Source organism: Cervus elaphus, chromosome 11 (assembly GCF_910594005.1).
Source record: "Cervus elaphus chromosome 11, mCerEla1.1, whole genome shotgun sequence".
NCBI lineage: Eukaryota > Metazoa > Chordata > Mammalia > Artiodactyla > Cervidae > Cervus > Cervus elaphus.
In genome coordinates, this window is record NC_057825.1 from 58,022,128 (window position 1) to 58,093,590 (window position 71,463).

General features: G+C 42.8%; 3 protein-coding genes and 1 non-coding gene across 10 annotated transcripts; all 4 read right to left on the reverse strand.

Moving 5' to 3' along the window:
* Window positions 1-24,628: 24,628 nt before the first annotated feature.
* On the reverse strand, window positions 24,629-32,683 carry IL36B (interleukin 36 beta). The gene is made up of 5 exons (XM_043917751.1): window positions 32,513-32,683; window positions 31,629-31,716; window positions 30,865-30,972; window positions 27,323-27,462; window positions 24,629-25,319 (listed from the first exon to the last, which is right to left on the reverse strand). The coding sequence occupies exons 2-5, from the start codon at window positions 31,642-31,644 to the stop codon at window positions 25,107-25,109; spliced, it is 477 nt and encodes a 158-aa protein (XP_043773686.1). The 5' UTR covers window positions 31,645-31,716; window positions 32,513-32,683; the 3' UTR covers window positions 24,629-25,106.
* Window positions 31,327-31,433, reverse strand: LOC122704077. Its single transcript, XR_006343710.1, has one exon. It is a non-coding gene; the product is annotated as a U6 spliceosomal RNA (small nuclear RNA).
* Window positions 32,684-37,280: 4,597 nt separating the features above from the next.
* Window positions 37,281-41,979, reverse strand: LOC122702592 (interleukin-36 alpha-like). 2 transcript variants are annotated; one of them, XM_043916163.1, is made up of 5 exons: window positions 41,706-41,979; window positions 41,480-41,597; window positions 41,270-41,383; window positions 40,970-41,109; window positions 37,281-37,884 (listed from the first exon to the last, which is right to left on the reverse strand). In XM_043916163.1, the coding sequence occupies exons 2-5, from the start codon at window positions 41,538-41,540 to the stop codon at window positions 37,669-37,671; spliced, it is 531 nt and encodes a 176-aa protein (XP_043772098.1). In that variant the 5' UTR covers window positions 41,541-41,597; window positions 41,706-41,979; the 3' UTR covers window positions 37,281-37,668. The 2 variants fall into 2 exon arrangements, with proteins under 2 accessions (XP_043772098.1, XP_043772097.1); XM_043916162.1 differs by having other exon boundaries at window positions 41,474-41,597.
* Window positions 41,980-57,441: 15,462 nt separating this feature from the next.
* LOC122702595 (interleukin-36 gamma-like) lies at window positions 57,442-64,990 on the reverse strand. 6 transcript variants are annotated; one of them, XM_043916169.1, is made up of 6 exons: window positions 64,906-64,990; window positions 64,362-64,423; window positions 63,508-63,615; window positions 62,239-62,378; window positions 59,046-59,249; window positions 57,442-57,986 (listed from the first exon to the last, which is right to left on the reverse strand). In XM_043916169.1, exons 2-6 carry the CDS (start codon window positions 64,402-64,404, stop codon window positions 57,957-57,959), a joined length of 525 nt encoding a protein of 174 aa, XP_043772104.1. In that variant the 5' UTR covers window positions 64,405-64,423; window positions 64,906-64,990; the 3' UTR covers window positions 57,442-57,956. The 6 variants fall into 6 exon arrangements, with proteins under 6 accessions (XP_043772104.1, XP_043772101.1, XP_043772103.1 ...); XM_043916166.1 differs by having other exon boundaries at window positions 64,233-64,423; XM_043916168.1 differs by having other exon boundaries at window positions 64,233-64,423; window positions 64,931-64,988.
* Between the last annotated feature and the right edge of the window lie 6,473 nt (window positions 64,991-71,463).

The following is a 71,463-nucleotide window of genomic DNA, read 5'->3' on the forward strand; positions in this document are numbered from 1 at the left end:
AATTTTATTTACCTTCTCAAACAAACAGCTTTTGGTTTTGTTAATTTTTGCTATGGTCACTTTTGCTTCTTTTGCATTTGTTTCTGCCCTAATTTTTAAGATTTCTTCCCTTCTACTAACCCTGGGGTTCATAATTTCTTCCTTTTCAAGTTGCTTTAGGGGTAGAGTTAGGTTATTTATTTGGCTTTTTTCTTGTTTCTTGAGATATGCCTGTATTGCTATGAATCTTCCCGTTAGCACTGCTTTTACAGTTTCCCATAGGTTATGGGTTGTTGTGTTTTCATTTTAATTCGTTTCTATGCATATTTTGATTTCTTTTTTTATTTCTTCTGTGATTTATTGGTTGTTAAGCAGCGTGTTTTTCAGCCTCCATATGTTGGAATTTTTAATAGTTTTTCTCCTGTAACAGAGCTTGTTTAAACTCATGTCATCGAGTCAGTGATGCCTTCCAATCATCTCATCCTCTGTTGTCTCCTTCTCCTCCTGCCTTCAAGCTTTCCCAGCATCAGGGTCTTTTCCAATGAGTCAGTTCTTCGTATCAGGTGGCCAAAGTATTGGAGCTTCAGCTTCAACATCAGTTCTTCCAATGAATACTCAGAACCGATTTCCCCTGGAATTCCTTTAGAAATTTGAACAGTATGAAAAGGCTGGAGATTAAGACACTCTAAAAGTTTAGTGGGAGTACAGTCATCAAGACAGTATGGTACTGGCACAAAGATAGAAATATAGATCAATGTAACAGAATAGAAAGCCCAGAGATAAATCCACGAACCTATGGACACCTTATCTTTGACAAAGGAGGCAAGGATATACAATGGAAAAAAGACAACCTCTTTAACAAGTGGTGCTGGGAAAACTGGTCAACCACTTGTAAAAGAATGAAACTAGAACACTTTCTAACACCATACACAAAAATAAACTCAAAATGGATTAAAGATCTAAATGTCAGACCAGAAACTATAAAACTCCTAGAGGAGAACATAGGCAAAACACTCTCTGACATAAATCACAGCAAGATCCTCTATGACCCAGCTCCCAGAATATTGGAAATAAAAGCAAAACTAAACAAATGGGACCTAATGAAACTTAAAAGCTTTTGCACAACAAAGGAAACTATAAGTAAGGTGAAAAGACAGCCGTCAGATTGGGAGAAAATAATAGCAAATGAAGAAACAGACAAAGGATTAATCTCAAAAATATACAAGCAACTCCTGCAGCTCAATTCCAGAAAAATAAATGACCCAATCAAAAAATGGGCCAAAGAACTAAACAGACATTTCTCCAAAGAAGACATACAGATGGCTAACAAACACATGGAAAGATGCTCAACATCACTCATTATTAGAGAAATGCAAATCAAAACCACAATGAGGTACCATTACGTGCCAGTCAGGATGGCTGCTATCCAAAAGTCTACAAGCAATAAATGCTGGAGAGGGTGTGGAGAAAAGGGAACCCTCTTACACTGTTGGTGGGAATGCAAACTAGTACAGCCACTATGGAAAACAGTGTGGAGATTTCTTAAAAAACTGGAAATAGAACTGCCATATGACCCAGCAATCCCACTTCTGGGCATACACACTGAGGAAACCAGATCTGAAAGAGACACGTGCACCCCAATGTTCATTGCAGCACTGTTTATAATAGCCAGGACATGGAAGCAACCTAGATGCCCATCAGCAGATGAATGGATAAGAAAGCTGTGGTACATATACACCATGGAATATTACTCAGCTGTTAAAAAGAATTCATTTGAACCAGTCCTAATGAGATGGATGAAACTGGAGCCCATTATACAGAGTGAAGTAAGCCAGAAAGATAAAGAACATTACAGCATACTAACGCATATATATGGAATTTAGAAAGATGGTAATGATAACCCTATATGCAAAACAGAAAAAGAGACACAGAAATACAGAACAGACTTTTGAACTCTGTGGGAGAATGTGAGGGTGAGATGTTTCAAAAGAACAGCATGTATACTATCTATGGTGAAACAGATCACCAGCCCAGGTGGGATGCATGAGACAAGTGCTCGGGCCTGGTGCACTGGGAAGACCCAGAGGAATCGGGTGGAGAGGGAGGTGGGAGGGGGGATCGGGATGGGGAATACGTAGTAAATCTATGGCTGATTCATATCAATGTATGACAAAACCCACTGAAATGTTGTGAAGTAATTAGCCTCCAACTAATAAAAAAGTTTTAAAAAAATTTAAAAAAATAAATAAATAAATAAAAACAAAAAAATTAATAAATAAAAGTTTAGTGGGAGTAATTACCTGTCCCCACCAGCTGGCCTAGGAATCCCATAATTCCCAGGCATTGGAGTATAGTATTCAGAAGGACTTTGCTTAAGAAGTGAAATATAATTAGACCTGGACTAAATACTGCTGTGGTCACACCTCTCCAATCTGAAATCAAGACCCCAAATGATTAAATAGGGCTTCCCTGATGGCTCATGTGGTAAAGAATCTGCCTACAGTGCAGAAGACCTGGCTTCAATCCCTGAGTCAGAAAAATCCCGTGGTGAAGGGAATGACTACTCACTCCAGTATTCTTCCTTATATGTCTTTAAAAATCAAGAAGTCCTAATTATATGGAATTGGAAATGCAGACAGCTAATGTGTGCCCTGAATGGGATTCTGGAACAGAAAATGGATATTAGATGAAAAAAAAAAAAAGGCATAACAATGTGTAACTATTGATATATTAATTGCAACAAATTAGTGCTGTACTAATGAAAAATGTTATTAATAAGGAAAACAGTTCTGAATATATAAAACTCTCTGTACTGTCTGTGAAATGATTTTGTAAATCTAAATTTGTTGCAAAATTCAACATTTAGTTAAGACAATCAGCATCCAACAAAGTAAAATTTATAATGTCTGACATCCAATCAAAGATTACTAGGTAAGCAAAGAAACAGGGTAAAAAGATATAGTAGGAGAAGAATATAAATTGAAACCAAGCAGAACTGGCACAGATGTTAAAGTAAGAAGTGAAAAAAATTAAATGAAATGTTAGTCACTCAATCATGTCCGACTCTTTTGATCCCATGGACTGTAGTCCACCAGCTCCTCTGTCTATGGAATTCTCCAGGCAGGAATACTGGAGTGGGGTGCCATGCCCTTCTCCAGGGGACCTTCCTGACCCAGGGATTGATCTCAGGTCTCCCACATTGCAGGCAGATTCTTTACCATCTGAGCCACCAGGGAAGCTCAAATTTAAAAATACAGGACATCAAAACAGGACATTCAGTTATTAAAACTAAAGTTCACATGTTTAAAAAAGGTTGAGTCATGAAAGATTTTTCAAAGACAGATTTGAATGAAATTCTAAGATGAAAACTACAATGTCTAGGATGAAATAAGCACTGAATGAGTTTAATAGAGCATTTGGTATTATAGATGAAATGATTAGTAAACTAGACGACACAGCAATAGAAAATATCCTAAATTATGTATAGAGAGAAAAAATAAAAACAAAATCTAACAACAACAAAAAAGGAAAATCAGGGGATTTCCCTGGTGTTCCAGTGGTTAAGAATCTGCCTTCCAATGAAGGAGACTTGGGTTCGATCCCTGGTCGGGGAACTAAGATCCCACATGCCACGGGGCAACTAAACCCATAAGCTACAGCTAGACAAACCTGCGTGCCACTATAGTCAGAGCACCACAACAAAGGCCCAGTGATGTCAAAATTAAAAAAAAAAAAAAAAAAGGAGAATCAGTGAAATGTGGACAACTCCAAATGTCCTAATATATGTAATTGAAATCTTTGGAGAAGAAGATGAGGCACAAAAATATATATTTAAAGAAAAATGGCCAGAATTTCTGTTCTAAAATGTGCATATTTTCACTTGATCTTAGTCAAAAAGCTGAGAAGCGATTGCATATTTTCTTCACTTGTTATGACAGCAATCACCTTTAGCGTGTGTCCCAAGTTTGAATCCCTACTAACATACTTTAATAGATGTGGGATTTATGTAAGTTCCTTTGTCTCTCTAAACTTCAATTTCTTCATTTGTAAATGGGGTAACAACTGCTGAGAAAGATGAAATCATTCTGGAATGAGTTAGTCATGAAAACTTTCACCCTATATGTGGAGTGACTAGTCTTCCTGGTTTTTGCTTGTTTTCCTAAGGTAATTATTAATAGTCCTCCTTTTCATCCTCAGAAGTACCTTGGTTTGTATGTTAACTATTGTGACCATAGTTATAGGGTTACTGAGAGGATTAAATGAGATAGTGTCTGGCATGATGTGAGTTCTATATATTTAACTTATGAGTAAACTATGAATATATGTTGTCAATACATATATAAATTACTTCAGTGCTTTCACCTTCATTTACATGTTTTTACTATTAAACAGTGCAAGTTAGAGGTAGGTAGACATACTCAAGGGCATCCCAGGTGGCTCTAGTGGTAAAGAACCTTCCTGCCAATGCAAGAGACATATAAGAGACAAGGGTTCCATCCCTGAGTTGAGACCCCGGGAGGAGGGCATGACAACCCACTCCAGTATTCTTGCCTGGGAAATCCTATGGACGAAGGATTCTGGCAGGCTACAGTCCACAAGGTCAAAAAGAGTCAGATAGGACTGAAGTGACTTAGCATGCTCGCAGACATACACAAAGTGAGGATTACTACAGATCTACTTAGATTTTAAGTTTAGAACAAACATCTAAAAAATAACTCTGTAGTATAATTAAAATTAAAATGATTGTACATGTTTTATCATTGTGTTAAAATACTGCAAAATTTGGTCAAAGGCCACTATTAAGGCAGACATGCAACAATTGCATTTTTCTTATTATATTTATGAAGTGAAGTGAAAGTGTTAGTCACTCAGCTAGGTCTGATTCTTTTCAACCCCATGGACTGTGGCCCACCAGGCTCCTCTGTCCATGGGATTTCCTAGGCAAGAATATACTGGAGTTGGTTGCCATTTACTTCTCCAGGGGATCTTCCTGACCCAAGGATCAAACCTGGATCTCCTGCATTGCAGGCAGATTCTTTACCATCTGAGCCACCAGGGAAGCCCTATTGTAATTATAACTAGTGTAAAAACAAAAAAGGAATGGATTTTCATTAGTCTGTATCTCTTCATCATGACAAATTTGGTCTTGCAGAAACTTAATGCGTCCTTATTTAAATGAAAACACTATGAATGGATAAGGCCGATACTCAGGGACTAAAGTACCCACTTCAGAACTCCATCATGCTGGTATCCTGATCTGGGACCTCCACTGTCTATAAATGGGCATGGTGCTAACAAGTTAGCCTGCTAAGCTTCACAAACACTGGCAGAAAACACAAGGTTTCTGGGTTAGGGACAAGGATGGTCTTTTCAACATATGGTGATGATACATACAGTTGGCATCAGAGCAAAAAGGCAGGAACTGAAATCTCTATGGGAACCAGAGCCAGGATTGGAAAAGAAGAACTGTAATTGACAAATTGCTGGAGGCTCAAAGGGGAAGAGTCTGAGAGTGAAAAACTAGGGGGCGGGGGTGTGTGGTGAGGAATCCCCACATACTGTGAGTTTTACCTCCAAGCTGTGGACCAGGTTCTTACAGTAAACACCAGAGGAAAATCCTTTTGTGCTACCAGCAAGGGAAGAAGAAAGGGAATCATTTTCGGGGGAGTCATATTCTCAGTTCCTCATATGTTGAGTAATTTTGAATTGCCCTCTGGACATTGCAAATGTGTATTACAGAACATGTCTGTTACATTCCTCTGAAGAAGATTTTATTTCTGTTTTAGCAGTCAGTTCACTTAGACGTGAAATGCAAAGTTTGTCTTTCAACAAGGACATATATCTTAGATCAGTTCTTTTATCTTTAACTGAGTTTCTATGTATGTTTCAAGGATCAGCTAGAAATTTGGGTGGTTTTTACACAGAATTTTGTGACCCTCTCTCTTACTGCCTCTCTCTTTCTAAGGTTTCCTTCTCACTTTCCAGTGGCTGTGGTTGTCCCCAGACCTGTCCCCTGGTCTTTCAAAGACTGTAGGATTTTCTATTAGTTCTAGTTGTTTCACATCATGCAGCATTAGTTAGCTTTCAGTCTAAAACTGCAAAAATGAGAAACTGACATTTGTGGATTATTTTTTCTAAGCAGCTACTCCACTCTAGAATCTCTCTGCATGTGTTTTCTTGTGCTCACTTGCCAAGGCACTCAGATCCCCTCCCTACCAGGTCTTATAGTTGTTTTTGTGAAAGTCTTGGTCCAAAAGGAGCCTACTCAAGACACCAAAAGAAACTCATAGCTTTCTAAGAATAGCTTTCATAATTAGCACTTTGTGGCATTTTTCCCCCTGATCTCTTAGGTTTATGCTAACTGGAGAATTAAGTTAAATTGACTGATTTCAATTTACTTCCACCGTTCTTCCATTTTTTTCATTGTTTCCTTTCTGATATCTTTTTTTGTTTCTTTTGCTCTTTCCTTTACTGCTTTCAATCACAAGGAGGAAGGTGGTTTTGTTTGTTTTTCCTTTATTCATTTTCCTCTCAAGTTTGGAAGTTACATACTCTCTATTAATTTGATAGCTACTCTAGCCATTTCCTAGACTTAACTAAATACAAAGTTAATCGTTATTTTTAGCTGGGGAACTGTGCCATAGTGAGGGTGGCTATGAGCGTAGGATGGTAACTTCTTCCTGGGTTATCTGAATTTTTCCTCCTCGAGTGTCCCCTGAGTTTTGTGATGCAGACAGAGGGTGACTCTGTCATTTCATTTGCAATGGCTTTGTTGAGGGGTCAAGCAAGGGCAGAATTCAAAGTTGGTGCCTGCTCCACCCAACAAAGCAAATACTGACTACATCCTTGGACATCCAAGATGAGTGGAGTGAGTCAGGCATCAGGGACCACTTTGGTATCCAACCTAGAGAAAGGAGACTGTATGCAGAAACCCAAGTCTATCTACCTTTACTCCTCAGCCCTTGAACTTAAAGGACAGGACCCATAATTATCTGCCTCAGTCTGGTGATAACTGGAGTAGGTCACAAAAGGACATGGTTTGTATGGTCTGCACTAGACAGTTTCCTACTGAGCAGCACTCATTGCTGAGTTCTTCATCTGAAAAACAAGCAGAGATGGAGATGGAGCAGTTGAGAGAATGAGCTCTTTCCACCTGTCCCTGAATTCATACACTCTCTGCATCTCTATCTTTTGTCCTCATCTCTGTCTTTGGTCTCTTACTCCTACCAACAGTCCTTGAAGGCATGAAGTGAAGTGAAAGTTGCTCAGTCATGTCCAACTCTTTGCAACCCCGTGAACTATACAGTCCATAAGGGGGATATTCCAGTATTCTCCAGGCCAGAATACTGGAGTGGAATACTGAAGTTCCCTTCTCCATGGGATCTTCTAAACCCAGGGATCGAACCCAGGTCTCCCACATTGCAGGTGATTCTTTACCAGCTGAGCCACCAGGGAAGCCCAATAATACTGGAGTGGGATTCTCCAGGGGATCTTCCCAACTCAGGAATCAAACCAGGGTCTCCTGCATTGCTGGTGGATTCTTTACTTGCTGAGAAGTCGTGAAGCTTATCTTTTCTCCTGGGATCTCCCCAGACAACCCATCCCAAAGCCTCTCATCTGAGCCTTCAGCTTGAAATCTTCACTGTTCTACATCTGGCCCCCACGTCAACCAACCTCCTCAATGTGTGACCAAACTGGACTGAGACTCAAGGATGTCACCCAGTAGCACACATCTCATTCTATGAACTACAACAGAGGAGCAACTGGAGGTCACAGTTGGATTAGAAATCTTCTACCAGGAATTTGAGCTTCCCTGGTGGCTCAGTGGTAAAGAAAATGCTTGCCTATGCAGAAGATGTGGGTTCAATCACTGGGTCAGGAAGATCCCCTTGAGAAGGAAATGGCAACCCACTTCAGAATTCTTGCTTAGGAAATCCCAAGGACAGAGGAGCCTGGTGGGCTACAGTCCTTGCAATCTCAAAAGAGTCAGATACAACTTAATGACTAAACAGTAACAACCAGGAAATTATCCTTAAAGGAATTTTACCTTCTAAGAAGCATGGAGCAGAGATTTGCTGAGAGTAAATAGGCATGCCCAGACAATTTCACACTTTCCAGTATGAAGTTTCTCTTATCTTCAAAGAAAAAGCAGCACTTCTGGTACAGAATGACCACAGTGGACACTGCATAGATCCCTGAGCCCGAACAACTTTGAAAAACTCTCAGCAGTTGGGATTGTGATCTGGGTACCCTGTCCTCCGAAGACTTCCCATCTATCACCCTGTAGCGAGAAGAAAAGTGTCTTTCCTGTTTGGGAAGTGCAAAGCACAGATCCCCAGCTGTCTCTGGGCCCAAGTTATCAATACAGTCTGTCCTCTGGGTATATTTCAGACCCACTTAAGGCTTTGTAGTGGAGGGGAGGGAAGGGTTTCTCAAGTCGTCATTTAACCCAAGGAGAAGCAGTATTACCGGACTTAAAACGTCATCATCAAAGTCTCATTCAAACTGTGATTCATTCTCTCAAGGAGGAAATTGCCCAGAAAAATTCTCTCATTGCAGATCTACCCTAATTATGTTGCATAAATTAAGCTGGACTAAGAAACAGAAAATTACTCATGCAAATTTTGTAATACCAAATGTCTCCTCCTTTAATTGATCTGATCAAGGGTCAAATCAGCACATAAAATTCAGTTTATAATTTGATGAGAATTTACCTCTAAAGCATAAAATTGATTAAAACAAATTTCCTAAAGAGTCTTTATATGTATTTATGCTGCTTCTGCTTAGTCACTTCAGTCGTGTCCAATTCTGTGTGACCCTGCTCCTGGCAGGAACAGTCTGCCAGGCTCCTCTGTCCATGGGATTCTCTAGGCAAGAATACTGGAGTGGGTTGCCATGCTCTCCTCCAGGGGATCTTTCTGACCCAGGGATCTAACCCAGGTCTCCTGCACTGCAGGCAGATTCTTTACCCCCAAGCCACCAGGGAAGCCCATATGCATTTATAAATATATATAAAAATATAAAAATTTATATATACCATATATATGTAGAAAATCTCATTATTCATATAATAATTCAAAGAGTGTACAAAAACATGAAGTATGGTCTCATTGGGTCTTCTACAGGAGTTAGGTCTTCTGAAATGACACAGGTTTGTACTCTCTGGTCTGTTGAGAGAATCCACATGTAAGTCTCAAGGGAATTCCAAGAAAGAGCAAAGGGTCTTGATGCTGGAACATTCATGGAGGCAGAGAAGGATCTGGATATGGTTTTGTCAGAGAGGATGAAAATTTTCTCTACCTTTCTTTGTTCTTCTCTCTGGTATAAAAATTAAACTGACATGAGACAGATTAAAAGGAGCTAATCAAATAAAAGTTAAAATAACATGTTCATATGGGAGAGACCCAGGAAAACTGAGACAAAAATGACCAAAATCCTCCCCTTAAATGACATCTTCAGCTAAAGACAAAAGAGGGTGTTGGGGGTAGTGGTTTTGGACTTTAAAGGAGAAGAAAGGAATTCACATGAAGATGGAAAAGCAAACGTGTTATAAGCAAATGTTTGCTGGGCCAGGCACAGATAATGGGACAGAGAGAAATTTTAACAAATAGACTTTGCTCAGTTCCTGCATGTTTACTCTACTTACTTCATACAAATAGTTGTTGTTTAGTAGGTAAGTCATGTCTGACTCTTTCGAGACCCCATGGACATTAGCTCTTCAGGCTCCTCTGTCCACAGTTATTCTCCAGGCAAGAACACTGGAGTGGGTTGCCATTTCCTTTTGCAGGGGATCTTCCCAACCCAGGGATTGAACTCAGGTCTCCTACATTGGCAGGCAGATTCTTCACCACCGAGGCACCAGGGAAACCATACTAATAGTTATCTATGATCAAAGCTCCATTCCTGGAACAAGCCCTCTATCTACACTCTTTGGGCAGCAAGAGAAAGTTTAAAAAAAAAAAAAAGAAACAGAAAACCTCCTAGGTCTTCTGTTTCTTAAACATAATCAGCCTAAACGAATCTTCATGGTAGGAAGATACATTTTGGGGTGGTGTTGTTTCCAGCACAAATTCTTAGAGGATTTATTGTTATTATTTTCAATCCATCTAGAGATGCTTTTATTTTTCCTAAAGAATGTTTATTGTCTTAGTGAAAGTGAAAGTGGCTCAGTCATGTCTGACTCTGCAAACCCATGGACTATACAGTCCATGCATTTCTCCAGGCCAGAACACTGGAGTGGGTAGTTTTTCCCTTCTTCAGGAGATCTTCCCAACCCAGGGATCAAACCCAGGTCTCCTGCATTGCAGGCTAATTCTTTACCAGCTAAGCCATAAGAGAAGCCCTTTATCATCTTATCCTCATCATTATTCAAATGGTGAGAAAAATATTAAGCACACAGACAGTGTTGTAGGCATAGGGAATATCAGTTCAGTTCAGTTCAGTCTCTCAGTCGTGTCTGACTCTTTGTGACCCCATGGACTGCAGCACACCAGGCTTCTCTGTCCATCACCAACCCCCAGAGCTTCCTCAAACTCATGTCCATCGAGTCAGTGATGCCATCCAACCATCTCATTCTCTGTCGTCCCCTTCTCCTCCTGCCTTCAATCTTGCCCAGCATCAGGATGTTTTCCAGTGAGTCAGTTCTTCACATCAGGTGGTCAAAGAACTGGAACTTCAGCTTCAGCATCTGTCCTTCCAATGAATATTCAGGACTGATTTCTTTTAAGATAGACTAGTTTGATCTCTTTGCAGTCCCAGGGACTCTCAAGAGTCTTCTCCAACTCCACAGTCCAAAAACATCAGTTTTTCAGCCCTCAGCTTTCTTGATGGTCTAACTGTCACATCCATATAATCATAAGCAAAAATGCTTATGCTGAGTCCACATCCTGCATGAGCAGATAGGTTGTTTTTTTTTTTTTTTTAGTTTTTATTGGACTATAGTTTTTTTTACAATGTTGTGTTAGTTTCTACTGTACAGCAAAATGAATCAGCTATTTGCATACATATATCTGGGGCTTCCCTGATAGCTCAGCTGTGAGACTTGGATTCAATCCCTGAGTTGGGACGATCCCCTGGAGGAGAGCATGGCAGCCCACTCCAGTATTCTTGCCTAGAGAATCCCATGAACAGAGGAGCCTGGAAGGCTACAGTCCATGGGGTCACAAAGAGTCAAACATGACTGAGCAACTAAGCACAGCACGGCATGCACATATATCCACTCTTTTTGGAATTTGCTTCCCATTTAGATCACCACAGAGCACTGAATAACATTCCCTATGCTGTACATTGGGCTCTCATTAATGATATATTTTATACATAGTATCAATAGTGTGTATATATGTATATATATATACACACACACATATATATATATTTGTCTTTTATATTTTGTCCTACCTTCTTTCAAAGAGAATGAGCTGCCTTTCTGGGTGCCAGGGTCCTCTGCCAGTGTTCAGAAGTTGTTTTGTGGAAGTTGTTCAGCATTCAAATGATCTTTTGATGAATTTGTGGCAGGAGAAAGTGGTCTCCTGTCCTATTCCTCTGCCATCTTGCAAAAAGGCAAAGTGGTTGTCTGACGAGGCCTTACAAATAGCTGAGAAAAGAAGAGAAACTAAAGGCAAAGAAGAAAGGGAAAGATATACCCATTTGAATCCAGATCTCCAAAGAATAGCAAGGAGAGATAAGAAAGCCTTCTTCAGTGATCAGTGCAAAGAAATAGAGGAAAACAATAGAATGGGAAAGACTAGAGATCTCTTCAAGAAAATTAGAGATACCAAGGGAACATTTCATGCAAAGATGAGCACAATAAAGGACAGAAATGGTATGAACCTAACAGAAGCAGAAGATATTAACAGGTGGCAAGAATACACAGAAGAACTAGACAAACCAGATAATCACAGTGATGTGATCACCCACCTAGAGCCAGACATCCTGGAATGTGAAGTCAAGTGGGCCTTAGAAAGCATCACTACGAACAAAGCTAGAGGAGGTGACGGAATTCCAGCTGAGCTATTTCAAATCCTAAAAGATGATGCTGTGAATATGCTGCACTCAATATGCCAGCAAATCTGGAAAACTCAGCAGTGGCCACAGGACTGGAAAAGGTCAGTTTTCTTTCCAGTCCCAAAGAAAGACAATGCCAAAAATTGTTCAAACTGCTGCACAATTGCACACATCTCACATGCTAGCAAAGTAATTCTCAAAATTCTCCAAGCCAGGCTTCAACAACGTGAACTGTGAACTTCCAGATGTTCAAGCTGGATTTAGAAAAGGCAGAGGAACCAGAGATCAAATTGCCAACATCCGCTGAATCATCAAAAAAGCAAGAGAGTTCCAGAAAAACATCTGCTTTATTGATTATGCCAAAGCCTTTGACTGTGTGGATCACAACATACTATGGAAAATTCTGAAAGAGACGGGAATACCAGACCACCTGACCTTCCTCCTGAGAAATCTGTATGCAGGTCAAGAAGCAACAGTTAGAACTGGACATGGAACAACAGACTGGTTCCAAATCAGGAAATGAGTATGTCGAGGCTGTATATTGTCACCCTGCTTATTAAACTTCTATGCAGAATACATCATGCAAAATGCTGGACTGGATGAAGCACAAGCTGGAATCAAGATTGCTGGGAGAAATATCAATAACCTCAGATACGCAGATACCACCTTTAGGCAGAAAGTGAAGAATGAAAAAAATCTCTTAATGAAAGAAAGAGGAGAGTGAAAAAGTTGGCTTAAGGCTCAACATTCAGAAAACTAATATCATGGCATCTGGTCCCATCACTTAATGGGACATAGATGGGGAAACAATGGAAATAGTGACAGAATTTATTTTGGGGGGCTCCAAAATCACTGCAGATGGTGACTGCAGCCATGAAATTAAAAGACACTTGCTCCTTGGAAGAAAAGCTATGACCAACCTAGACAGCCTATTAAAAAGCAGAGACATTACTTTGCTAATAAAGGTCCATCTAGTCAGAGACATGGTTTTTCCAGTAGTCGTGTATGGATGTGAGAGTTGGACTATAAGGAAAGCTGAGCATTGAAGAATTGATGCTTTTGAACTGTGGTATTGGAGAAGACTCTTGAGCATCCCTTGGACTGCAAGGAGATCCAACCAGTCCATCCTAAAGGAAATCAGTCTTGGATATTCATTTGGAAGGGCTGATGTTGAAGCTGAAACTCCAATACTTTGGCCACCTGATGCAAAGAAGTGACTCATTGGAAAAGACCCTGATGCTGGGAAAGATTGAAGGCAGGAAGAGAAGGGGACGACAGAGGATGAGACAGTTGGATGGCATCACTGATGCTATGGACATGAGTTTGAGTAGGCTCCAGGAGTTGGTGATGAGTAGGGAAGCCTGGTGTGCTGCAGTTCATGGGGCTGCAAAGAGTCGGACATGACTGAGAGACTGAACTAAACTGAACTGCTAGTGATTCTGCTACATTCACCAGGCTGGAGAAACTTAGGGAAGGGCAAATTTCCTACAAGTGGAATGTAGGCAGGGCGGGCAGTCTACACAGGATAGTGCAACCCTAGATTTTTGTCTGGCCCAGATGTGGCCTCCTCTGATTGTCTGAATCACCAAGGCTGGGCCTCCAACATCATCTATCTCAATCTGAACCAGGAAAAGGATATCTGGGTTTTTCAGCTTTGAGAAGTCAGTATGAGGCACTCCATGCAGGTAAATTAAGGACTTAGTCATTATTTTGACTCAAGGGCTTCTGAAAGAACTGAGCTGCTTGGACATCACAGAAATGTATTCTTCTGGAAGCAGGAAATGGAAGTTCCAGTTTGTCATCAACTTTGTCAGCAGGAAGGACAAGAACTGAGGCAGAATTTCCAACATGAGCATGAAAAATGAGCTTGATGTCCTCAAGTACATTCTTCAGATGTTTGGTTTTCCCCTCAAAGAGAAAAGAGGACTGATGTCATGGTTTGTGACTCAGATAAATCCTCCTGGATTTCTTATATTGATCTCCTTAAAGGGGACTCAGTCCCCACCCTAGTGACATCTTCAGATGAGTAAAACAAGGACACAGAATCACACTATTTCAATTAATTTTAATTTTTATCATAGTTATACATACACATTGTTTTTGAGATTCAGAAAAGATGTTTGGGTAGTGCTTTGGGACTTCAAAGAGGAGAAAGGAGATTAATGAGGAGATGGAAAAGCAAATATGTGATATTTTCTGGGCCCTGTAGAGACAATGGGACAAGCCACATTTTCCCCACCACACCCTGCCCATATTCTTGCAAATATCTCTGGAGGGAGCTTTATTCCCAGAACAGACACTTTATCCAGTCTTTGGGCAGCTATGTTTGTGCGTGCATGCTCAGCCATCTTCAACTCTTTGTGACCCCATGGACTGTAGCCCACCAGTCTTCTCTGTCCATGGGATTTCCCAGGCAAGAATACTGGAGTGGGTTGCCATTTCCTCTTCCAGGGGATCTTTCTGACTTAAGGATAAAACCTGTGTCTCCTGCATTGGCAGATGGATTCTTTACCACTGAGCCACCTCGGAAGCCCTAAGGCAGCTAAAGGGGAGATAAAAAGAAAGACTTTCTGAGTCTTCTATTGCTAAAAAATAATCAGCTTAAAATAATTCACATGCAAAAGAGACATATTTTGGAGTGGCAAATTTTGCTTCTCTATAGCAATATGTGTGTAGTTGTCAGGGAGAGTAGGACCATCAGCATAACCCTGCCTCTCCCCACCATTTAGCATCCTCGGAGAGACCTGCATAGGTCCCAGACCCAAACTGTCTTCAAGGGTGACATCTCATTGCTCAACCCATTGATCTCCTGGGGGAAAACCCCATGGTTCCAATCCTTCTTCCAATCTCAGGTTTCTTCACATGGAGTCAAGAGGGCCTCTGGGATTATCTTATCCCCACCCACCCACCACCCACCCCAACAAGCATTTCACACTTATGAGTTGTCATGGGAGTTTCTACCAACTATTTCCTAATTATGGGGGGATAAAAACCTATTTTAAGGGAAGACAAGAAAAATTTAGACATAAAAATTTTCTCTCTGCCCTTTGACCTCCCCTTCCCCTCTAGTGCGCACTGTGCATCTGTATTATGCATTAACCAGACAGACCTCCCCAATGGCAGAAAAAACGTGTTCTGTTGTAGAAATCTAGTTTCCTTCTTCTGGCACCAGCCATGTAACTCCTTAAAAGATAACATTCCTTTCTCAGTCCTGTAAGGGGATCACACTGACCCACCACTCACCTTGTACTTGCAGACATCTCTGGTGAACTTTATGTGCAATGCCAATACAGCCTTTCCCTTAAAGAGAGAAACTGATGCAGCACAGACTGGTCAGATGACTTAAGGGAAGCCACACATAATGGAAGTTCTCAGTTCAAATACTTAGTCATGACCTTATTAATTTTACTAGCTCTATTACTTGTATCTTGCCTTTTACAAGATTATTGCTTCTCACATTACCAAATGCATGCCTGAGCCTCAGATAAAATGAATAATAGTTAGGTGACTTGAAACGATTGATCAAATATATAATTCTGTAAGATCAATGATCGTAATAGTGTAACTCTAGATAAGGGAAGAAGCAACAAGAGGGAACCATTTTCCAGATCATAACAGTCCAGAAAGACAGGCAGTCCAGAGCCTCTTGGCTATCATTAACATATCCAGTAAAAGCACATTGAGTTGGCGTGACATAGGACATATTTACTGTAGGATTATTTACAACAGCCAGGATGTATAAACAACCTAGGCGTCCAAGTTAGATGAATAGATTAAAAAGAGAAGAGATATGTGATAATGTGAATACTATTCAGCCATAAAAAATGATAAAATCTTGACATTTGTGACAACACTGATATACTTTGAGTGTATTATGTTAAGTGAAGTTAGAAAAAGATAATTTTCATATGGTTTCACCTATATATGGAATCTGAAAAACAAAGTAAATAAAACAAAATCCAGACTCACAGACAGAAAGAACAGATTAGTTGTTGCCAAAAGAGAGGGAGTTGGGGACTCAAAATGGGTAAAGGGGCCAAGAAGTACAGACTTGCAGTTAAAAAAATGAGTCATGGGGATGTAAAGTTCATCATATGGAATATAATCCAAAATAATGAATTAACTTTGTGTGGTAACATGTGATAGCTAGACTTGTGATGATCATTTCATATTGTATACAAATGTTGCATACATAAAAATAATATAATGTTATATGTCAATTATATCTCAAAAATAGTGAAAAAAATGTAATGGAAAAAGACAAAAAAAAAATCATATTGAGTGACCTTCAATGAAGTCCTCGTCAGACCTGAGCATTCCTAGGGCGCCATGGGACAAACCAGTCACAAAATGCTTCCCCATCCATGATCAAAATTAAGACCAAAAGGGAAGGGATGTAAAACAAAGAATGTTGCCCACCACCCAGTTTTATATGAATCAAGCCATTAGCTACTACAGTCGCTAACCTATAGCACACCCTGAAATAGACTCAAGGGGAAGATCAGACTGAGGCACTAGGTACTCTGGATAAACTGACAGACTGGCCCCGAGATGGATATATTCTGGAGAAAATTTTATGAACCCAGTTTCTTGCATCTTCCCATACTGAGAAAAGCATTAAAAACACAAAGCTTCCTGTTCTTTGAAAAATAACAGTAACTTTCAACCAAGATGAGTTCTTGGTGGCATGTACCCCTTTGCCAAAATCACATATATATTGGCCTCTCCCTTCACCTCTATAGAAAAGTCCTCGAGAATTCTCTGAGAGACTGTCTCCTTGGTTACAGTCCCCAGATTGGTGCAAATGCAATTTTCCATTTCTTACTTTTTTTTTAAAAAAAAAGAAAGAACTGTTTATTTATTTGGGAGTTTGTTGGGTCTTCGTTGCTGTGTGCAGGCTTTCTCCAGTTGTGGTGAGCAGGGGATAGTCTTTGTTGTGGTGTCCAGGCTTCTCATTGCAGTGTCTTCTCTTGCTGTGGAGCTTGGGCTCTAGGCGCATGGGCTTCATACTTGCAGCACATGGGCTCAGTAATTGTGCACCGGGTTAGTTGCCCTTCAGCATATGGGATCCTCCTGCAGTAGGGATCGAACTCTTGTCCCCTGCACTGGCAAGTGGATTCCTTACCACTGGACCACCAGGGAAGCCCTCATTTCTTTCTTAGATTGACTACTGATTAATTTTTCATCAACACCAATATGTTTCCCCAGAGTCTCTTCAAGTTCTGCAAGGCATAGAAAATGCTAGAGTCTTACTGTTATATTTAAAATGAATAACCAACAAGGACTGATTGTATAGCACAGGGAACTCTGCTCAATGTTATGTGGCAGCCTGGATGGGAGAGGGGTTTGGGGGAGAATGGATACAAGTACATGTATGGCAGAGTCCCTCTGCTGCCCACCTAAAACTATCACAGCATTGTTAATCAGCTATGCTCCAATGTAAAATACAATTTTTAAAAAAATAATTAAAAGGAAAGAAAAAGAAAATGCTGGCATCTTCTACCTTCATTAATCTCTAGAAAACCTTACATTTTGCAGACCTTGGGAATTGGGAAAGGGGCTTTGGAAAAAGACATGAGCCAGAACTTCAGTCTTGGAGGACATGTCTCTCTCTGCTGCATCTTGATGGAGGGATGTTGAGTCCATCATCATGGACCAGGATGCCCACAGGTAGCCTGCCCAGGGCTCTGAGGAGCTGGGGACCTGTCAGGTTGGGATGCTTTCCCCCTGAACCCCTTCATCCTCCTTGCAGGGAGCTCCCAATTTCAAATGGGACAAGATCGTGGGCCCCTGACTCAGGGCAGTCCTACAAGATATTTCTGTCGTTTAATGTCTTTATTTTCACCATTCAGGGGACTTCTCCTGCTTTTTTTCCCTCGAGCAGCTCTGAGCAGTCAGAGCTATGCCATGGCTGTTGTCTCCCTACCCAGAGCCTCACCAGCAAGCAGCTTTCTAAGGAGAGAAGCCTCCACATGTTTCTCTAGCTAAAAGCCCAGAAGCCAGTCCTGATTCGCTCAGAGAACAGAATCCGTAAGGCAGACTGCCATGCCCACGAGATCACAGAGACCCTGATTCACACTGGTGTCTGGGCCCCCAAGTTCAGCTGTGCTGTGAATCTGCTGCCACCAGATCCCACGATCACTGTTGTGTTTTTGGTATGTGGTGAGTGCTAATGAGGGACTTAGCCTGTGCAGGAATCAAAGGGACAGGACAGCTGCTGCTTGTTGGGCAGTCTTATTTTTGAGCAGTATTCCATTTTATATATATATATACACATATATATATACACACACACACACACACATATATATTCCACAACTTCTTTATCCATTCATCTTTTGATGGACATTTATGTTGTTTCCGTTTCCATGTTTTGGCTACTGTAAATAATGATGCTATGAATATCGGGATGCATATGCTGCTGCTGCTAAGTCACTTCAGTCATGTCCGACTCTCTGCGACTCCATAGACAGAAGCCCACCAGGCTCCCCCATCCCTGGGATTCTCCAGGCAAGAACACTGGAGTGGGTTGTCATTTCCTTCTCCAATGCATGAAAGTGAAAAATGAAAGGGAAGTCACTCAGTCGTGTCTGACTCTTAGCAACCCCACGGACTACAGCCTACCCAGGTTCCTCCATCCATGGGATTCTCCAGGCAAGAGTATTGGAGTGGAGTGCCATTGCCTTCTCCAATTGGGATGCATATATCTTTTCCAATTAGCTGGTCAAGAGAAAAAAGCAGGAGAAATCCCCTGAATGGTGAAAATAAAGACATTAAACAACAGAAATATCTTGTGGGACTGCCCTGAGTCAGGGGCCCAGACCTTGAACCAGTTGAAATTTGGAGCTCCTTGCAAGGAGGATGAAGGGGTTCAGGGGGAAAGCATCCCAACCTGACAGGTCCCCAGCTCCTCAGAGCCCTGGGCAGGCCACCTGTTGGGATCCTAATCCATGGTGATGGACTCAACATCCCTCCATCAAGATGCAGAAGAGAGATACATGTCCTCCAAGACAAGTTCTGGCTCATGTCTTTTTCCAAAGCCCCTTTCCCAATTCCCAAGGCCTGCAAAATGTAATGGTTTCTAGAGATTAATGAAGGTAGAAGATGCCAACATTTTCTTTTTCTTTCCTTTTAGTTATTTATTTATTTTTATTTTTATTTTACATTGGAGCATAACCAATTAACAATGTTGTGATAGTTTCAGGTGGACAGCAGGGGGACTTGGCCATAGACGTCTCGGTGGGACCATGCTCCTCACAGCAAGGCTGGGTAGAGGCAGGACTGGAGACAGATAAAGAGAACATTGAAGGACTTTGACCCTGAACTTGCCTTGGACCCTCAGGGAGCAGACAGGTTTGGAGACACTGATCTCTAAGAGAGGACTAGACAATTCCCCCTACTTGTACCCTGCTGTCCCAGTGTGGGGCAGGGAGGGAATGCTGACCCAGAGCCAGAAACCAGGAAATTCTAAGCAGGTGGACTTGTTCACTTTTTGTGATGCTCGCCTCCTGGCCCACCTCAGAACAATCTCTCCAGCCCTTGCAGCCAAGGTTCAGAGCAGATGGTGGATTGGGAAGGGCTTGGGGTCCTTCCCTGGCTTCACAGGCTCTGAGATCCCAACCCCCATACACTGCTGACGAGTTGACTTTCCATGAGTCAGTGCTCTCCTAGGCCTCATAAGTTGTCCTATATTCCATCCTTCCCTACAGGAATAAAAAGAGGACCTCCAGCAAGAAGACACTCTTTGCGACCCCATGGACTGGAGCCCACCAGGCTCCTCTGTCCATGGGATTTCCCAGGCAAGAGTATTGGAGTGGGTTGCCATTTCCTTCTCCAGGGGGGTCTTCCTGACCCAGGGATCAAACTCACATCTCCTGCATTGCAGGCAGATTCTTTACTACTGATCCATTTAAGAGAGTTAAATAGCCCAATCACTCACCAGGCTGGGATAACAGGACACAGACAAAGCCAGCTGGGCATTAACACAAAATACACAGCAACTAAAACATGGCACAACATCCCCCTTCTTGAGTGACTCCCACTTTTTTACTTTTTAAACCATAAACTATCAGAAATGTGACTTCTTGAGCCACTGCAGAAAACAGTATGGAAGTTCCTCAGAAAACTAAAAATAGGACTGCCAATTCCAGCAGTTCTGCTCCTGAATACATAGCCATTAAAAAGACAAAAACACTAATTGAAAAGGGTATGTGCATCCCATTATTCATAGCATCATTATTTACAGTAGCTAAAACATGGAAACAACATAAATGTCTATCAAAAGATGAATGGATAAAGAAGTTGTGGAATATGTGTGTGTGTGTGTGTGTATGTATGTATGTATGTATATAATGAAATACTACTCAACAATAAAAAATGAAATTTTGCCATTTGTAGCAACATCAGTGAACTTGGAGGGTATTATGCTAAGTGAAATAAGTCAGACAAAAATAAATACTGTATATCACTTACATGCAGTTGATTTCCATTTGAGGAGAGACAGAGATATGATTCTGGGGCAACAGCCTTGTTAACAAATGGAGATCACAGAGGGCCATGCAAGCCGCCTTCACAAAGTGGAAGCACTTGTGTAGACATGAGACCTCTCTTCTCTGTGACATCAAGGATTAGGAACAGGAAGGTGGGTTTTATTCCAGATGAGGCTAGTTTTTCTGGGGAGGGTGGACTGCCTGGGGAGGGTGAACTGCCTGGGGAGAAAGTTGGCTCCTTATTTATTCATTCACTTAGCAATTAATCAATAATTAATTTGTTCAACATATATTTATTTGACACAGACATGGTGCTAGGAGCTGGGGGTGTAATGGTGAACTAGACAAATACTACTTTCCACCAATCAAGGATTTTATCCTGCAAAGAGGGAAGGAAAGAAAAAGACAAAGGCAAATAAAATCATTATGAATTATGTGAAGAAAAAAAAAAACAGGAGAAAGGAAATTTCAGGAGGTAGAAGAAGCAGCTTACTTCAGACATGGTGGTTAGGGAAGGCCTCTTGAGGAGGTGAAATATAAGGAGATAACTTGAAGGAGCCAGAAAGGCAAAGAGAGAGAATAAGCCGATGCAGGTAACAGGGATGTACATGAGCATAGCATATGCGAAGGTCCAGGGGCTATAAAGGACTCAGCATATTCAAAGAACTGAAAGATTAGCATGACCGAAGATGGCAATGGAGAGATTGATCTGAAAGTAGTGTTGGGCCATCAGGGGCCGGACCATCCAGTCAAACCTGTAAACTATGGTAAAGAATTTGCATTTCATGAAAATTCAAACTACAATGAGGTATCACCTCACACCAATCAGAATGGGCTTCATCAAAAAAATCTACAAATGATAAATATTGAAGAGAATGTTGAGAAAAGGGAACTGATACAGCCGCTAAGGAGAACTGTATGGAGATACCTCAAAAAACTATATATTTACCATATGACCAGCAAGAGCTTCCCAGGCTGGGGTAGTGGTAAAGACACTAGACATAAATGCATATAGACATAAGAGACATGGGTTCGATCCCTGAGTTGAGAATGTCCCCTGGAGGAGGGCACGGTAAACCACTCCAGTATTCTTGCCTGGGAAATCCCATGGACAGAGGAGCCTGATGGGCTGCAGCGCATAGGGTCTCAAAGAGTCAAACATGACCGAATTGACATAGCACTTACACACACATGACCCAGCAATTCCACTACGGGTCATATGCCCTGAGAAAACCACAATTCTACAAGACACTTGTACACCAATGTTCATTGCAGCAATATTTACAATAGCTAGGACATGGAAGCAACCTAGCTGTCCATCAACAGATTAATGGATAAATATATAAATGGAATATTATTCAGCCATACAAAGGAACAAATTTGAGTCAGTTGTAGTGAGGTGGATGAACCTAGAGCCTCTTACACAGAGTGAAGTAAGTCAGAAAGAGAAAAACAAGCATTGTATATTAGCACATATATATGGAATCCAGAAGAATGATACTGATGAACCTAGCAGAGAATGGACTTATGGACACGATGGGGGAAGATGAGGGTGGGATGAACTGAGAAAGTAGCATTGACATATATACACATAATAAAGTGTATATATGGGTTGGATGTAGGTCATGTGTAAAATAGGTAGTCAAAAGTCTCTGTATAACTCAGGGAGCCCAGCCTGGTGCTCTGAAATGACCTAGAGGAGTGGGATGGAGGTGGGGGTGGGGGGGAGGCTCAAAGGGGAGAGTGTGTGTGGGTGTGGGTGTGGGTGTATACATATATATACGCTGCTTAGTTGCTTCAGTCATGTCTGATTCTGTGTGACCCTATGGACTTCAGTCTGCCAGGCTCCTCTGTCCATGGGATGCTCTAGGCAAGAGTGGGAGAATGGGTTGCCATGCCCTCCTCCAGAGGATCTTCCCAATCCAGGGATGGAACCGGAGTCTCCTGCATTGCAGACAGATTCTTTACCACTGAGCCATCAGGGAAGCCTATCTATCTATCTATGTATCTATGTATCTATGTATCTATCTATCAGCCTAAATATGACTGATTGAGTTGTTCCATGGCAGAAACCAACACAACATTGTAAAGCAATTTTCCACCAATTAAAAAAATTTAACAATAAGCAAATTTTTATAAATGAATTTGCATTTCATTCTAACTGCAAGTGGAAACATCAAGGAAGTCTAAACATTGGAATGACATAGTTGAATTTCCATTTATTGAGATAATCCTTGCTGGCTCACAGAGAACTGATTTAACAGATAGATGGAGTGGTAGATGGAGGTCACCAGTCAAGAGGCAGATGTACAGGACTGGTGAGTTACGGTGGTTTCCAGATATCCAGTGGTGGATGGCAGAGAAGGTGGAGAGGGATGTGTGGATTTGAGATGTACTGTGAAGGTAGGATTCTTGGTGAATAGACTTGATGGGTAGGATGCAGATCTTTAGAGAGAGGAAAATCAAGGATGACTCCCAGGTTTCTATCTTGAGTAACTGAGATGGAAAAGACTGGGTGTGGGAATAGGCATATTGGGCAAGGATCATGAGTGCTACTTAGGACATGCTTAATTTGCAATATCCAAGCTGGTAGTTGTAAGTGCAATTCTGGAGTTCCAACAGGAACTCTGGGTCAGATCAAATCACCATTATACATTTGGAATTTAAATTCATAACAAGTAAGATCATCTAGTCACAGATTTCCCTGGTGGCTCAGTGGATAAGAATCTGCCTGTCAATGCAGGAGACACAGTTTCAATCCCTGGTTGGGGAAGATCCCACGTGCTGCAAAGCAACTAAGCCAGTGCACCACAATTATCGAGACTGTGCTCTAGAGCCTGAGAGCTTCAACTACTGAAGCCCAAGTGCCCTAGAGCCTGTGCTCCACACCAAGAGGAGCCACTGCAAGGAGAAGCCTCCACATAGCAACAAAGAGTAAAACCCCTCCCAACTATTAGAGAAAAAGCAGTTGCAACAATGAAGACCCATTGCAGACAAAAATAAATAAAATTATTTTTAATGCCTATGTTCAAGTAAATAGAAGACAAAATTAAAAAAAAAGAATAAAAGTACAACAATAACATCAACATTTTGAATATTAGAGTATCTCAAAGGCTGGAGGACAAAGTCATAGAAACCAGTGTTTCAGAGCCTGAAACAAGGGAAGTAAAACTGATAGAGCTCTCTCCATCTGTCATGAGAGGATGTGAGCTCAAGGTCCTTCTACTCTGCCATCTTGTCCCTCCTCTCTTTCTCCATCTGTCTATCTTGGAATGATGAGAAATGATCTGAAGGAATAAGAATGGGAGCTAGAGAACCTGAAGCAGGGAAATGAAGGAAACCAATGCAAGGAGGTGTTCCTGAGCTCAACACTCCCATGGGTGACTGTGACTCAATCCTGCTTGAACCCTCTGAGGAATCATGTGGACTACAGAGCTGTAATTTCCCTTCCCATTCTCCCCCATTGGTGAAGGGTTCCCAGTCATTGAAAAGCCCAATAAGCCTGTTCATCATATACCAAGAAGGGCAAGGTTTCCTGCTGGAAGAAAACCTTATATGCTCACATTCATATTCAGGGCATTATAAAACCTGCAATTTATGTGTCTCTGGTTGAGTGAATTCATAAATTATTCTACAAGCTTTAACTAATGTACTCCTCACAAAATGGACAACTGGTTTAAAAGCATCAGAATAAAGAAACTGGTGATTGAATGTCCCCCTAAAAGTCTAGGAAACAGGAATAATAACAAGAAAATGTCATAGCTGATGCTTCAAAAAAATGTAAACTGCTATTAGTGATTCTTTGAAATACAGATTGATTTATATCCACTATGGTTAACAATTAATCTTAACCAAATTGTATACTGTGTGTCAAATTATGAACTAATGATGCTATGAGTCATGATTATCAAGACTTGTGATGTTTTTATTTTACATTCACCTTACCCTTTAGATTCATCTTTTGCAGTGCATGTTACAATATTTATAATAAGCATGCATAGAATTATTAATATCTTTTATTCATAGGGTTATATGTTTGGAAGTCACATTTCCAGGCTATGGGTTGGCAGAAGGAATAGCAAGAGAGGTTGCAAGAAGGATTTGGGAGTGGACTTAAATGGACTTGGCAACTAGGATGATGGGACAAGATCAAGAAAGAATAAAAAGTGACTCTTAGGTTTCACACTGGAATGACGTGCAAGTGGGGGACACAGTGTATCTAGAAATCATCTAGAGATTATCTAGAGGGTGGGCTTCCCTGGTGGTTCAATGAATCTGTCGGCCAATGCGGGATATGTGGGTTTGATCCCTGGGTCAGGAAGATCCCCTGGAGAAGGAAATGGCAACCCACTCCAATATTTTGCCTGGGAAATCCCATGGACAGAGGAGCCTGGCAGGCTATAGTCCATGGGGTCACAAAAGAGTCGGACACAACTTAGTGACTAAACAACAGCAACAAATCTAGAGAATATCTAGAAGAGGAGGTGGTTTTGAGGTGATGAGAATGAGGTAGGCTATGGATGGGCATCCACGTACGGTGGTCTCTTAAGATGACCTGTTGTGTTTTCAAACAGAAGAACCTCTGACTGCTTGATTCTCTGAACTGGATTCAGCCACCCAGAGCCCAGACTGGATTTAGCGTCCATCCTCTAAGTAGTAATTCGTGCTTTTGGCTGTGCCCCTCTCCTTGGTGAGGGTAACGGGCTGCCCTGCCTCAGAAGAGGTTGCAATGAACCAGCCAGGGTAGGAGACAGACTGAAAGACAACAGTGGAGCCTTCGTAATTGCGGTAAAAGAGGAAGCACTTCTCTCCTTTGGGCTGATTGTAGAGATTCATGATATTTTCTTCCTGAGGGTACGAAAAAGGCTGGTTAGAGAGGATTTTTGGGAGGAGGAAGCTAAACTAACTCAGTCCTGGCACTGTCCCCTTTCCCCAAAGAGAGGGACAGCAGTAAGGGACATAGGCAGATGAGAGGGGTACGCCAGCTCTCAAAACAGGCAATCCACTGGTTCCCAGCACTTGGCCCCACCCCAGAATCCCATCACAAGAGGTGCTTCTGATTCCTTGAACCAGAACTGCCTTCCTGAGAACAGAGGGAGTTGTAAACTCTTTCATGAATGTATTCATTGGATGGTTCAGGCCAATCTCATGAGGTTCCGCACCTCCAAGTGGGTTTATACATTACAGCTTCCATCAGAAGCAGAGGATTGGCTTCATAACTACATATCTGACTTTCAGAATGGGGACCATGAGTGTGTCATCCACCAAATCCAATTAACAATCTCCCCTCTGGTCTCCACTGCCATGCAGTAGCTTTACTGAAGAGGAAGCATCCCAGAGCCTTGGAGGATCTCTGGGAGGTGGTTAAAGAGGACTGAGAATGGCCATTGTGAAACATTCTCAGGGATGTAGTCTCTGGCTTGCAGAGTAAGCTCTTTCAGTAAAATGAGTCTTAACACCTTCCAAAGGTCCCTTGTGTTGACTTGGGGATCAGGTCAGCTTTCCTTCTTTATAGTGAATATCCAGGATTGCAAACCTATTTCTTTTTGGTTTGTTTGTTTTCTTCTTTCTTTTTTATTTTCTAAATTATGAAAGGATGCAGAGAAGGCAATGGCACCCCACTCAGGTACTCTTGCCTGGAAAATCCCACAGATGGAGAAGCCTGGTAGACTGCAGTCCATGGGGTCGCTAAGAGTCGGACACAACTGAGCGACTTCAGTTTCACTTTTCACTTTCATGCATTGGAGAAGGAAATGGCAACCCACTCCAGTGTTCTTGCCTGGAGAATCCCAGGGACAGGGGAGCCTGATGGGCTGCCATTTATGGAGTCGCATAGAGTCGGACATGATTGAAGTGACTTAGAAGCAGCAGCAGCAGCATAAAAGGATGATAACATATTTACAGGAGACTTGGAAAATACAGAACAAAGTTACATATCATTCCACTATAGGTTGCAATTATTTTTCAGTTCAGTTCCGTCCAGTCGCTCAGTTGTGTCCGACTCTTTGCAACCCCATGAACCACAGGATGCCAGGCCTCCCTGTCCATCCCCATCTCCCAGAGTTTACCCGAACTCATGTCCATTGAGTCAGTGATGCCATCCAACCATCTCATTCTCTGTTGTCCCCTTCTCCTCCTGCCCTCAATCTTTCCCAGCATCAGGGTCTTTACAAATGAGTCAACTCTGCATCAGGTGGCCAAAGTATCGGAGTTTCAGCTTCAACATCAGTCCTTCCAATGAACACCCAGGACTGATCTCCTTTAGGATGGACTGCTTAGATCTCTTTGCAGTCCAAGGGAGTCTCATGAGTCTTCTCCAACACCACAGTTCAAAAGCATCAATTCTTGAGTGTTCAGATTTCTCTATAGTCCAATTCTCACATCCACACATGACTACGGGAAATACCATAGCCTTGACTAGATGGACATTTGTTGACAAAGTAATATCTCAGCTTTTTAATATTAAATTAAGATTTTTTAGTTGGAATTTCAATATCAAACTCTCAAAAGTTACTAGAATGAATAGACAGAAAAATAGAAGCATATGGTATATCTGAAAAGCACTATGAACCAATTCAACATAATTGAGATTATACAATTTTCACACAATGGTAGGATACAAATTCTATTCAAGTTCCCATAGACTATAAACCAGGAGACCCTGGACAATCCAGGGACATAAAACAAGGTGCAAAAATTTCATGGTCTAAAGATATTGAAATCATACAGAGTCTGTTCTTCTATTACTGTAGAATTATACAAACCTATTACTTATATTCAGTAACAGATTAAATGAAATTGAAAGTTCCTCTCATTAATGTACTTTTCTAATTAGCTGCATAACCACTCACCTTAAGCTGCAAAGTGGGATAGCCCTGGATTTCTGTACAGTAGAGACAGAGACTTTTGTCCTTGATTCCCAGGTAATGTGGAGTACCTTCTCCTTCCTTGTGGAATTCTATGTCTCTACATGCTATCAAGGAAAGAATGACTGGAAACACAGGGAAAATGGAAACAGGTGTCAGGCTCCAAGCAGTGAAAAGGCCATTCCTTCTGGTCTGACACTCACGTCTGGGGGATACTGAGCAGCCAGGACACAGCCCCCTCCCGAAGTCTTCTCCCACTAGCCACGTGTCAGAGACCCTTCATCAGTTGGCTGAAACCCATTTCTTATTTCTTCCTTAATATCAGAGCCCCAGCTGTCACCAGGATATATTACTTCCCCAAGATAAAAATAAATTTCACATCACACTTACAGCTAACTTTGACTATATGCTTAAGTTTTAGCCCATGAGATAGGAGTGGAATGTTGTGTAGGATTTCTAAGAATGTTCTTCTTTGAAAGGAGTTCACTCAGTTGGGAGGAGCTTTCTTCTTATTACCTGTCTTAATACCTAGATGGTGGTGAAGGTGATCTTGAAGATGGTAAAGCAGAACCCTAGAATCCTTGGAATCTGGTGGCATTACAGAGGCACCTATGGGCCTTAGTCTGCCTTCTCAGGCTTCTTTTCCATGAGAAAGAAAGGAATTTCTACCTTATTTAATTCCTGCTGGATGGTTTAGTCACCAAGCCATGTCTGACTCTTTTGCAATCTCATGGACTGCAGCCTGCCAGGCTCCTCTGTCCATGGGATTTCCCAGGCAAGAATACTGGAGTGGGTTGCCATGCCTGCCTCCAGGGGTTTTTCCTGGCCCTGGGATCAAACCCACATCTCCTGCATTGAAAAGTAGATTCCTTACTACTGAGCCACTGGGGAAGCCCCTAATTAATTCCTAGTTGAGTGGATTTTCTGTCACTATCAGTATAATTTAATTCTCAACTAATTTAGCAGGTGATTCCCAGGAGCCTGCGTGTTCTGCATCTATCCTTCTGGGTAGGGAGAAGGGAGTTTATCCATTCAATATTGTTTATTGAGTGCTTGCTCAAGGCTCTGGAGATATAGCTGAAAACAAGAGACATTGTTATTGCCACCATGGAAAATGGGACTAAACCATGCAAACAGAGAAATGACCAGAACCACGATAAATGGCAACACCTGTTTTGGGGAAACTGACAAAGGCCTGAGATAGTAGGAGAGAGACCAAGAAAGAGGAAGCGAAAAAGCAGAGTGAAGTTCAAGCCAAGAACTTAACGCTAAGAGGAAGCCAGTAAATGAAGAAATGGGAATGTGGTGGTGGAAGGGTTTGGATGAAGAGTGTTGACAGGGAAAGGAAATGTCAAGACCCTTACATGGAAAGAAACTCAGTAAGTTCCAGGCTCCAAAAATAAGATTGGTGTGCCTGAGATCTCCTCACTGCTCACTTTCCCCAAACTTCCACCCCAAAAACACAAATACTTGGAAACAATATTCTTCTATTAATGTGATAAGAAGGTCACTCATGATGGCTTGTGAAGATAGGATGCGAAGCCACACAAGTGAAGTGGGAGAGAGGGCAGTGAGGAAGTAATACAGTGCTCCAAGTGAAAGATGATATTAATTTAGAAATAAGGCTTATTTTGCACATAGACTCATCAGTCTCTGCTGGAGGATTAAATGGAGATGAAAGAAAAGAAGAAATAAGGATGCCTTCTGTATTTCTGGCTCCAGTGAACAGGGTGATGGTAGTGCCACTAAAGAAGATAGGGAAGACTGGGTCCATAAACCATTTTGAGAAGTCAGATCCACAGCTCCACTTTTGGAATAGATGTTGTTAGAGATGTCTGCATGCTAAGTCACTTCAGTTGTGTCTGACTCTCTGTGATCCCATGCACTGTAGCCCACCAGGGTCCTCTGTCCCAGGGATTCTCCAGACAAGAATACTGGAGTGGATTGCCATGCCCTCCTCCAAGGGATCTGCCCAACCTAGGGATCTAATCCACATCTCCTACATCTCCTTCAGTGACAGGTGGGTTCTTTACCACTAGCACCACCGGAGATGTCTGAGAGGACTTTATCAAAAGGACATGGGTTACAGAGACCTATACATCAGCTCAGCAAACAGTTCAGGAAACATTCACTGCACACCCACCCTGTGATAGTTGGAATTTAAAGGAATTTAGCTACTAGCCAAAATCTGTTTTTGTTTTGCCTCTGGACACAGAGTTAGACTACATTTCCCAGCATCCCTTGCAGTTAGCTACAAGTTATGTGACTCCATTTTAGCCATTGGTTATGAATGGGAATGTTCCAGGCCATTTTCGCTTGGTCACAAAGCCTTTCTATACATACTCTTCTGCTCTCTATCATCTTCTGTCAGACAGAAGCAAAAAAGGACATGGGAAAAATTTTCAGGGGAGATATCTGGGTTGGAAGCATAAATGCCGGAATGAAAAGGCAACACGTCAATCCAAGAAACCAGCTCTGAGTCCCTTCAGAGTGGTGATGTGATGGTTACAGATTGAGTTCTGAAAATTGCCAGCATTTGGCTATTTTACAGAGAAAGTGGAGTCAGAATGGAGAGTGCAAAAGAAGAGCCAGTGAACCACATAGAACATTCTTACCAAGGGAGGGAATGGAGAGTGTTCAAGAAAGAGTAATCAATTATGCTGACTGCCACTGAGGAACAAAAAGTGAGGACAGAGAAATGGGTCAGGGGACTGGAAAGAGAAGCTAGAGATGAGTGGGCAAAGAACAATTCAGAAGTTTTATTCTTTGATGTAAGCATGGACAGGTGGGGAAATGGAGACAAGTTGTGTACTCTTCCATGACTATGACTGTACATAGAACAGTATATAGATTACCACATAGGAAAATAGAACACTTGTAGAAATGAAATGTGCAAATTCAGAGGAGGTTTTTAGTATTAAGCCTGGAAATGTTCTATTAGCGCATGTCTATCAGAGTTAGAAGACAAAGACAGAATAAGCAGGGGAGAGGGGAATGAAATCAAACATCAAAGGAACAAACAAGAAAGGAAAAGAAGCTGATTTGGACTGACTTTTTTTCAGCTTTATTGAGGTATAATTGGCATGCAATGGACTGATGGGAGGAAGGAGTATACCCCTATTATTCGAAGAGAGGACTCCAAATTAGAAAAATACAGGTATGATAATGGAAAGCTGAAGCAGTTTAAATTTAAGGACAGAGGTAGCAATGGTTGAAATTTAGAAGAGGGAAATTCCAAGGAGAAGGTCAGCTATTAATTGAATGAATAATCTCTTCTTAACTAAAGACATTTTCTTTTGGTAAGGAGAGTTCCAGATCCATCACACCCTCATTTCTGGGTACAGGTCTCCTTTCCTCACACCCTTCCCAGATAGTGTGAGGGAACCATCTTGCCCTTTCCTGCCTTTCTTGAGGGCACTGAAGCTGTCCCCAAGAACATGCTTCCCAAGCTCACGCAAGTTCGTCCTCATCCCCAGTGGAGCTGATATCCCTTTAAGGGCAACACAGTGGCTTTGATTGTCACTCACCAGGTTTAACGTTGTTGCTAGAAGGAACTGCTATTAATGAATTTCCTTTTACGATCCACACCATCTGCTGAGAATCACGAATGTGAAGGTAACTGGGATTTTCTCGCACTGCCAGAAGACAGAAAATCACAAAATACACATGAGGCTATTGTAAACTTTAGGACTCCAATTGCAACTGGTAATAAAGGCCTTTGATTCCTAGGATTCGTAGGAGTAGGTTTACTGCTCTGACAAAGAGTGGCTATTAAGAGAAAGGAAATAGGGCAGGGGCTGGTTTGTGAACCAATGCATCTGAAAGAAGCTACATGCATTCATAGTCCCAAGAGTCTTTCAAGATTCACCCTTTTTTCTAGGATTATCAGTGACTTGTCTTTTTGCTGATTGATAGTCTCTGGGTAGTAACAAAACCAAGTATATATGAATCAGTCATCAATACATTGTTTCTTTTTTTTTTTTTATTTTTAAAATATGGAACGCTTCACGAATTTGCGTGTCATCCTTGCGCAGGGGCCATGCTAATCTTCTCTGTATCGTTCCAATTTTAGTATATGTGCTGCCGAAGCGAGCACAATACATTGTTTCTTATTTATCCTCTTTATCAAAATAAATAAGTAGTTCTAGAACTGTTTATTTATTTTGAATGAATAATCTGGACTACAAGGGTTTCTTATACTCTAAATTACAAAACAGAAACCCCTGTACTCCATTTATTTGGGGAGACCAGATGGAAGTATTTCCAAGCTGGTTTGTGATTCATCACTTACACATAGGGCTTTCCATGTTGGCTTCAGGGCTTTCCGTGAAGAGGATGAGGTAGACCAGATGGTGGAGAGGCTGTGGTCAGCAGTTAGTCTTGTAGGGAAAGAGGGAAGAAAAACACGGTATCAATTTCTCTCCCTTTCCCTGGAATGCTGTATAAAAAAACTGTCCTGAGGCCCTATCTTAGATGCACATTTGAGAGTAAGGATGGGAAAAGCATGTTCCAGGGCTATAAAACCCAAGATGGAAGCTCCCGTCACTGTCAGGGCTGAGTCGTCCTGGCTGTCCAGGCTGCAGTGGCCCTGGGATGCCCTCCATCCATCACATCTAGGATTGTTAGGAGATTTAAGTGTATCAGCTCAGGTACCTTCTCGTGCTGCAAGTCTCTGGATTTAGAAGAAGAAAGAGTGCATGCCTGTCTCCATTTAGCACAGCTGATAAGCCACCAGCTATCCTGACTTCAAGCTTGAGCATCCTAAATAACCAGCAGCTACCCTGTCTCTCTGACTCACATCTCCCCCCACCCTTCATCCAAAGAGGCATCTCTGCACAAGGATGTCCATGGACCACATGAGGTATTTTGACTGTTTGGAGACATCTATCTCTGAGCTTCTGGTTAGGAAACCATGACAATTCCCCAAGAAGACCACAAACTCCCCACAATGAGAACCAATTGTTCACATCCCCTTCTGCCTCAGGATATACAGTGCCTGAATCTGTTGTCATCCCTATAGAAAGAGTAAACCCACTACCAGCAGCACTCTGGAAGCAGTCTCAGTTCCTCTGACACTGTGGGTCTTGGACCAAGGCTCCCAGAGGTTCCTCAAGGCTGGAAACAGAGCAGTGAAAGAAGGTTCCCCATACACAGTTTCTGAGCAACAGGAGTTACCTTTGTCCAGAGATGCTCTTGTCCTAGAGCCCAATGTTAAGGCTCCACCTGCACCCAAGTGCCCTGGAGAACTGTCCGGGACTTCCAGGCCTTTAAATGAGTGAGGAAATAGGGTTATTTCCTGGCTCTGGGTGTTCCCACTTTGACAAGAAAACTGGTCCAAGACAGAGGTCCCATGAGGATTCAGTGGGTGACTGAGAGGCAGCACAGGTGTGGCCAGGCTGGGGTCCTGGAGAAACCAGAGGAGAGTAAATGTCAGGAAACACCAATGAGGAAATACAGAAAAGGCCAGATGCTGAGTTAAGGAGGAGAACTTCCTTCTGGACTGCTTTGGAGGCAGAGGTGTGGCTCACTTTATTCACTGACTGTGTGAGCCATGGCCTCATTCACATCCTATTTGAGGCAAGCCATAGTCCTCCTTTCAGAGTTTTGCATAACCAACATTTATGCAAGATTCATTCTGTATCTGATAGAGATGTACCTGATGAATCTTTCATCCTTTAGGAGCTATTCATCTTTATTTCTTATGGAAGAAAACAGTCCCTGAGAGATGGCAAAACTTACCTAAAGTCATATAGCCACTAAGAAATGTAACTAAGTTAAAAATCAAGTCTTTTTGGGCTTCCCTGGTATCTCAGTGGTGAAGAGTCCACCTGCCAATGCAGGAGACACGGGTTTGATCCCTGATCCAGTAAGATCCCATATGCCATAGGGCAACTAAGCCCGTGAGCCACAACTATGAAGCCTGTGCTCTAGAGTCCAGGAGTCACAACTACTGAGCCCACATGTCACAGCTACTGAAGTCCATGCACCCTAGAGCCTGTGCTCCACAACAGAAGAAGCCACTGCAACAGGAAGCCTTTGTACTGCAATGAAGAGTAGCCCCCAATCACCGCAACTAGAGAAAAGCCTACAGAGCAACAAAGACCCAGCACAGCCAAAAATAAATAAACAAAAAAAATTATTTTTTAAAAGTCAAGCCTTTCTGTGCTTAACCACTATGTAGTATGTTGCCTTTGGGTCATGATCTCCTGCACCCTGTGTTAACTGAGATACATAGGAAGCCTTGTGCTTGGTGGTGGGTATTAAAAACTGCACTGTATCTAAGGAGACTCACTTAATAGGAGGACATTTGGAGGTCTCCTGGCTTCCTATCTCTGCTTCAGGAATCAGACTCAGCCTCAACATTGGTGGTGAAAGGGAACCATTACCCTTGAAACCCATATTGTTTGTCAGTCCTAGGTGGCGCTAGTAGTAAAGAACATGTGTGCCATTGCAGGAGATGCAGGAGACCCTGGTTCAATCCCTCCATCTAGAAGATCCCCTGGAGGAGGGCATGGCAACCCACTCCAGTATTCTTGCCTGGAGAATCCCAGGGACAGAGGAGCCTGGCGGGCTACAGTTCACAGGGTCACAAAGAGTTGACACAACTTAGCATACAAACACGCATGCCTAAACATAAAGAAGTATTCATTCTATGCCAAGATTTACTTTCATGTTACTCACAACCACTGATCAGGGCTCTGTTCTCTGAAACCCACCACTGACTCTCTCCCAGGGAGTATTGCAGCAGTCCCTAACTGGCCTCCCTGCTTCTGTTCTTACCTCCCTCAAGTTAAACTCCCACCCAGCAGCAGTGAGCAGGATCAAAGATGTCAGTGTGATCCTATCACTGCCCTGCTCAGAACTCTCCCATGGCTTCACATCACACCCCAAAAGCACTCAACACAGCTCACACAAGCACAGCTAAACTTGCCCTTGCTTATAAACTTGACCTTGCTTGTCTCTCTGCACGTCTTCTATCCCTGCCCTTCCTACCCTCCCCGCTCTGGTGTCTTGCTGATTCTACCCCCCACTCCCAACAAAGAGCTCCTATTCTCAGGGAGCCTCTGCTGTTGCTCTGTAGGAATTGGACTTTCCCAGACCTTACGGTGTCCGCCCCCTTACTTCCATTCATTTGCAAAAAAAAAAACAAAACAGCCTCTAAATGATGTCTTCCCTGACTGCCCTGTCTCCAAGAGCCTGCTGACTCATGCTTTGATTTCTAATTCTTCTCTATTATTTTCCTTATAATATGTATGTTGCCATAACCATGGATATTTATCTGTTATGTACATATGTATATATGTATGTACACAGACACGTATGTATTGTCCTCAGCACCAAAATGCCAGCTTCATGGGGCAAAGGAACTTGTCTGTCTTGTTAACTAGATCCTTAATGTCTGAAATAGTGTCTCACCCGTTTTGGGGATTAGTAAAAATGTATTAAATAAACAAAGGAATGAATGGAATAGTCTATGAATATGAGGAAGACTGAGAAGACAGAAAGGGAGAGAGCTGCCTTGTAGGGGCATCTGTTGAGATGAGAGGCAAGTTCCTGCCCCTCTCATGGAGAAGGGTCAGGGGTTGCTCTCCTAGTCCATAGCAGAAATAGACTACCCCAGGAAGATCTCTCAAACAGGTAGAGGAGACTAGGAGCTTCACCTTCAGCTGGATGACTGATATACTGAGAGATCCTCAGGTTCACCCTGGCTCCTCAGCCAGGACAGGGTGTAGGGAGGGAGTTCTTGGGAAGTCTGATATGGGTTCCAGCCTTGAACCCAAGAGACTGTACACACCAGTTGGTCCAAGAGCATCCAGTTTATGCCCATTGTCCCAAGTTTTTATTATTTTGGGTTTGGGGGTGTTTTGGGAGGGTATTTTTGTTTTGTTCTGGGGAGGTTTGTTTTTTGTTTTGCTTGTTGTTTGTTTTGCTTTGACTCTGCTGCATGGCTTGTGGGATCTTCGTTCCCCTAGACCAGGAGTCAAACCCAGGCTCTGGCAGTGAAAGTGCTAACCATTGGACACCAGGGAACTCCCCCTGTGTAATTCTTAATAGAACTCCTTTCACTGTCTTAAGAGTTCTAGCCACCTCACAGCTCTTGGGAAATTACCTACATAGGGAAAGGCAGAGGAGAAACAGGTCTAGCTTTCTGTAGAAACCATGAGAAATGAAAAGCTCAGGGATTTCTGTGCTGTCACCAGGAAGAAATTGAATCTCTGACGTCAATGTGGCCACTCAAATGCTGAAAGGCAGAAGATATTAGGATGGGATGAGGAGGTCACGGCAATGCTTGCGGGGCCCAGAAATTCATCAGTGTGCTTGGAAAAATATTGTCTCCATAATCTTTCTCCAAATCTTAAGACAAGTAAAATCATAACAGAAAGTTTAAAAAAAATCACAAGATGATATGGGTTAGAAATCACCATATTGGGCTTCCTTGGTGGCTCAGTGGATAAGAATCCACCTGCCAGTGCAGGGAACATGGGTTCAATCCCTGGTCCAGGAAGATCCCACAAGCCATGGAGCAACTAAGCCCATGTACCACAACTATTGAGCTTGTGCTTTAGAGCTTGGAAGCTGCAACTACTGAAGCTTGTATGCCCTAGAGCCTGTGCTCTGCAACAAGAGAAGTCACTGCAATGAGAAGCCCATGCACTGCAACTAGAGAAAAGCCCACACAGCAACCAAGACCCAGTGCAGCCAAGATTAAATAAATGAATAAATATTTTAAAAAAGAAATCCGTGTATTTACAGAGAATGCTGTTTACTGACATGATGTGGGAACAAATGTTATTTCATAAAGGGTAGAGGAAGAGATAAGTCTTTGTTGTCACTATGCTCTAGATGAGTGTATGCCTTGCCAGATCATGGCCTGTGAGTTGATGGAAAAAACCCACAGGAGACTCTCAGAAGCTCTCTCTGGGATAGGATAGGGGAGCATTTTGTTAGCTGTGTGGTAGCATTATGTGTAAAATATGGAGTAAGATATCTACTAATGATGCTTATTTGTACCACCACCCCAGTAGTGAGGCCAGGGGAAACCTGAGTTTAGGAAGATACCACCTTCTACAAATATCCTACTGGGTTCTTCTTAGAAGTGGGAGATTTCATGGGAACCTGCTTTTATCATTTCATGGGAACAAATGGTAAAACTCCTTATGAATGCGAGGAATCAGTATTATGATCATGATATCCCATTAAAGTCATTCCATTCATAACAGCAACTGAGAGGAGCAAATTTTTTATTTCATAAATTTGACTTCCCATGAGATCCAGTGATAACGCTTTAGGTGAAAGCTTCATAAACAACACTAGTTCTTCATTCAAACCAGCAGAGCACATAACTTCACTGAGACACAAGCCATGCCCACAAGGGGTTCCAGCTTTATTCTTAGTCTTTTCTTCTATGGAACTTGTCTGTCTGCTTTTTCCCACCAGGATCCAAAAGATCTTGATACATTGCCACAGTGCAACATATCTGAAAATCCAGAGATCTGGACTCCAAATGAAAGAATCATCACCTTCATTTGTTATTTGAAACATCATTAGCAGGTATGTTAAGTAGAGTTTTCTTTAGTATTTTTGTCAAGGTGTCATAATTTAGCTACATAGCCATAGCAAAGACCCTCAATTTCCCTGCACTTTTGTCCATGTGGTTCCTGGCAGAGGGCACACAACTTGGCCCAGTGTTGTGCGTATGTTGTCACTGCATGCATGTGTTGAGGTCAGTAAGATACTCTTGGGTGAAAAGCTTAACCAAGATTCTTCCTCCCTTTAAGACTGCTGCTGCTGCTGCTGCTGCTGCTAAGTCACTTCAGTCGTGTCCGACTATGTGCGACCCCATAGACGGCAGCCCACCAGGCTCCCTCATCCCTGGGATTCTCCAGGCAAGAACACTGGAGTGGGTTACCATTTCCTTCTCCAATGCATGAAAGTGAAAAGTGAAAGTGAAGTCACTCAGTCATGTCTGACTCTTCACGACCCCGTGGACTGCAGCCTACCAGGCTCCTCCGTCCATGGGATTTTCCAGGCAAGAGTATTGGAGTGGGGTGCCATCGCCTTCTCCGACTGAGATGGTTCAATTCATGGCTGGGGAACTTGAAAGCCCCCCAAAAATGAAATGGACATAATTCTGGCAATTCTGCCTTTCCTTGTTGAATGATCGTTATGACAATGTTCATCTCCAAAGCACTTTTCTCTCTTTTTTCTTAATTAATTAAAGTATTGCTGATTTGCAGTTCTGTGATTCAGAAGCACTTCAGGAGCTTGAATGGAGGAAACCAAAAACAAGATTCTCTTTACAGAGAACAACTCTCATCCCTAGACCAGCCTTAAGCCTGGAGTACTGTGAACCCAAAGTCAGTAGTGTAGATTTTCCCCAGTTCTTGGGTGATAATCACAGGACAACTTCCATTGGAGCAGGAGCCGATGAACCAGCCAGGGAAGGCCACAGACTCAAAGCTGGAGGCCCTGCCTTTCTGGTCATGGTAGAAGAGAAAAGGCTTCACGGGCTCAGTTTGGTGGTACAGATCCATTATGTTCTGTTCCTAAAGGGCGAGAAGGAGGTCCCGGGGAGAAACATCACTGTTTGAGTTGTTCCACACTCTGCACACTAACAGTTCCTATTCAAGATTGGTTTCCCTGTTGAAACAGGCCTGGGTACCTCTATTTCATATTAAACCATTAAAAATTATCAGCCCCAAATACTTTAGAAATGTTAAGTTTAGGAGTGAAAACTTAGACCACTAATTTCAATGGTTCTTAATGTGAGCCTTTGAAGAAGAACAGTGTTGACATCAACGTTTTTGAGAATACAAAGCACAGATTTAATCATTACCTGTTCCTTATAAACCCAAGGAATAGTTACATAACAGTAATCATGAATTTAAACAGAGTTGTTTCATATCAAGTGTCTCTAACCTCAGAACTATGGATGTTTTGGGCAGAATAATCTTTTGTTGTCAGGGTCTGTCTTGTGTATGCTGGGAGGTTTAACAGCACCCCTGGCCTCTATCCAGTAGAGATCAGCAGAATCCCCCAGTTGCTAGGTGTGGCAACTAAAAATATCACCAGACATCGAAAAATTTGTCAGGGGCAAAATTGCCCATCATTAAACCACTATTTTCTATCTTGTCATCAGATTGAGCGTCTGCCTATGCTTGTTTGCTGAAGGCTTTTACATTTATTCCTGACTCCAGTAGATGGTCTTCCCTGGTGGCTCAGCTGGTAAAGAATCTGCCCGCAATGGGGGAGACCTGGGTTAGGCCCCTGGGTTGGGAAGATCCCCTGGAGAAGGGAATAGCCACTGACTCCAGTATTCTGGCCGGGAGAATTGCATGGACTGTTTAGTCCGTGGGGTTCCAAAGAGTCAGACATGACTGAGTGACTTTCACTTTCACTCTTCTTTCCAGTAGAATAAAAATAGATAGAGAACATACATGCATGCATGCTAAGTCACTTCAGTTGTGTCCGACTCTTTGCAACTCTATGAACTATAGCTTGCCAGGCTCCTCTGTTCATGGGATTCTCCAGTCAAGAATATTGGAGTTGGTTGCCATGCCTGCCTTCCAGGGATCTTCCCGACCCAGGGATCAACCCGCGTCTCTTATGTCTCTTGAATTAGCAGGCAGGTTCTTTACTACTATGGCCACCTGGGAAACCTATAGAATATATAGATCAAGGGATCAAGAGATTTCCTAAAGCACACAGAGGCCTGGTTTGTGATCCTCCTATAACTTAAAATATTTTTAAATAATAGAGAATAGCATTATTAAAATGCTTGTTACAGAGAATTGCTTGTTCACTTACAGTTGAAAACTATCTCCTGTCAAAAACATGTTTTAATTTGCTCACCCACCTAGTGATAATCAACTGCTGAAAGTGTCACAGCTGATTCCACCCACACATGTGCAGTTGACCCTTCCTATCAACAGATTCTGCGTACTTGGAGTAAACCAACTGAGGACCAAAAATATTGGGAAAAAAACAAAAAAAAATCAAGAAAGTTCCAAAAAAGCAAAACTTGAATTTTCTTTGTGCTGGCAACTATTTATATAGTGTTCTCACTGTATTGCTGCTACTGCTACTGCTAAGTCACTTCAGTCGTATCTGACTCTGTGTGACCCCATAGACGTCAGCCTGCCAGGCTCCCCCATCCCTGGGATTCTCCACGCAAGAACACTGGAGTGGGTTGCCATTTCCTTCTCCAATGCATGAAAGTGAAAAGTGAAAGGGAAGTTGCTCAGTCGTGTCCGACTCTTAGCAACCCCATGGATTGCAGCCTACCAGGCTCCTCCATCCACAGGATCTTCCAGGCAAGAGTACTGGAGTGGGGTGCCATTGCCTTCTCCATCTTACTGTATTAGGTATTATTAAGTAATCTAGAGCTGATTTAAAGGATAGGTTACATAATTATATAGGTTATTTAGGAACTTGAGCATCCACTTTGGTATCCATGAGGGGTAGAGGAGTCCTGCACTAAAGCCCCCAAAGATGCCAAGGGATGACTCTGTGTGTGTGTGTGTGTGTGTGTGAGAGAGAGAGAGAGAGACAGAGAGACAGAGAGAGACAGAGAGACAGCGAGAGATTCATATATATAGTCAAGAATAAATCTAAAAGCCTTCCTCTTTGCTGAATTACTTCTTAAGCAAAACAAATGATTTTAGCAGATTAGTTTCAAAATACCCCTGCAATTTTTTCTTGTTTCATAATACATGCATCCTAAAAAGAACCAAAAATAAATATGCATAAGGATAATCAATAATTTGTCCTTTAAAAGATTCTAGAGGACTTCTCTGGTGGTCCAGTGGTTAGTAATGGGCCTGTCAATGCAGGGAACACAGGTTCGATCCCTGGTCTGGGAAGCTCCCATATGCCGTGGGGACACTAAGCCTGTGTGCCACAACCGTTGAGGCCCTCATGCCCTAGAGCCCATGTTTTGCAACAAGAGAAGCCACCACTTCTCAGCGCACAGTGAGAAGCCTGCACACCACGGTTAGAGAATAGCCCCTGTCCTCAGCAACTAGGGAATGCCCATGCACAGCAAGGAAGAGCTGGCACAGCTAGGAAAAAGAAATTAACAAAGATTCTAAAAAGCTAAATTTTCCATCAAATGAGCACTTAGTGAAATAAATACGCATCTTCCTCCTAAGTGCTAAGTGAAGTCGCTCGGTCGTGTCCGACTCTTTGCGACCCCATGGACTGTAGCCTACCAGGCTTCTCTGTCCATGGGATTTTCCAGGCAAGAATACTGGAGTGGGTTGCCATTTCCTTCTCCAGGAGATCTTGCCGACCCAGGGACTGAACCCGGGTCTCCCGTATTGTAGGCAGGCGCTTTACCGTCTGAGCCACCAGGGAAGTCTTCCTCCTAGTTGGAGGTAAATACTATGGCTCAGATGGTCAAAAATCTGCCCCCAATGCTGGAGACTGGGGTTCGATCCCTGGGTGGGGAAGATCCCCTGGAGTAGGAAATGGCAACCCACTCCAGTATTCTTGCCTGGAGAACCCCATGGACAGAGGAACCTGGCAGGGCTACAGTCCACGTGGTGGCAAAGTCGGACACAACTGAGCAACTAACACTTTCACTTTTACTCCTAGTCAGGCATAGACAAGACCCTTATTTTCCATACTCACCTGAAGCTGCAGCACAGGCTGCCCCTTGACCTTCGTGCAGAATAGGCAAAGCTCTGGCTCCTTCAGTCCCAAGTAGACAGGATTCCCCCTGCCCTTCTCAAGAGTCTCTGTGTACTTGCATGAGATTAAGGTAACAGTGACTGGGAACACAACATAATCACAGATCACTCTCTCATTCATTACAACCTGCGAGATAAGCCCAGTTAACGAGTCTATTCACAGTGAAAAGAAAAAGCCGAGCACACGACACACAGCAGCGCTGGCCAAAGGAACTGCCTCGGACAGGCCTTGGCCATTCACCTGGATCCATCTGGTCCTTCCTGGGGACAGCTGTGAGGGTCTGGTCTTGAAGGACCCATACCAGATGGTTGACATCCTGAATATCCACCAGAACTGGGTGTATCCTGGATAATACTGTAGAGAAAATCAAAAGGCAAATGTGAACAGGAGGGTACCGAATATCCCCCCTTTCCAATTTTTTTGCCCTTCCATGTACATCTTCACCTGGACCTTTCATTCTTTCATTCCCTTTGGATGATGGTGTTTCAGAACTGCCAAGGTGTGAAGACATTTATGTGCAGATGGATCCCACAAGAGGATCTAAGTCAGTCCCAAGCCACGGTTTGACCTTGAGTCAGAAAAAGAGCTAATGAGCCAACAGCAACCCCAGGGAGAATCTACGGTCCCAGAATTCACCTTGCTCCCTCTCCTGTTCACCTTCTTAGATGTAGCCTACCTTCCAGCAGAAGCAGCGGTACTAAACCCAGAGCCTAAAGACGACAGGAGGGCCAAGGCCAGAGGTCTAGAAGCAGAGAAGATCAAAGGTCAGCAGGCTTTGCAGCTATGGAGGACACTGTGTCCCTATGGCTATGGACTATGGCTTTTTCTGTGCTCAGGTGCTCTGACGGAGTCCAATAGGGCCCGAGCCTTTGATCCACATCAAGAAAGGAGGAGGTTCTGCCTCACTGGGGCTAGGACTTCCCAGCACCCTGAGTATTTGTCAGTCCCTGATACCATGGGAATTTAGTGAGGCTTTATATAAAGAAATATCAACTGGGGCAGGGTTGCAACCTGTTCACGCATAGTGAAAAAGGAGGCATGCTAAGTTTTTAAGAGCAGTCACCAGGAAACATTGTCATCAACACTGAGTTTGAGGAAAGAAGTGTTATGGGACAGTCCCATGGCCGATGACTAAGCAATGATGCTGCAAAATGTTACACTAATCTTATTCCAAAGAGTGGAAACCCATAGTGGGTTCAAGGTAGACTTAGAAAGGGAGTGGTCCCCTAAGGCCTGTGTAGTTTCCAACCACTCCTGGTCTGGTCATCTTATCCCCTGCCAACCTCAGATGAAAAAATACAAACACTCCAGTGTATGCTCCTCCAGCTTTTCAGAGCGAGTGTGAATGCTGCTTCTCCACTCAAGGAAAGCCTTGCCTAAACAAGGTCAGCTCCTGCACACCCTGCCCCTCATGGACTCTACAGTAGTGGCTCCTAGATGCTCTATTTCCTGTGCTAGAAGACATGCATTAGCTCTTCCACAAAGGGAAATGGGCAGTGCTGGTGAGACTGTTCCAACCTTTCAGCCCGAGTTCACTGTCTGTAGTGGTTCCCAGCTCCTATCTGCTCTACATCAAGGGCTTGCATCTCAGGGGTAACTTCAACCAGTTTGGGAGGGGATTGGTGAGTAAATGTCTCAGGTTCTTCAGCCTTTGATGGGATTGTGCTAACATTTCTCATGGGGTTCCTAACTAACTCATCAGCCTACCTCACGTCATAAAGACACCCTCATGTTCACACCTTTACCCTCTCCAAAGATTCTTGCTTCTTGATCTTGTCCTGGGTAGGCCATGATAAGCTGGTGAGCTATCATCTTAAGAGTGTGGAGTCATGAAGCACTGACATTTAAATGTATAGCAAGTTTGAGTCAAAACTGGGATTCAGAATCAAGTTGAGTCTATAAAGAGGTCCTGCCTAGCGCATCGCTTAGCATGAGTTGATTCCCATGCTCTAAGAAGAAAGGGCTTCCCAGGTGGCTCAGTGTTAAAAGAATCCACCTGCCAAGGCAGGAGTTGCAGGAGACACTGGTTGGATCCCTGGATGGGGAAGGTCCCCTTGAGAAGGAAATGGCAGAAGAAAGTCCAGAATTTGTGACATCACCCCCATGCTCCTTACACAGGACTGAATGCACTTGGATATTTTAAGAAGAGAAGCTCAATATCCTGTTATCAGATACAAAAAAGCAAACATCCAGGACACACTAGTATAGATGCCACATATACTAATGCAAACTCATTCATGACCACAGTCAATAGGATATATGGTCCTTCCAGATTCTTTATTGCATCCTATAAAACATGGAGCTCTATATGACCTGGGAACTTAGCCCATAGTACCATTATCAGAGGTGATGGGGGCTTAGGTGATACCAGATAACCCAAGACCTCTGTGTCTCTCTCCCTAATATGGAAGTGACATCCTTCATAGCTAAGGGAGTAGATAAGCCTAAGAAGGGAAATTGAATCAAATACGATGAAGGAAATTTCTCTTTCTGCAAGAAAATAACTCCATAGGGATACAGTTTAGAGATACAGCTTCCCTACTCTCTTAGCTAGCCAGAACTGAACTTGCCTTGAAATGTAATTCCTTTGTCCATTCATATCTATCCTTCATTATTCAGTTTAAAGTCTAATACAGTCATCTCAGCCCCACAAATCCATCCCAGTTCTGATAGTATAATCCCCACAACTCAATTTTTCTATGGCTCACCTGTTGGCAAATCACATGGAACTGTCCCTGTTCTGCACATTCTTGATGTTCAAAGTGTGGTCCTTGGAGCAGCAGCACTGGCAACAATCAACAGTTTACCAGAAATGCAGAATCTCAGGTTCTACCCCAGACTTAGAGAATCAGGACCTGAAATGTTTTTAAACAGCTTTAAAACTACAATATGTTCTATGCTGATATAGGACACACCACTGTCAATACTCTATAAGCATAGAAAGAAAGAAGTTGGGATTCAGGGTAGGCCTGGGCCTGGGGAAGGAACAAGCAAACCAGCCCTAGACCCACTCTCAAATTTCCTCAGCCTCTGGAACCCATGAGATAGGCTGTCTTGGCACTGCGGGGGATAAAAAAGGAGAGATGACAGTAGTAAAGAAAAGAAGTCATTACTGGAAGTCTGTGATGCTGGACAGACCCTCACAAGGATTTTCACTTGGAGTACTTACAGTTTGATTGAACCAGGTACTCTCAAACTATATTTGGTTTCATTTAAGCCAAGTACTTTCTACCAGAAGGAAAGAGAAAGTCTCTCTAGAGGTGAGCAGAGTCAGTCCAAAGACAACAAGCCATAAGTAGTTGAAGATTACCAGGCATACACACAAACAAGAATAAGAGCAAAAGGAAAGAAAGGAAAGAGAAAGGAAGGGAGGGAGGGAGGGAGGGAGAGAAGGAGAAAGTAAAAGAAAGAAAGAAAGAAAGGGAAAACAGAAACATATCCACACAGAGATCACATTTTGTAACTATTATACACAGAGCTTAAAACAACTGTCCTAACCATGTTTAAGAAACAAATGATGAATAAGAATATCTTTCTAGAACAGCAAACTATGAAAAGCGGCAAAAATGGAAGAGGGAAACAGCATCTCTTGCACTGTAAAATACATTACAAAATAAAATAAGCCAATATTTGTATTTGGCAATAGACAGCACACAGCAGAAGAATTAGAGAATGACATCAACAAGGTGGTGGTTTAGGAATTTCTAGGGCTTGTCCCCTCCCAGAAACATCCATTTGAACAACTCTCCATGCTCTGAAACACCTTCACAAGAGCTTCACAGGTGAGGGATTACATCACTTGGGTGGAACATGGAAGTAAGAAAAGATGCATTGAAAAACATAGGAAAGACAGTTTCACATACTCCCGTCACCCCTCCCCTGTGGAGAGAGACATCTAACCTATGGGAGAAGGAAGAGAAGGAAGGACCTGACGTCACAGTGGACTCCACCATCAGCCCACCACAGCATCAGGCCAGCTCCCATGACCCCAGGCTCCTGGTGGGCTTGCACAAAGCCAGGTTATAGCCCATCCAGCAGTTCTTATGAACCCAGGCTCTGGTAGGCTCCTGACCTGCCTTAGCACCAGGTTGACTCCATGGCCCCAGGTTCCCAACTGCCCAGCTCCAAGATGGCTTCTACAGACCGATACTCCAGATGAGCTTTCATGGAACTAGGCTCTTGGCCTGCCCCAATGCAAGGCTAGTACCATTGGCCCCAGGCTCCAGGCAGGCTCCTGTGGAGCCAGGCTCCTGACCCATGGCAGCACCAGGCAGCCCCATGGCCTTAGACTTTAGGCTGGCTTCCCTGGCCTGGACTCTTGGCAAGCTTCTGTGGATACATACTCCTAGCCCAGTCCAGCCCAGCCCAGCATTTGGCTGCTCCCATGGCCCCAGCTTTCAGATTGACTCCCATGGTCCCAACCTCCAGATTTGTCCCTTGGATTCAACCTCCAGGTTGGTCCCATGAGCCCTGGAACTATAGGCTATAGGCTGACTCCTACAGCCCCAGTTGCCAGGTTCACCCAAATGCTAGGTAACCCCAGCTTCCAGGCTTCTGTGAACCCAGACTCTAGGCTTGCCCCAGCACCAGGCCAGCTCCTGTGGACCCAGATGCCAGACCCACCCCAGTGGTCCCCACAACCAGACTGGCTGGCACAGACCCAGGATCCAGGCCCACCCACACAGACTCAGGTCCCAGGCTTACCATCACAGACTCAGGCACCTGGTCAACCCCAGTGAACCCAGACACAAAGGTAGTTTGTCGCAAAAATCGACCCTGTGGATCCAAGCACCAGGTATGATCATCTGCTGACCCAGGCACCACCTGCCTGTCCGAGAATTCCAGCAGCAAACACCTGTGGACACCACCAGATGCCTTACTCAGAATCTCTGGACAGGCTGACTGGTGAAGGGCTTTCCCTTCCAAAGCCAGACTGTAAAGACTGGAAGAGACAACTACCTTCTTAAATGCACAGACAATGAAAGCCACAAAGATCACAAAAATTAAGGAAACATGACACCACCAAAGGAAATTAATAAAGCTCCAATAGTAGTTGTAGTAGTAGTTGCTCAGTTGTGTCCAACTCCGCAACCCCATGGATTGTAGCCTACCAAGCTAACTGCCCATGGGACTCTCCAGGAAAGAACACTGAAGTGGGTTGCCATTTCCTTCTCCAGGGTATCTTCCTGACCCAGGGATTGAACCCAGATCTCCTGTACTGCAGACAGATTCTTTATCCTCTGTGCCACCAGAGAAGCTTCAATAATTGGCCCTAAAGAAAAAGAGATAAATAGACTGACAAATAATTCTGAATAATCCTCTTAAGAAATTCAGTGAACTACAAGAACACAGAGAAAACAAAATAAAATTAGAAGCATAATTCATAAAAAAAATTAGTTTAGGGCATTCCTTAACAGTCCAGTGGTTAGGACTCCCTGCTTTCACTGCCAAGAGCCTGTGTTTGATCCCTGATCAGGGAACTAATATCCCACAAGTCATGCTAGATAGTAAATTAAATTAAAAATTGAGAACTTAAAAAAATAAGTCCAACAAAGAAAGAAAAATCATTAAATAAAAACAAATAGAAATCTTGGAGTTGAAGGACTCTTCAACTCTGCAATGACCAAGCTGATGAATTCCACAGACAGCTTCAAAAACAGACTGGATTTAACAAAAAAAGAATTAGAGCAACAGAAGACAGGTCATTTGAAATTATTCAATTAGAGGAGAAAAACAGAAAAAAAAAAATAGAAAAGAGGGGGCTTCCCTGGTGGCTCAGTGGTAAAAATCTCCCTGCCAAGGCAGGAGACACAGACAGATTTGATCCCCGATCCGGGAGAACCCCATATGTCATGGAGCAACTAAGCCTGGGCACCACAGTTATTGGGCTCATGCTCCACAAGGGAAACCACCACCATGAGAAGCCTGCACACTTTAACTAGAGAGCAGCTCCCACTATCCACAACTAGAGAAAAACCCATGCAGCAACAAAGACCCAACACAGCCAAAAATAAAATAAATAAAACTTTTTTAAAAATAGAAAAGAAGGCTTCCAATTTAAAATGGTGATGTACAAAGATCCTGAACTCACATCACAAGGACACACTAAATCTCCAAAACTAGCTCAACTTGCATCTACAACAAAGATTAAAAAGGCCATATCGAGATGGGTAGGAGAAGCAAAGACTTGGTCTCATCAAATACCACATCCAAGATACGGCAACCCACAAGTGAGGGAGACATCTGAAAAGAATATGGAACTTTGTCCTGAAGAGTAAGGTGTTTATGCTCCACATAAAGCATTCAAAACCCTGGGGACTGATGCCAAAGAGACAAGCCCACAAATTCTCTGTCTATGAAAACAAACGTGGTTTATGTCCATAGAGCTGTAGAGAATGGAGAAACTGCTCTCAAAGGGCTCATACATGGACTCACTTGCCCTGGGACCTCACACAGGAGTGGCAGTTTGAAGGGGCCTGGACCATGTGTAGAGGAGATTGACTTGCTAGACTTGTGGGGACTTCTGGAGATGCAGAAACTTGCTGAGACTCTCTGGGGATGGAAGCACTGACAGGCATCATCTTTGAGTTCTCTTTTGGCCTTGCTAGTGTCAGCACTGGTGGGCACCATTTTGGCACTCCCTCTTTCCCTGTTAAAGCCAGTAGGCACACCTGATCCCACCATGCCACCACTGTGGCCCTACTAATGCTAGAAATCACACCCAGTCCACATAGAGATGTCCCTTGACTGCCTAGCTCTGGTGCCCAGAGAAATAGTGCAACTGGGCCCCATGAGTCATTTTTGCACAAGGCCCTCCTTTAAGACTTGGAGAGATCACTGTTTTACCTAAGACATAGAAACAAACACAGAGCATTAAGCAGAATGGGGAGACAGAGGAATATATTCCAAAGGAAAAAACAAGATAAAACCTTAGAGAAGGACCCTAGTGAAATAGAGATAAGTAACCTACCTAATAAAGAATTCAAAGTAATGGTCATAAAGATGCTTACAAAAACAAGAGAAGAATGGATTAACACAGTGAGAACTGTAAGAAAGAGACAAAAAAAATAAGAAAGTATGAAACAGAAGTCACAGACCTGAAGAATATAATAGCTGAACTGAAAAAAAAAAAAAAATACACTAACAGGGTTGAACAGCAAACTATATGAAGTAGATGAATAAATCAGTGACCTCAAAGAGAGGTAGTAGAAATCACCCAAACAGAGCAGCAAAAAGAATTTTTAAAAGTGAATGTAGCTTAAGGGACCTATTGAACAACAACAAACGGAATAGCATCCACATGATAATGATACCAGAAGAAGAAAGGGCTTCCCAGGTGGCTCTGCTGATAAAGAACCCAACTGCCAATGCAGAAGACATAAGAGACTCAGATTCGATCCCTGGGTTGGGAAGATCCCTTGGAGTAGAAAATGGCAATCCACTTCAGTATTCTTGCCTGGAACATCCCATGGACAGAGGAACCTGGTGGGCTACTGTCCATGGGGTCGCAAAAGAGTCTAAAGAAATGTTAAGAAACTTCTTTAAGAAAAGAAAAAGCAGTAACTAGTAACAAGAAAATATATGAAGAGGGACTTCCCTGGTGGTCCAATGGTTAAGACTCCAAGCTTCTACTGCAGGGATTGTGGGTTTGATCCCTGGTTAGGGAAATAAAGATCCCATGGGCAAATGGTGCAGCCAAGAAATAAATAAAAATAAAGAAAAAAAAAAAAAACTAGAAATCAATAATAGGAGAAAAAGTGAAAAATAAACAAATACATGAAAATTAAACAACATGTACTTAAGTAACTAATACATCAAAGAAAAAAGCCAAAGGGGAAATTTTAAAATAACTTCAATGAAACAAAAATGAAAATGCAATATAACAAAACTTATGGTTTGCAATAAAAGCAGTGCTAAGGGGCAAGTTTATAATAATAAACACATTAGGAAAAGAGAAAGGTTTTAAATAAACAACCTAACTTTATATCTCAAGAACAGAAAAGAAGAGCAAACTAATCTCGATGTTCACAGAAGAAAGGAAATTACAAAGATCAGAGCAGAAGTAAATGAAATAGAAATCAAACACACAAAGAAAAGATCAATGAAACTGAGACTTTGTTTTTTGAAAAGATAAGCATAATAGGCAAATCTTCAGCTAGACTAGTTAGGAAAAAAAGAGAGAGGACTCAAATCAAGTCAGAAATGAAAGAAAAAACATTACAACTTACATTACATTAAGTACAAAAGATCATAAGAGACCACTATAAAGAATTACATACCAACAAATATAAAAACCTAGAAGAAATACCTAGAAATATGCAACTTACCAAGACAGTATCATGAAGAAAGAAAATCTGGGCAGACCAAAAATGAGTAAGGAGAATCAGTAATCAAAACTTTCCAAAAAAGAAAAGCCCAGGATCAGATGGTGAATTCTACTAAACATTTAAATAATTAACTTCCCAGGCTCTTCCAAAAAATTGAAGATGGCCTAAATTCATTTTATGAGACTAGCATCATAGTGACACCAAAACCAAAGAAGGACAACACAAGAAAAGAAAACTATAGGGCCCAATAGACGGCATTTCCACTTACCAAGGATGACTGTGTAACTTATTAGCAACAGAGACTAATACTGAGCCCCTGATGTGGCAGTATTCTTCAAGGAGTCTGACTAATCTCATGGTGGCAAGTTACTGACGTGTCAGATCTTTTCCCTCTTGGAAGGGCAACAGTGTGCCCTCAGAGGGATTGATGTATATACCATTTCTGCCTTCAGAGCCTCAATCACCACTACTATGGGATGACTGATCTACAGTAATGGAATCCCACACAAGATAGCATCCAAGCATAGAATTCATTTTATAATGAAGGAGGGGATAAAAGAGGCCCATGACCATTGAATCCACTCAATAGTATGCTGGTAAATTTTTAACTATTTTCTTTCTAGGAAATAAACAAACAGAACGTAAGACAAAACTTGTGGTGACTATCAGTGTCTATGATATAGATATTCCCAACTTGGGCAATTTCAAGTTACCAACTGGCTTTCAAAATCTGAAGATGTAACATTTGGCCTTTTCTAGACAGTATGAGCCAACTCTACTACTTCCCTGGATCCACTGGTCCATCCAGAAGTAGTCGACTTAATGGAGCTTCAGTGGCAGTACTCTTGGAGGATGGAAGTCATCCTTCAGGATGCAGCCTATGAAGGAGGAGGTAGACTTTCCCATACACATGAAGACAGGGAGAAATATTACATTGTAATATTTCTTATGTAATATACAAGAAGGGCTTCCCTGGGGGTTCAATGGTAAAGGATCCTCCTGCAATGCAAGAGATGCCAGTTTGATTCTTGTATTGGGAAGATCCCCTGGAGAATACTGAAAATGGAAACCCACTCCAGTATTCTTGCCTGGAAAATTGCTTGGACAGAGGAGCCTGTTGGGCTACAGTCCATGGGGTCGCAAGAGTTGGACATGACTTAGTGACTAAACTATAAGAATACACAAGGAACTCAGGTGATCTGCTTGGGTACCTTTGGTATCCCTTTGCCTAATTATAACTGCGAATAAGTGCATGTAAGAACACCTAAGTTGGACCATAAAGAAGGCTGTGCCCAAGAATTAATGCTTTTGAATTGTGGTGCTGGAGAAGACTCTTGAGAGTCCCTTGGACAGCAGGGAGATAAAATCAGTTAATCCTAAAGGACATCAACCCTGAATATTCATTGGAAGGACTGATGCTGAAGCTGAATCTCCAATACTTTGGCCAACTGAGGTGAAGAGCTGACTCATTGGAAAAGACCCTGATGCTGGGAAAGACTGAGGGCAGGAGGAGAAGAGGGCAACAGAGGATGAGATGGTTGGATCGCATCACCAACTCAATGGACAAGAGTTTGAGCAAATTCTGGGAGATAGTGAAGGACATGGAAGCCTGACAGTCCATGCAGTCAAAAAGAGTCAGGCAGACTTAGTGACTAAACAATCACAAGAACATGATAACTAAATGGTCAGACTTCTCATGGATGAGATCTTTGGTTAGATCACCAGGAAAGCCACTAAGACCTGCCAAGGTGATCACTGAGGATAAGGGGAATCCAGAATAGACAGTGGAGAAAGGAGACAGTAGAAACCAGTCGCTGGGACCAATTGAAGAAATAGGTGCAGTAGTCCATCCATTTATATGCTGCTCCAAGTTTCCCCTCAGGAAAAAGGGAATCGGAGTGGATCTGCTCCCAAACACGTGGAGAAGAGGCGATTCATGCAGCACAATTGTGAAGAGCTGTGGCCACAGAGGTGTACCTCTCAGATCTCCCTTTAAGAGACCCTGTCACAAGGAGAATAGTAAGCAGATGGCCTCAGGTGCCACACCTCTGGATCCACTGTGATATTCCTGCCAAGGCTACTCTCCCTGAGACACCCCCAGCCAATGACAGAGCAGCATGTACCACGTGTGGTAAATCTATAACAAAATGCAAGCGAATAATAACCATCACATTCAGGATGACAGTTACATCCAATGGAAGGATGGGAAGGTGATGGGATGGTGAATGAACACACGGGTATGCTTAATATCTTCTGTTTCTTCAGCTGAGGGCTGAGTTTATGTTGGTCCCATTTATTTATATCTTGAATATATTTGTTGTAAATATTCCCTCAATATAACTCAATATTTATGTTAAAATAGAAAAAGATAGATTTCCTGAATTTTCTGGAAATAATAATACAATGATAGTTATCATTTATTGTTAACCATAATTTCACTCCTTCATTAAACTCCCATAACAATTTCTTAAAGTCATGTGTGAAACAAAAGAAAAAAGCTAAAATATTACTTAATAGGTAGAAATAAATCAGATATCAGTAAAAAAATAAAAACAAAAAAACAAAAAACTAATTCAGTCATATAGGAAAGCCAATAATGTTTTCATCAAACTTTTACAAAGAGAAAAAATAAAATCATTTATGAAAATTTTAAGTATAGATATTCAGATAATACAATCCCAAAATATGAATCAGTGATGAATGAAAGCATTTAGTCCCTCTCTATAGACTTGGGTGTTAATCTAGACAACCTCAAGGTGAGGGCCTACAGGCAGACCAATGGTACATCTGCCCAGTGGGGAACAAGAAGGGCCACCTCCCCATCCTATGGCCTCCAGCCCACTGGCAAAATGAACAATCATGATTTGCTTGAAACAGAAAGAGCACCATTGACAAAGGAAAATTATTTTAAATTTAAATGTTAAGAGTTAGACAACAGATGATATATTTGAAACATTTTTTTAAAATGTATTCATCGACATATAGTTGATTGACAATGATGTTCAGCAAAGGTTTCAGAGAGAGAGAGAGATCTACATATACACATATACACTCATGGGGCTTCCCTGATGGCTCAGCAGTAAAGAATCTGCCTGCTAACGCAGGAACCGTGAGTTCAGTCCCTGGCCGGGAAGATCCCTTGGAGAAGGAAATGGCAGGCATGGCAACCCGCTCCAGTATTGTTGACTGGAAGATCCCATGGACAGAGGAGCCTGGTGGGCTACAGTCCATGGGGTCGAAAAAGAGCTGGACACAACTTAGTGACTAAACAACAACAAATACACACAAACACAGTAAGTCCCCTACATATGAACCTTCAAGTTGCAAACTTTCAGAGATGCAAGCGTGCTACTACCCAGATATCACTGGATCATTTTTTCAAGAGTGTGGATAGAACTGAATCCAGCAAGGAACCAGAACCTGTGCCATCAGCATCAAGCATGAGTGAAATTGCACCTTGCCTTCCACCTCTTCTTGCTGACGATCCTTCCGCTCTACCAACTCCCTCCTCCAGTCAGTAACACTTCTTGCCTGTTCACTGGATGCCAGCCCCTGTGTGCCCGCTGCTGTACTGTACTACTGTACTCGTCAAGGTACCGTACTATAGGGTTACATATGTTTTCAGAATTTTTTGTGTTTGTTTTTTATGTATTATTTGTGTTGAGTATTATAAATGTATTACAGTATTACAGTATTTAACTCTTTGTATTAGTTGGGTAATTAGGCCAACTTTGTTGGACTTACAAACAAATTGGACTTAGGAGCACACTCTGGGAATGGAGCTCATTTGTATGTAAGGGAACTTTGTGTGCATGTGTGTATTCTTTTTAATTCTTTTCATTATGCTTTATCACAGAATACTGAATATAGTTCTCTGTGCTATACAATAGGACCTTGCTGTTTACCCATCCTATATATAATAACTTGCATCTGCTAATCCCAAACTCCCCCATCCTTCCCCAGTTCCCTTCATTCCACAGCCAAACTAAAATAAATATTTAAAAAAGAAATACATGTTTAATCTCTGTCCCCATTTCTGGCACAGAGCTGCTAAAACCCTTGAAATGTCCTAGGTGTTGAGAGCAATAAATGTGTCTTTTGTTATGTTATGAGGTGACTTTTGCAGGTTGAGATGTCTATTCTCTACGTGATTCTGTTTTTGGAAACATCTCCTTTTTTTTTGCAAGATGTAATATTTTTATTTGGTAAATGCAAAGTTTCAGTTCAGTAGTGAAATATTTCATTAAACTTGAATAATATCTTTTAAAATTAAAATCTAATTTTTAAAAATTATGACTTTTTCATTATTAAATCATATTGTTGGAAAACATTGTTTTTAAAAGACCGTGAACACAGCCTGAGTTTTCACATAGAAAAAATAAAATTTGTCACCAATCCTCTTAGCTCTGATCTTTCTAATTCCCAAAACAAAATTTTCTCCTCGTGTGGCCAGGGTTTTTCCAGGCTTCACCAGCTCCTAGGAAGTGGTCACACCAATAGTGATGACCAGTTCATGAGCTGGCTTACAAGAGGTATGGGGAGGGAGTGGCTCACCACTGCAATGCTGAGAGCTGGCTTTTCTGTCCTCCCCACTCCACTCCCATTCCACTCCCAACCCCTGCAGTTGGCACATGCCTCTTCCCTGTACTCTGAGAATGAGATTTTGTTACCAACCCTTATAACCGAAGGAGGTTTCCGAGTGATAAGGGAAAAGCCCATACATGGAAACTTGCCTCTAATCTCATGTACTCAGCTAAATATTATTTTATATCTTCAAGACATAGGTCAGCCAATATGGGACATGTGTTGTGATCTGAATTAAGAAATATGTGTTCAGACTTTTCTGGCTGTCCAGTGGTTAAGAATGGGCCTGTCAATGCAGGGGACACAGGTTCAATCCCTAGTCTGGGAAGATTGTGCATGCCTCGGGCAACTTGGCCCGTGAGTCACAGCTACTGAGCCCGTGTGCTGCAGCAACTGAAGTCCACGGTCCTAGAGCCTGTGCTCTGCAACAAGAAAAGCCATCACAATGAGAAACCAGAGAACCACAACTAGAGAGTAGCCCTAGCTCACCACAACTAAAGAAAGTCCAAGCGCCGCAACAAAGACCCAGCACAGACAAAATAAATATTTAAAAAGGAAATACATGTTTAATCTCTGTCCCCATTTCTGGCACAGAGCTGCTAAAACCCTTGAAATGTCCTAGGTGTTGAGAGCAATAAATGTGTCTTTTGTTATGTTATGAAGTGACTTTTGCAGGTTGCTGGGAAACCAACCTTTGGATTAAAGATTTGGAACTTTCATTGCCACCAACTTCTGATCTCCAGGGACAGGGGAGGGGCTGGAGGTTGAAACAATTGCTAATGGCTAATGATGTAATCAATCATATCTATGTAGTGAAGCCTGCATCAAAACCCAAAAAGATGGGGTTTGGAGAACTTCTAGGCTGGTGAACATGTTGAAGATCTGGAGTGAGTGGCATCCTCAGAGAACCTGGAAGCTCCATGCTCTGTCTCCATACCTTGCCACATACCTCTCTTTCATCTAAGGCCCAGCTCTAAGCCTAGACAGTCAGAATTGTGAGAGGAGTGGGTTTAACTTTGTCGTTCTTGTTTAGTTGCTAAGTCATGTCTGACTCTTTTGTGACCGCATGGACTCTAGTCCACCAGGCTCCTCTGTCCATTGGATTTTCCAGGCTGGAGTAGGTTGTCATTTCCTTCTCCAGGTGATCTTCCTGACCCAGGGATGGACTCTGAGTCTCCTGCACTGCACACAAATTCTTTATCACTGAGCCACCAAGGAAGCCCAGGTTTGACTTACTAGGTCTACATTTTGCCCAAATACCCGAGCTTTTAGTTTACACCCCAGGTGATTCTGATGCTGCTTCAGTTTGAGAAACAACTGCACAATACAGGTCAGCACTTAAGTCATTTCATAAAGATGCTTAGGTGCCAGGAGTGCTCCGCCTGGGGTGGGTCATCCACTGACACCGTGCTAGATGAGAACAGCCCAATGATGGAAGTGAGGAGGCTCACAAGGCGCTGTCTTGTTCTGGATAATTGTTGCTGATTTCTCACACTGTGATTCATAATATCTCAACTCCAGGAAACAGAAATTGAAAGATCCAAAATCAAGGCTATCATGATTTCCAGGTCAAATAATGTCAATGCCACCTCAGTAAGTCACTGCCACACTGTGCACCTCCCTTTCCTCACCCATAAAATGAAAAGGCTAAAGGAGATGATGTCATTAAGAAAAACTACAATTCCTGGGGAGGGGGAGCAAAATACTGTGTGCCTATTATTTTTAATTGAAGTAGAGTTGATTTACAATATTTCAGGTATACAGGAAAGTGATTCACATACATATATATATACATATATTGTTTTTCAGAATTTTTTCCATTAAAATTATTACAAAATATTGAATATAGTTTCCTGTATATACAGTAGGTTCTTATTAATTATCTATTTTATATATAGGAGGGTGTATCTATTAACCCAAATTCCCAATTTACTGCTCTCCATTTTCCCTTTGGTAACCGTTAGCTTGTTTTCTCTGTCTATGAGTCTTTTTCTGTTTTGTAAATCAGTTCATTTGTATCATTTTTTAAGATTTGACATGTAAGTGATATCACATCATCAGTTCAGTTCAGTTCAGTCACTCAGTCGTGTCCCACTCTTTGCAACCCCATGGACTGCAGTATGCCAGGCTTCCCTGTCCATCACCACCCGAAGCTTGCTCAAACTCACATCCATAGAGTTGGTGATGCCATCCAACCATCTCCTCAAGTGTGAGAAATACAAATTGATGTTTCATTGACATGAAAAATTATTCATTACAACCCTTGGTCTCAGGGTCTTGGGGAGGCATCTTTAGTCCTCATGGCCAATTGTTAATTCAGGAAACCATCTTTGCCCTTCAGTAATTCTGGGACCAGATGATATAAGCACCAAAGCAGCTTGACAGGAAAACATCCCACTCAACTGTTTTCTCTGGACTTGTGATTTTGGTGGCAAAGTTCCTAATCCCCTCCCCCAACTGGAAGCCAGAAACCCCTCTCCCAGGGCATCAAGGTTTTCTGTAGCATCTAGTTGCTAAAGATCCAAAGGAACCAAATGCTTCAATGAATGTTGGCCTGGAGCACATGGTACTCAAGCGCAAGAGCACTAGACAAAGCAAACACATGAAAGTCAGATGTGCACCAGGTAATGAGCTGAAAATGAGTGCTGCTGCTCACAAGAACCTCCCCTGATTTCATCCACTGTGCCAGATCGTGTGCGGTATTTCTCAAATGTGATGGGTAAGCTGGGGGTCCATGGAAGGCTATTCTCTGGGTTCCACAAGATGAGATTACTGTGTTTTTCATTTTTGTTTGTTTTTTTGGTTTTGCTTTGTTTGTTTTTGGCCATGCTGCTTGGCTTATGGGATCTTAGTTCTCTGTCCAGGTATTGAACACAAGCCCAAGGCAATAAAAGCACTAAGTCTTAACCACTGGATCACGGGGAAATTCCCTAAGTTTGCATTTTGAGAGTGAAAGTGTTAGTCACTCAATCGTGTCTGACTCTGCAACCCCATGGACTGTAGTCCACCAGGCTCCTCTGTCCATGGGATTTCCCAGGCAAGAATCCTGGAGTGGATAGCCATTCCTTTCTCCAGGGGATCTTCTGGACCCAGGAATCAAACCCATGTCTCCTGCATTTCAGGCAGATTTTTTACCATTTGAGCTACCAGGAAAGCCCCTGAGCCACCAGAGAAGCCCCATTTTTCATTCTGAGTATGCTCTAAATATGTTATCAGAATCTCTTATGGATGACCACCTTACCCCTGAGCCCAGCCACAAGGCATCACCTTATTAGAGTTTTGCATGAGCTCTTGTACATGCCAGTTGACAAAGGTACCATAGTGCCTGCATGAACAGAGATTCCACAGTAGAGAAAGGAGATGAGGAAACTGAATCATCACACAGCCCCTGGTAGGACTGGCTATGCCATGGCACTCAGAATCATATTCATGTCACAAGGAAAAGTGTCATCAGACCCCAGTTGTCACATGTAACAAATGACAAAGTAATGATGCAAATCGGCAGATGTAACAACCTGTCACCATTTATTAGCAGTGACTGTAGTACTAAATATCCAGTGAGTAATTCTTCTATTTGATATTCCAGAACTAATTAGCTTCATGTCCATATTAATGTTGACTTTTATAAAACGGCATGCTAAAAAAGTATTTCATTGAAGAAGAAAACTTCTAAGAATCAAGAGACCCTGTGTTAAGTCAGTGCTTATTGACTGCTTACTAGCCTGCCTAGTAGAGTAGGTGGTGTGATTGTCCACCACTTTAATGAAAGTTTCATTAAAAAAATTCATTACTGGTGCTATTGTGTGGACTGTATTTAAGCAAACATCATTTTCTGCATTTGTAGTATCAGAGTCAGAATAAGAAATCTACGATATGCAGAACCAGATCTTAGCTACATCTTTCTACAATTATACCCTAAATCAGTTGTGTCATTTCATCACAAGATAACATCCGAAGCATGGCTGGTGAGGAATTTAGGCTCTCCATTCCCCAAAAAGCACCTTTTACTGCAGTTTTTAGAGGGAGTAGTGAAGTTGTGAGAGTTCCTAAAAAAAAAAAAAGAAAGCAAGGCATGAGATTCTACAGAAAATAGTAAATAGTAGTGCCTTTTTACATGAAATATCCCCACCACCCCATTCTATCACCATTGATAAGGACCCTTCTCCCTTCAGCTAAGCCCCAGGCTGACCCACTGTGGTGTTCTCATTTAATTACTCTTGCTAATTTCAGTTTGCTCCTCGTTCCCTATTTCATTTTATATCTGTTTTAGCTTTCTTATTGTACAAACAACCTAGAGTTTATATTTGGTTTTCTGGTGTGTGCATGTGTGCTGGGTCGCTTCAGTCGTGTCTGACTCTTTGCGACACCATGGACTGTAACCTGCCAGGTTTCTCTGTCCATGGGATTCTCCAAGCAAGAACACTGGAGTGGGTTGTTATGCCTTCCTCCAGGGTATCTTCCCAACCCAGGGATCAAACCCACGTCTCCTGCGGCTCCTGCACTGCAGGTGGATTCTTTACCTCTGAGCCACCAGGGAAAAGCTACTGGCTTTATGGTAACACATTAGAATTAGACAAAAATAATTCAATTTCATTAAGAGTTATTTTCTAAAAAAAAAAAGTTATTTTCTTTTACAATATTCTAACCCTTAAAATGATGTATTAACCCTTGCAATGTACTGGAAACATATAGAGATTATGGGAAATGTAAGTCCATCAGGAAACAAAGCAGAATAGAAAGATCAGCTCCAACCTAGTCTCAGTATCTTGGGTAAGACAGACTCATGAGCTCTGAGGCTTCTTCATGACCACACTCAAGAGAGGGTCCTACTGTTTTAGGGTCCTGATATCTTTGTACAGATGGTTTGAGGGATGGACCATTGCAGCTGGAAAGGAGAGCCACACACCACCCACCTCCTTTGCTTCTGAGCCCACATTCTATGCCTTGGTTTCCATAGAGTCATTGCTACTTCTCTAAAATAAGATGAGAACGGGGTCAAGCCCACCTCTAAGCACTGGTGAAAATGACACAGAGATGATACAGACAAAGACACTGAGTGCTAGAAATGATAAGACCAAGTTGCCACCTCTAGGTTGAGTTCAAACCTTGAAATCTAATTGGAAGGCAGTATTGTACACGTTCCCCAGCCCGGAAATGAGAAAGATGGGCTGGTTTGTCTCGGAAGAGGCAATGAACCATCCGGGAAAGGCCACGGACTCAAATGTGGAGGTCCTGCCTGTTTTTTCATGGTAGAAAAGGAATGGCTTCACAGGCTTGGTTTGGTTGTACAGATCCATTATCTTCTTGTTCTGAAACAGGACAGAAAATACCAGGAGAAGCAGAGGCTGTTTGAGTAGTTCAAGGTTGTTGTTGTTTAGTCTCTAAGTCATGTCTGACTCTTTCGAGACCCCACAGACTGTAGACTACCAGGCTCCTCTGTCCATGAGATTCTCCAGGCAAGACTACTGGAGGGGGTTGCCATTTCCTTCTCCAGGGGATCGTCCCAACCCAGGGCTTGAACCCTCATCTCTTGTATTGACAGGCAGATTCTTCACCACTGAGCCACCTAGGAAGCCCTGCAGTTTAAGATTCCTTGCACACAACCTATAAATGGTCCAACGTTTGAGCAACCCTATCCATCTATTAGAGCAAACCTAGGAAAATACATTTCAAAGGAACAGCAAAGTGGGCACATACGAAATCTCACCTTCCCAGCCTTCACCCTCAAATCCAGAGGTGGCATGGAAGTGACACAAGGCACAGGTTCACAAACAAGTGGCCATACTTGAATTACAAATTGGAACTCTCCTCACATTAGAGGCTGAGAAGACCCCCCCGCCCCGAGGCAAAGGAAGGAGATGCAAATTTGCAGCAGGAAGCCAAGGTCCTCTCTCTTGCATCCATGAGAGACTCCCTCCTGTAAGAACCACTGCTCTGGCGAAGGACTACCAGGGTGGGGGTGCATAGGCTTCTGATTAATTATCAAACATATGAGAAAGCTCAAAGCCATGAAAAAGACACAAGAGGGTCTAAAAAATCAAAGGACTTGTACTCAAAGGAACAAAGGAATATAGAATAATCAGAAAAAATCTTCCATATTGTATACAGAAAGATATTTGTAGATGTATATATTTATATATTTACATATTAGATAAGTATTTCTAAGTAAATTACATTATATCCAAGCTCTCCAAAGAGATAATAGAATGGCCCATAATTCAGCCACATCCTACCCTGAGTAGAGGGACTTCTTCCAAAAGATTCCTTTATTCAGTTAATAACTTCCAGTTAATCTATCCCACTCTGTGGACAGCCAAAAACCAAGAAGCCAACCTTGATACTGCTTTCTTTGACCTCTCAGCACCTAACCCAGCAGCAAGACCTGCAAATCCTAGTTCCAGAGTCTTTGCTGAATTGAGCCACTTCTCACATCCTCCCCCACACCTGTTCCATCCCCACCACTCATTCTCCACAAAGAGTTGAATGAACTGGAAACTGAAATAACTGAATAAATAAGATCATGTTACCATTCAGCTTAAAAGTCTTGAATGATGTTCTCATAATTATCATACAATTTAAAGGCTTTAACAAAACCTGCAGGGTCTAAACCATGTAGCTCTTACCTACAGAGCTGAAAGCCTACTGTTTCGGCCTTATCTACTTCATCACACACCATATTCACTCTGTCAGAAAATCCCATTGCCTCAATTTAAAGTATTTCAAGACTCTGTCCATCATCCCTCTTCTTCCAATAGACCCTCAGATTACATCTGGGTCACCCCGAAACCTTCAAGGGGCATTTTCTCCTTGTCCTTCTCACCCTGCTCTCATGTAGCAGCCAAAATAATCCTTTTAAAACCTATGTCCTTTCATGTCACTCTTCTATTCAAAACATTCCAATAATTTGGATTGAATTAATTTTTTAAAATTTTTATATATTTTTAATTGGCGTACAGTTGCTTTGCAGTGTTGTGCTAGTCTCTGCAGTACAACAAAGTGAATCAGCCCTGTGCATACATGTATCTCCTTCCTCTTGGACCTCTCCCCCCCCCCCCCCCCCCCAGTTCCACCCCTCTAGGTTGTCAGAGAGCACTGGACTGAGCTCCCTGTGCCGTATAACAGGTTCCCACCAGCCATCTATTTTACACACAGTAGTAGATAAATACAACGGAATATTACACAGCCATAAAAGGGAATGAAATTGGGTCTTTGTAGTGATGTGGATGAACCCAGAGTCTAGCATACATGTTGAATGAATTAATTGATTGACAGGTTAAAGTCCTTACAAAAGTGGGAAAGCTCTTTCACTATCTGCCTTTCTCTGAACTCTGCCTCCTCCCCAGCTCACTCCTGGTCCTTGAACTTGCCCTCACTGGACACTCTGTTGGCTCACACTTTTGCTTCCTTTCCTGTCCAATAAAATCTCACCTTTGCAATAACACCTGCTGTACCATTTACCATGAAGCCAGGTTCTAGCTCTTTCTGGCACCACCAGTCTCTTTACCAGCCCTGATCATTCTTTCCCAGACAACATAACCCCCTTTAACATGTCACAGGCTTACCCATGATTATGCTTCTTGTGGACCATTTCTTGTCTTCCACTAGAATGTAAACCCTAGGAAGGCAGGACTCTTTGCCATTCTGTGCACTGATGATATTCAAATGCCTGTAACAGTGCTGGAGGCCAGTAAGAATGCACACATTTGCTGACTTGGATTGGATGGTGTTGAATTAAATTGAATTGCTATAAACTGAAGTTTCAGAAAAAAGCTATTTTATAACAGGCAGTTAGAAATAAGAAAAACATGGGCTTCCCTGGTGGTTCATGGTAAAGAATCCTCCTGCCAATGCAGGAGACACAGTCTCGATCCCTGGTTCTGGGAAGATCCCACATGCCAAGAACAACTAAGCCATGCCACAACTACCAAGCCTGTGCCCTAGAGCCCAGAAGCCACAACTACTGAGCCCACATGCCTAGAGAGCCCGTGCTCTGCAACAAGAGAAGCCACTGCAATGAGAAGCCCGTCCACCACAACTAGAGAGTAGCCCCCACTCACTGCAACTAGAGAAAGCCACACAGCAAAAAAAGACCCAGCACAGCCAAAACTAAGCAAATAAAAATTAGTTAAAAAAAAAAAAAAGCTTATTGCATGCACATGACTCTAAAGGAGCCAGGTATAAATATGCTTAAGAGCAGAAACTATTTCTTTTTTAATTATAAAATTAGATTTCCTGACAAATCAACTTCTGAGAAAAGAAGTTGGGTTTTTTCTAACATTATTTTTCTTTGTCACTTACCTTCAACTGCAATTTGGGCTTTCCACCAATGTTCTCACAATATAGACACATTTCTGGCTGCTTTATTCCCAAATAAACAGGAATCCCTTTGTCTTTCTCAAGAGACTCTGGATACTTGCATGGCATAATGGTGACAGTGGCTGTCAGATAAGAAGAGTTACAGTGTCAGTGACCTTTTGCAATTACAGAAGACCAAGATCTTACAGGCAAGGCTGGAAGAGACCTTAAGAATATAATCCCACTACCCCAGACCCACAGAATGGTCAGCCTCATATTCATTCGTTCATTCATTCACTCAATCACACCAAGCACCAGTCACTGCTCTAGGAAATGAAGCAAAGGCAGAGGAGGTAGACCCCACCCTTGGGATTTTCCCAACCTCTGCCTGAACACTGGGAGGCAAGATGTACCAGCCCCAAGGAACCCCTCTGATCCTTGGAAAGTTCTGTTCATTAGCAAGTTTTTCCTAACTGATGTTGAAATCTGCCTTCTGTGGAATCCACCCAATTAGTCCTCTTAGGACATAGGAAGTTGGGCAAACAAGCCACTCTTTTTCCTTAGCACAGGCCTTCAGACCACTGAAAGCAGCTCTCCTGCTCCCCAGAAAGCTACTCCCCTCCCTCTGCTCTCCTTGCCGTGGTCCAAGATACCCCTTCCCGGGCAGATGTGAAATTCTTCCCCCTCCAGGTGTTGTTGTTCAGTTGCTAAGTTGAATCTGACTCTTCGCAATCCCATGGGCTGCAGCACATCAGGCTCCTCTGTCTTCCACACTCTCCCAGAGTTTGCTCAAAATCATATCCATAGAATTGGTGAAGCCATCCAACCATCTCATTCTCTGCTGCCCCCTTCTCCTTTTGCCTTAGTCTTTCCCAGCAACAAGGTCTTTTCCAGTGACTTGGCTCTTCACATCAGGTGGCCAAAGTATTGGAGCTTCAGCTTCAACAACAGTCCTTCGATGAATACTCAGTGTTGATTTCCTTTAGGGTTGACTTGGTTTGATTTTTTGTAGTTCAAGGGACTCTCAAGAGTCTTCTTCAGCACCACAGTTGAAAAGCATCATTTCTTCAGTGCTCAGTCTTCTTTCTGGTCCAACTCTCACATCCGTATATGACTACTGGAAAAACCATAGCTTTGACTATATTCACCTTTGTCAGCCAAATGATGTCTCTGCTATAAATCCAAACTTTAATAAAAGGATAGTACTAGCATCCCAGCTGCACTGATATGAGGCTGCTCCAAGAAGCAGCCACACTATGACCTGTCACTTACCTGGCCCCACATTGTTGCTCCAAGGAACTGCCATGAGGGTCTGACCCTGAAGGATCCACACTTGCTGATTCCAGTCGGAGACTACTACAGGTCTGGGACAATCCATTGCTGTTTAAATGGAAAAGAATAATTAAAAAAAAAAAAAACCCAACATGATGAAGGCTGCTTTACCAGATGTTAGGAGAAAGATCTAAATGATCCAGGTCTTTCAGGAAGGAAGGCTCAGTTGGTAAAGAATCTGCCTGAACATTAAAAAAAAAAAAAAAAGAATCTGCCTGAAATCCAGGAAACCACCTGCAATGTAGGAGACCTGGGGAAGATCACCTGGAGAAGGAAATGGCAACCCCCTCCAGTATTCTTGCCTGGAGAATACCATGGACAGAGGAGCCTGGTGGGATACAGTCCTTGGGACTGCAAAGAGTCAGAGATGACATACTGACTAAACCACCACCAGGAGAATGATCTAATCCAGGTCTTTCAGGAAGGATGGTTCAGGGTTTGCACATTAAAACTGGCAGCTCTCTCATGACCCATGAACCCAGCCTTTCTTTCCATTGAAACCGTGGGCTCTGTTGAGGAAGAGAAGGGCCATAACTGGTCTAAGAAGGTAAACTCTCATCCCCATAAGTACACTTGTGTCAAGACCCAGCTACCCTCTTTGATGCTTTGGGTTTGGCCCAAGCCTGGGTCTGGACCCAGAGCAGTGAATAAGAAGTGGTCCTCACCCTCAGGTTCCACTGGTGGATGGATAGCCTTGGGTGGTAAAGACTGTACACAGGAAGGAACAGAGAAGGCTGGGTGTCCAGAAGAGACAGGCATGAATGTTCCTGGCCCAGACCCCCTGCCAACATCACCTGACGTATGGATTCTTCCATCGCCTTCCAGAACATGTGCCATAGTGGGGTAGTCTCAGGGCCTGTGGGGGACAGTGATAGGAGACCTAAGCATTAGAAGACATTTCAAGACCCTCCCAGGAAACTAGTTCCTCATGTCCTGATTCTAGGCAGGGAGCCAGGAAGCCTGGCCTGATACCAAGATCTGAGGCACCTTCTGGGGCAAAACCTCAAGGCAACTTTAAGGAGGGCATGTAAAGCAGAATTTTCCTCCTCCCAGGGATCCAGCCAGGGACCGTGTCCCCCCTAGAGGTTCCAAGGTCAGGCATGACTTTTGACCTCAAATAGCCCACAGCTCCCTGAAGTCTGGGTCACCTCCTCCCAGCAGCCCTCCCCAATCCCACTGACAAATTCATCTGCCTGGAAACAGGGGAGGGACCTGAGTCAAGTAGATCTGCCAGGATCCTAGCAGCTCCCCAGTAAGGAGCACCTAGCCCGGCATGGCCCCACCCCTTCACTGAATCCTAAAACTCTGAAAAGAGAGAAGGCTCAAGAGTCAAGGAACCTTCCAGCTCTCAGTTGGCAAGAACCTTTATCGAAAGCACAGGAGACCGTATAGTAGCTCCAGCAGCTCCCGAGAGCAATGACTGTCTATGACAAAGCAGGGCCTATTTATCTGGCATGTTAGGGAGTGCCAGCTACCTCAGTGGGGCGTGACAATCTTATAACATGAATGAAAGCAGGATCCTCCTTTCAGAAGATCCCATGAGCCTCAGATGAAGAAATTACAGCATCAGCATGCATATGACCTGTCCAGGCTCCCTGAGAAGAAAATACCAAGCCAAGCTCCTCCAGCCGGTTCATGACAGATCCTGGGTTTCTCAGGAAGGGGAGATTGAGGGACTTCCCCAGAACCCAATTCTCCTGCTGCTGTCACTCTGGACTGGACTGGCCGGCTCTAAGTAAAGGGAATCCATCACCTGGGGTCAGGAAGCTTGCCCTCTGCAGTCCTACTAAGGGAGTCCTATGATGGCAAAATTAGCTGTGGGCCCAGGTGGCACTAGTAGTAATGATCCCGCCTGCCCATGCAGACCATAAGAGACACAGGTTCGATCCCTGGGTCAGGAAGATCCCCTGGAGGAGGGCATGGCAGCCCACTCCAGTATTCTCGTCTGGAGAACCCCATGGACAGAGGAGCCTGGCGGGCTACTGTCCATAAGGTCAGGCACAACTGAAGCAACTTAGCACACATAGGCACAGACAGGAGGCATATGGCATTTCTGGTCACTGAATCATTCCAACTTGGGCTGCCCATACATGGAGGGTTAAGCTAAAAGCATCTCCCTCTGCTTCTTTAGCCCCTTGGAGATGCGCCTCCATCCTCTTGGGAGCCACAGGCATTGAGCAGCACACCCTTAACTGTGGTAAACCTGGGGACTTCCCTGGTGGTCCAGGGGTTAAGTCTCCGTGCTTCCAATCGGGGAACACAGGTTCAATCCCTGGTCGGGGAACTAAGATACCACACCATTTGGTATAGCCAGGAAAAAAAAAAGAAGTAGTCCTAGTTTCTGGTGCCCCCAAATATACTGGACTCTAGACCTGCCTAAGGACTCACGAGGTAGGTAGTGACTTTTTGAAAAACTGAACCCCACATCCCAGCTTATCCCTTCCACTCTGCCCTAGTAATGTAGGACAATTGTAGGTGTCAACAAATGGTAAGTTATTGTTCTATATGTTTGTTACATGCACACACATCTGCTGAGGTCACACATAAAACATTTCTGAGACACAAGTTAATTTGACTGAAGTGAATTTCAGAAGGCAGACTTAGAAGCACCTATAGCTTTGTATTCACCTGGAGTGGGGAAGTGCAAAGAATAAGATAGAACCTTCTAGGTTAGCACCTCCATGAACCCCTCTTCCCAACCCTGAGAAGAGTCTCCTTACTTAACCTCTCATACATTTCACCCCCATATCCTTTCTTCCTTTCTCACCCTCTTTCTTTTTTTGAAATTTCTGACCAGGCCACACCACTCAGCATGTGAAATCTTAGTTCCCCAAGCAGGGATCGAACCCCTGCTTCCTGTAATGGAAGCAGATTCTTAACCACTGGTGTAGTCCCACCCATTTCCTTTCTGGCCTTAGAGGAACATGATCCTTCCTTGTTGAGGCCTCAGTCCCATCACTTCTGGTGTGCAGTTTATCTGTTTCCCTTGGAGAGAAAGTGTGGTTATGAGTTTAGATACACCTCTGTACAAATCCAGGCTTGGCCAGTGTCACCTCTTGAGTCCTCTGTGCCCAGCTGAAGAATCCCTCCATCATGCTTCAGTCAACATACCTCCTCTCTTGGGATGCTTGCCCCAGATGACATCAAAAAGGCCCCATCAACTTGCCTCCAAATTCATGGGTCTCTATTTCAATCAGGATCTAGGCTGGAAAGCAGAACCCACACAAGGAACTGCAAACAGAGGGAACTGAATACCAGGAACTGGTTACACATATGTTAGAAGGCTGAAGAGTAAAAATGAGTTACCAAGGTTTTCTCAATTCAGTTCAGTTGCTCAGTCATGTCCAGCTCTTTGCGACCCCATGGACTGCAGTGAGCCAGGCTTCCCTGTCCATCACCAACTCTTGCAGCTTGCTGTCTCAGACAGTACCGAACTGCAGGAAGGAATCAGGAGGAAACAAAAGAATCCAGGAGTCAAAGGAGGAAGCTTGTAGGACTGATGCATAGACCTCAGGAGGGGTTCCTCTATCAAACTGATGCTCAGACCTCTGAAAAGAGAGTATGGTCTTCTGGGTGCATGAAACACAAAGATGGAGATGAAGGGTCAGCCCTGGAGATGCTCAGAGGGCCCAAAGGACACACCACAGAGAGTATTTCCATTGATTCAAAAGCCTTTGGGAGGACGTCCCTGGTGGTCCAGTGGTTAAGAATCCTTCTGCCAATGCAGGGGACACAGGTTTGATCCCTGGTCCTAGAAGATTTCATATCTTCTGGATAATTAAGCCCGAGGGCCGCAACTACTGAGCCCACATCCCCTACAGCCCACACTCCTCAACAAGAGAAGCTACTGCACTGTAACTAGAGAAAACCTGCATGCAGCAACCAATGCAACAAAAGTAAATATATATTTTTTAAAAAGTCTTTGGGAGCAGGTTGGTGCCATCACATGCAAGAGACCTCATCACGCTGTGTGACCTTAAGAGACACAGTGTTTTCTGCTCACTTCTTTGACTGGTTTTATTGTCTGTCTGATAAATTTAAATTTGTCTGTCTGATAAATTTAAATCAAATAAAAAGACAAACTTTATTTGTCTGTCTGATCATCCCAGCCTGATAAATGGCAGGACTGATCTTTTTCTCTCAGTTTTGACTCTCAGATTTTGGCCATTTTCATAGGGTATGGGCCTGATGGGGAAAAAAAAGTTGACACTAAGATCAACTATTTAGAGTTTTGCTGCTTTTCACCTGAGTTGCTAATTATTTAATGAGACAGTACATGCAAAACTGGTGAATTCTGAAAAAGGCTTTTATTTCAGCTCATAGAACTATATCAATATCATTCTAGGGTTTTGACAATATATTGTGACTGTGTAAAATAAAGTAATACAACCTATATTTTTTAAAACTTTTGGAAAAAGAGGCAGAGGTGGAATTTCCTGGTGGTCCAGTGGTTAGGACACCATGCTCTCACTGCTGAGGGCATGGGTTCAACCCCTGGACTGAGAACTAAGACCCCACGAGACATGCAGCCATAAATAAATAAATTGATTAATTTTTTAAAAGCTTGGGTTTTTCATGCCCAAATAAAGACGGCAAAAGACTATGTATGATGATGCCATGTCTTCTTTAGCTTCAACTTTTTATTCCACTTGATCATGACCTTTTCCTGGCTTCCCAACATTCAGAGAAGCCAGCATTCCCAGAACTATCACCATCAGCATCCATTCTGAGGTCCCCAGCTTAAACTCGAGTGTGAATGCCTATCAGAGAAATGAGAAGAATAAGTGTGATGATGATAAGAAGGAAGAACTGAGCCATTGGGGTGAATAATTGAAGAGCAGAGAGCCCATCTGCTGAAGAAATGGACCAGAACTTTTGTCTTAGAGCAAAATGGATTATTCCATGATCCCTTAGCTATACTTGAGAAGGCCATCAATTTTAGTGCTGCTTATAGAAAATAAAGATTGTGGTTCTATTATATGAACAAAACCCAGTGTGCCAGATTCTTTCTATTTATATTTTATTGTCACCTAGAACAAGGAAAATTTTGCACACTGTTAAGTGTGGCTTGCACTGAACTCAAGTAAGCATTTATAAAGCCAACAATCCAAGACATGCAAATAATTTGAAGAGATCACTGAGTCTAGATACTAATTTCCAAGCTTTAAGATATCATTACCCACACTTGTTTGACAGCAAGTCCTGCGAGTCTGCTCATTTAACCAAGTGGCCATGATCTTAACAAGTTGAGGGAACATCAGTGTAAACCAACTAGAGTAAGAAAGTTTGACCGTTCACCACTAGAATCTCTGGGTCTGTTCACAGATGCACAATCCCCATGATGACTTATTCATGTAACCAAGTCAACAATGACGATGAATAACGCAGAAGGGACCATGAAGCAGTAAAGGTTATCTGGCCCTCACAGTTGACAAACTGTTGTTGTTCAGTCACTCAGTCCTGTCCGACTCTTTGTGGACTGCAGCTCACCAGGGTTCCCTGTCCTTTTCTATCTCCTGGAGTTTGCTCGGACTCATGTCCATCGAGTCAGTGATGCCATCCAACCATCTCGCCCTCTGTTGTCCCCGTCTCCTCCTGTCTGCAATCTTTCCCAGCATCAGTGTCTTTCCCAGTGGGTCAGTTCTTCACATCAGGTGGCCAAAGTATAGGAGCTTCAGCTTCAGCATCAGTCTTTCCAATGAATGTTCAGGGTTGATTTCCTGGAAATCAATAGTTGACAATACACAGAATCCAATTAATAATAGAACTAGGCTTAATCTGGGCTTCCTGGGTGGCTCAGTGGTAAAGAGTCTGCCTGCAATGCAGGAGACCTGGGTTTGATCCCTGGGTTGGGAAGATCCCCTGGAAAAGGAAATGGCAACCTACTCCCGTATTCTTGCATGAGAAATCGCTTGGACAAATGATCTGGAGGACAGACTCCAGCACTACTTAATGACTAAGCAACAACAACAAAAGGTTTAATCCGGGGCTCTCTGCTATGGTGCTCACCAGCACCCTGGGGACCCCTAAGAGGACCAAAACCACTGTAGCTTAGGTGCTATTGCTATCATAGGCTACCTTCAAGCAGGGCTGACAGTCTGGGTTGTGTATTACTATTGGAAAAAAACTGGCTTTCACCTAAGTTCACTTAGTGAGACAATATGATGTGTAACATGAACCACAAAAAGAATAGCATGGAGCCATTGGTACTCTAGTCAATTTGGGAAAATGCCAAGGAAATTGCCAGGACAGCCTCTGCAGTACATGTTTTACTCAACATGCGTGGGATGATGTAATTGAACTCTTCCAAGGGCTTCCCAGATGGTGCAGTGGTAAAGAATCCTCCTGCCAATGCAGGAGATGCAGGAGACTCGGGTTCAATCCCTGGAGGAGAAAATGGCAACTCATTCCAGTATTCTTGCCTGGGAATCCTATGGACAGAGAAGCCTAGTGGGCTACAGTCCATGGGGTCACAAAGAGTCGGACACAACTGAGCAACTGAGCGCTGAGCACTGCTCCTCCAAGCAGCCCAAGCCTGTTGTCTAAGACTTGCATCCTTGTGGCCTCACCCATCACATTTCCCCAAAGCTAGTTTCTCCATGAATCCCCAGGCTTTAGGAGCTGGGACAAGATGCTACTTAACAGCTTCTTTTCTCTCTTGTGAAAATAAAAGACAAATAAAAATAACCTCCAAACTACTCACAAAAATGGCAGAAATAAACAGAAGCATTAAAAGCATTAAGACAAAAAAGCCAACTATACAGGGCCAGCATAAAGGGATACGTCTCTAAATACAAAACAGCTATTGACAAAGTTGTATACCATGTGCAACCAAAAAATAAAAAAACAAACAGCTAAAGCCTTAATTGGACAGCTTGTGGTACAACATTTGAGGAAAGGTGGTAGGTTAAATGGCTGAAATCTGAAATTCCCAAAGAAACAGTCAAATGACAGAGAACTTTTAGCCTTTGTCCAACGATCCACATCACACAGAATACAGAAGATGATAAGTTGACCATTATCAAAATTTTAGAATTTGGAAATGCTGGAGAGGGTGTGGAAAGAAAGGGGCCTGCCCGACACTGCTGGGGCAAATGTAAATTGGTATAGCCACTACGGAGAACAGTATGAAGGGTCCTTTAAAAACTAAAGATAGGGTTACTAGATGAACATGCAAACCCACTCCTGGGCATATATTCGGAGAAAAACATGATCTGAAAGGATACATACACTTCCCTATGTTCTTTGTAGCATTGTTTATAATAGCCGGGGCTTCCCTGGTGGCAGATGGTAAAGCTTCTGCCTGCAATGTGGGAGACCTGGGTTCGATCTCTGGGTTGGGAAGATCCCCTGGAGAAGGAAATGGCAACCCACTCCAGTATTCTTGCCTGGAGAATCCCATGGATGGAGGAGCCTGGTGGGCTACAGTCCACGGGGTCTCAAAGAGTCGGACATGACTGACCGACTCTTTTTCTTTTCACAATAGCCAAGACATGGAAACAACCTAAATGTTCATTGACAGAGTAGTGAATAAAGAAGATATGGTACATTTATACAGTGGAATATTTCTCAGCCATTTAAAAGAACAAAATAATTTGCACCAAGATGGATGGACCTAGAGAGTGTCAAACCGAGTGAAGTAAGTCAGACAGAGAAGGAGAAATATGTATGACACCCTTTATATGTGGAATCTAAAAAGAAATGATACAAATGAACTGACTTACAGAACAGAAAGAGACTCACAGACTTAGAGAGCAAACTTGCTGGGGAGAAGGATGGGGGGAAGGGATAGTTAGGGAGTTTGGGACTGACATGTACACTGCTATATTTTAAATGGATAACTAACAAGGACCGACTGTACAGCACATGGAACTCTGCTCAATGTTATGTGGCAGC

Excerpts from the sequence above, each read along its gene's own strand:
- IL36B (XM_043917751.1), bottom strand. Across the intron at positions 27,463-30,864 it reads TAGCAACAACGTTAAACCTG|TCATTCTTTCCTTGATAGCA; the intron begins GTGAGTGACAAT and ends CTGTGTTTCCAG. Across the intron at positions 25,320-27,322 it reads ATCCCACTTTGCAGCTTAAG|GAAGAAAATATCATGAATCT; the intron begins GTGAGTGGTTAT and ends TCGTACCCTCAG.
- LOC122702592 (XM_043916162.1), bottom strand. The coding sequence starts at position 41,540 with ATGTCTTCACACCTTGGCAGTTCTGAAACACCATCATCCAAAGGGAAT. Across the intron at positions 41,110-41,269 it reads GAAGGACCAGATGGATCCAG|TCACTGTTACCTTAATCTCA; the intron begins GTGAATGGCCAA and ends TTGTGTTCCCAG. Across the intron at positions 37,885-40,969 it reads AGCCTGTGCTGCAGCTTCAG|GAACAGAACATAATGGATCT; the intron begins GTGAGTATGGAA and ends CTCGCCCTTTAG.
- LOC122702595 (XM_043916166.1), bottom strand. The coding sequence starts at position 64,404 with ATGGCACATGTTCTGGAAGGCGATGGAAGAATCCATACGTCAGGTGAT. Across the intron at positions 63,616-64,232 it reads TCCACCAGTGGAACCTGAGG|CAATGGATTGTCCCAGACCT; the intron begins GTGAGGACCACT and ends CCATTTAAACAG. Across the intron at positions 62,379-63,507 it reads GAGCAACAATGTGGGGCCAG|CCACTGTCACCATTATGCCA; the intron begins GTAAGTGACAGG and ends CTTATCTGACAG.